Below are 69376 nucleotides of genomic sequence, written 5' to 3' on the forward strand. Positions count from 1 at the left end.
GGGACCCTGGGAAGTAACAGTTTCCTACCATCTGTTAGGCTCCCCCAGCTGCACACAGCCTCACTCGCCAACAGAGGAATGGCCAGGACAGGAGACAGGGCTCTCAGAGGGAAGGAAGAAAGCAGCCGTGGGCATCTGGGATGGGTGTGGGGGGGTGAGCTCAGCAAGGTGACCAGACCTAGATTCTGGGAGTGGCTGGAGTTGCATGGGGGCTGCACGCTCACCGACAGGGAGGCACAGCAGCATCCCCCAGGCATCACTGCATCATCTCAGCTCAGGCCAGGTTTCATCATCAACCAGGGGCAGGGGTCACAGCACAGGCGCCAGAGTCGCGGTGCAAGGCGACAGGCTGACGGGCCAAGCCTGGCTTCCTGGCCATCTGCCCTCCCTGGGGGTGGGGGGCTCAAGGCCAGGCCCCACCATTGGCTGGTGCAGTGGGGAGGGCGTTAGCCCAGAAGGGCAGAGTCAGGAGAGAGTCCTGTTTTTTAGGAACTGGTGACATGAAAGACCCCAGCCTCTCCTCCAAAAACATGTGGTATGTCCTTGACCCTGGCTCCCCCTGCCCCCCACACCATACACGCACCACCTGGGGCCTCAAAGACGCTATTCATCCCTTAATTCCTCCATCTGTACAACCAACAGACTGGGTACCGGGCGGCGCGGGATGGCCGGGACTGGTACACAGCCACGAACAGAAGAGCAAGGCCCTGTCCCCGGGAGCCCTGCATAGACCCCAGACCCCCTTCCCACATCTGAGATGGACAGATACACAGACAGACAAGGCGGGGCCACATGGGGCCAGTTTATTGCAGTTAAATACCTCTCTCTCTCTATTTTTTTTGTCCATTTTTTCCATAAAGAAAATTAGAACACACTCACACACCCAGAGGGGAGCAGGGTTCCAGAAACAAGAGGTGGGGAGGGATGCGGCCTCCCTGCTTGGGCCCAGGCCCCCCGCAGGACCCTCTCCTCCCCATAAGCACCCTGGTCTCAGTACCTCGAGAGTCCGAGGAGGCAGCGGGGTGTGGCAGGGGCTCTGTCCTCCTCCCTCTGGCCTCCAGGTGAGACCACTAGAAGTGCCGGGTTGAGTGGGGGCCGGGAGAAGGGAGACGGACAACTGGGGGAGAGGATATGGTTTCCAAGTTGAGGAGGGCGGTGGGTGCTTATCCACAGAAATGCATTATTTCTCCCCATTGTTTTTGTTAAAAATCTACTATAAAAAACGCAGCTGGGGGAGGGGCGTTTGTCCCTCTCTGTGCTAAGGGCTGGGGAAGGGGACGGTGGGGGCCCGGAGGCGGCCCCCGCCACATGGGAGGTGGCGTCACTGCCGGGCGCTCTCGCCCACCATCTCCAGGTTGTGCTGCTGCAGCTGGGTGCGGAGCACGGCGTTCTCGTTCTTCAGCTCCTCGATCTGCCAGAGAGGATGGGGGACAAGCAGCCAGAGCTGGCTCCCCGAGTCCTGGGGTTCCTGGGCGCCCCCCGTCCCTGCCCTCCCAGCCCTGTGGCTCACCTGTTGCCGCAGGAGCTCATTGTCCATCTGCAGCCGCTCAGCCTCCTTGAAGGTCTCCTGCATGCGCTGGTTGGTCTGGCGCAGCTCCCGGATGTAGTCACAGGCCTTCGACAGGATCCCTCCTTTACTCTGGGGGGCGGTGGGCATGAGCATCAGTGAGCACTGCCTGGCAGCTGATGCCCACCAGCTCAGCCCAAGATGACTCCCATGCCCAGTGCTCAAGAAAGATTCTCTGCAAGGGGGTCAGGGGACCAGGGGGACACTCACCGCTCCCGTCTTGCTATTATCTGCATTACAATCTGGAATGATTTTTGAAAGCTGGACGATCCAGTTGTTGATCTTGTCCCTCCGCCTCCGCTCCACTGCGGCAAGAACAGCAGGAACAAGGCTGTGTCCACAGCGCTCCCTCTGTGCCCGGACGAGTCACCTCCCGAGGCAGATGCCACGAGAGCCGAGGCCGCCGAGGCACAGCTGGGCCCGCCCGAGGTCACATGGCCAGCAAGTGCAGGGGCCCAACCTGAACCCAGGTAGTTGGCTCCAGCCTGCTCCACATGGCTCCTCAATAGGAACCAATAAATTCAAGTGCCACCCCCAAGTGCCACATGTACCCTCAGGGCAGCATCGACAGCTGAGGGGCTGCGGGGTTTGTTCTGTTGGTTGGCCCAGCAGGTTTTGAAAAATTTGAGTCAACATTTAAAAATTACAAAAGCTCACATAACAACTGGCCTCTTTTGAAAAAAGGAGTTGTGGCGCAGTGGGCACGTGTCCCTGGGAGGCAAGAAGGGGCCAGAGCCCCTTTACACAGGACCCGGGTAACCCTCTCCGGTCCCCACAGCCCCGAACTTGATTCTCCACGGCGGTACTCATGTGTCCCCAGAGTTCTGGGCCCCAAAGTCCTGTTTTTTTCTTCATCATTAAAATCCCAGTCTGACCACATCTCACTCTGCTTAACAATCCTTCTCCATGGCCCCGGCAGCAAGTCTCAGCTTCCCCGGCTGGCACTGCAGTTCTCAGGGGCCTGGCTCATCATCAGGGCACTGGGTTACCCAGAAACACCGCGAACCCTATCTTGAAGGCCAGGTTTGGCAAGCTGCTGGCAGATTTTACTTGGAAAGTCCAGATTTGTGATTTATTTTATAACACACTACTGTCTCACTCTGTCTGCTGAGTTGAGTGGCAGCTGCCCTCTGCAGATAGTGCTCATATATGCTTCTGCTGGGGCCTGTCACGACTTACGACACTGGCCTGGGAGCTGTCTGCACTGCAGCCTGAGACCCCTGGCTTAGGGCTCACTGAGAAAGCTGTCCCAGCCTTTCCTCACCTTCGAAGCACAGTATGAGGTACTGCTAGGGACACACAAGGAAGCCCAGTTGGCCCTACACTCTCACTATCCTGCCAAGGCAGTCTGTGGACAGATGTAAGTGGTCACTACAGAGGAAGGGAGACTGTGGATGGATTTGGAAAGGAGGGTATAGGAGGGTATTTTCTCAGGTTTGGGCGACTGGGGGAGAGGGTCGGGATGCGAGTGAGAAAAGTGGGGTGGGCCAGAAGGCTGCCCCTGACCTCCTCTCCTCCTCAGGCCAGCACTGCACCTCTACCTAGCTGTTCCCTCAAAGAACGTGTCTGGCCACTAGAGGAAAACCAGACTGTCTCCCTCTGGTGCTTGCTTTTGTCCCTTCACTGCTGACCAGTCCTTCCAAGTGTCCCCACTCCAGCCTGGGTGACAACACGCTCCCACATGGACTTGCTTCCTGGGTGACAACACGCTCCCACATGGACTTGCTTCCTCCCTCATTCTCCTCTCTTGCCACCCACAACCTCCTTTTACCACAGGGATAAGAATACTGCCCAGTATCGAGCTTCGCCTGACCCTGGCCCCAGGGTCAGTGAGCGCACAGCCTTGTGCCCCATCACTACCCCAGTGAGTGAACCTTCCCAGCCAGGGCGGCCATGTCTTATGGTCTCTGGGGACTCTGTAGCCCCAAACAGCAGCTGAGCTAAGAGTCCGCCCCGGCCTCCACATCCATTCTGAGGTGCCAGCTGAGGAGCTCGAGAGCAGATGGCTGCCCTTCTCTGCCTTCCTGAGAAGGCATCCTTGAGCCTAGGCCCCATGCTGCAACTGCATCCCATGCCCACTCCTTGCTTCCTCACTGGGGGCCAGGCTGGAGGTAGGGGACACCTCTAGCTCGTATTCACTTCTTAAAACTTACTGCTTGCCCTACTGTGTGCAGGGCACTCCATGAGGCCAGAGTCCATGGTGGACTCAACCGCTGTCCTGCTGGTATTCACAGCACCAACGTGAAATTCACGTGAACGGGGGATACTGACACCACAGACTGGGTGTTACAACTGAAGACAGTACCCAGTGCCTGGGGAATGCCAGGGTGGAGTGCTGCTTTCAGCGTGGAGTGGGGTGGAGTGTCTCTTCAGAGAAAGGTTTAGAAGGTTTAGAGTGGGGGCTGGTTTCTGAAAGGAAGGACAGTAGGCAGACAGGCATCATGAAACCCAGAAACGGTGACATGGCAACACTTTGGAGGGCGCGGGAGTTGGGGCAGGGGGACAGGAAAAGGTGGTAGAAATAGGTTATGAAGGCCTTGAATGCCCTGTCAGTGGGTCTGGACCTTGTGTTCTCTTCCCTGAGGGGTCTAGGCCCTCGAGTCTGGGACCCTTCTTGGCATGTGGTCAGGCCTGTGGCTTGGGGAGACCACTTCAGCATAACTGAAACAGAGGAAGACCAGTCAAAACCAAGGCCATGTTCGTTCCTCAGAAGGCTTAAGTCACAGCCATACAACATTTAAAACACAATTTAGAGGCAAAATCTGCAAGGACTAATGGGAGAAATGGGCAAATCCACAAATATAACTAGAGATATCAACACTCCTCAGTAACTGACAAAACAAGTAGACAAAAAAATGAAGACAGAAAATCTGAACACTGACAGCCAACTTGACCTAGTTACCACTGATGGAACACTCCACGCACATCAGCAGATAGGCCTTTTCAAGCACACACAGAGAACTTTCACCAAGATAGACTGTATTTAGGGCCATAAAATAAAGTCTCAATAAATTCCAAAGAACTTGAGTTGTATACAGAGTACGTTCTCTGATCACAACAAAACTTATTTACAAATCAGTAACCAAAAGATACCAGGGGACTTCTCTGGTGGCCCAGCGGTTAAGAATCTGCCTGGCAATGCAGGTGAGGTGGGTTCAACCCCTGCTCGGGGAGCTAAGACCCCACATGCTGTGCAGCAACTAAGCCCTCAAGCCACAACTAGAGTCTGGGCACCGCAACAAAAGATCCCACATGATGCAACAAAGGCCCAAAGCAGCCAAATAGATACATGTTCAAAAAAAAAAAAAGATATCCATAAAACCCACAAACATTCATAAGTTAAACAACACATTTCTAAATAATCCCACGGGTCAGTGAAAAAATAATCAGGAAAATGAGAAACATTCCGAATTGAATAACAAGAAAACACAATGTATCCAAATGGGATGAAGCTAAAGCAGTATAAGACTGAAATCTGCAACTATAAAGGTTCATATGGAGAAAAAAGAAAGGTTTAAAAATCATCTTAAAAAGCTGGGGGAAGACACTCATCAAATTAAACCCCAATTAAGCAGATAAATAAACTGGTCACAGGATGAGTAGGAACCAATGAAATAGAAAAAGCAACTAAGAAATCAGTTTTCACGTAAAAATCTGGATTTCTGGCTTCTTCAGAGGTTCTGGTAGCAGTGAGCCTAAATTCTGACATGGCAGCAACGGCACGCGCTGTGAGACCACCCTTCAGGCAGGACAGACACACTGACCCCCAGTCACTGTTGGGGACCATCACTCCCATTTCTGCCACACCAAGTATACTGACTTCCTTGGGCCCCTGAAGACATCTGCCTATGGCCCAGAGATGGGCCCCTGTGGTATCAAGAAACATGGGAAAGAGGGAAAAGCAGAAAAGGTCGATTTGAGGTCCACTTCGGCACAGCATCTCGGGTCCTGCGGCTGTGAGGGAAGAAGAGGGCAAAGTTGAAGTGGCCTGGCTGGGGTAATCATGACAGGGACCCCTCTCGCTGCTCTGGAAGAAGGAGGCTTTGGGAAGGAGGGACAATGACAGGTTCTGGTTTGCACAAGTAGAGTGTGAGATGCCTCAAGGCCATCCAGCAATAGAGATTTGGAACAAGCACCCCAAGATGTGAGTCCGGAGGAGCACAAGAGAGACGGGGCAGAAAGACAGCTGTCAGCAGTGCATGGGGTGGGGGAGCCCTGGGAGGACATCCGGGAACAGTCTCATCTTTTTGGAGTCACATTTTTGGAGAAAGCCCACCGAGCCTCTCCTGGGAGAAATGACACACACCAGCCACTGGGGATAGGGACCTGGGGAGACTGACCATGCCCGCGCCTGATGTTTCACTCTCCCAACCACTGGAAGAAGGGGCTGGACCCCAAGAGATACTAACAGCCAAACCAGTTTCCCAACTTTACCCATCAGAAGAGTCACCTGGGGAACTTGTTTTAGCGCAGACTCCCAGACCCCCTCAGACCTACCCATTCAGCATCTCGTGAGGACAACCTAGAGAAGGTGATCATTAACAAGCTTTCCAAGTGACCGGGAAGCCCTGCTCTCAGGAACAGGCTCGGAAGGAGAACCAGGGCCAGGAGAGTAGAAAGGAACGTTCCCGAAAGGAAGGGAACAGGTAGGGTCAGATGCTTGGAGCGCAGACAGGAAAGGAAGCCAGTGGATTTGGCAATGAGGTTGTCACGGGTGACCTTAAATGGAGCCGTTTTGGTAGAGAAATGAGCCAGACTGCCAAGGGTACAGGGAGGCTGCCGGGCAGAGGGTGGGTCAAACGCTCTGCAAGTTAGGAGAGAGCGGGCTGGCTGCAGCTGGTCAGAAAGGGCAAGGTCATGAGCAGGATTGACTTTTACAGGATGAGAAAGAGTCAAGACTTTGGAGCTGGATTAACCCAGTGAGAGGCAGAGTGACAGTAGGGTGGAGAAACTGGCTCATCTTCTAAGAGTTGTTTCCTGTGGTCTTACCAGGTAGCACACTACCCTGGGGGTGGCTGATTGCTCACGTCTCAACGCGCTGCACCCTCACTATGAGCCTCTGGGGTAGTCATGTTAACACACTCGTACACAGGACTAAACAGGCGCAGAGATGAAGAACCAGTTCAAGGTCACACGACTGGTATGTAGTAGAGCTGCGATTGCCCGGGAGCCAATAGGAGCTCCCCTCAAACCCACCACACCCCAAAGCCAAGCTCACACTCACTGCTTCCCTTTAAATGAACCTGACCCCAGCATAAAGTCCTGATTCATGAAGTTCTGATTCTTCAGCCTTGGCATCTTCCCTACAGCTTGCCCTCTCCGCTGACCCCCTTTCATGCCCTGTACTATCTGAGGCCCACAGCTGCAGTCACCTTCTATTTTCCTAGCTTCTGGCATCCCATCACTCTTAGTATCCAGTCTCCATATACAACCCCTCTGCTGACTTACCCTCGAACCAGCCCAAAGATCCAGGAGTGGGGGCCCTGGGAGGGCCTGTGACAAGGCCCATGTGATCTGGCCCTGGCCAGTCCTCCCGCGACTCTGCCAACTTCCTCTTTCCTCTCCTGCATTCTGCTCTTCTTCAATCACACCGAGGCTGTTCCAGCTCGGGCTGGGTGTTTGCACTTGCTTATCCCTCACTGTCTGGGACTCCTCCTCAGGATCGTGGCTGGCCCATTCAGGTGCCTGCTCAAGCATCACTTCTAGAGAGGCCCACAGAGCTCCCTGCCGCCGTAACCCTCCAAGTCCTTACCAGCCTTATCTTCCTTCATGTGACACACGACTTATGTTCCCTGACGTTTCATTGTACCTTTGTGTAGTGTCTGTCTCTCCCACCAGAATGAACACCCTGTGAGAGCCAAGGTGCCTGCTCCATTATCTGGGTGTATCTGAGGCCTAGAACAGGGGCTGGCACCTAGTACATACATGCGGAGTAAAGGTCTGAACTCACCGAGCAACTCCGAGCATAGGTGCGTCAGCCACCCCCCATCAAACACAGTGAGGGCTCAAGGCCTCACCCTGACATTCAAGGCCCTCCTTGGCGCCCCCAAGCACTCCACAAGGACCCTCTGCTACAACCAAACCGGTACCCCCAGAGTAACCCTTCTCCACCCTGCCTTCCTATGCTTCCCTCTGCTGGACAGGCACTCCCAAAGGCCACCTCCCTGGGGAAATATCACCTGCTCCTCCAGTCAGTGTGCAGTCACACACTAGCTTGAGCTACCTTTAGTTTCCTAAACACTCCACGCTAGGCCCCATACCTAGCACAGGGCACATACTACTGCCCAGCCTAGAATCCTCCTTCAGGAAGTATCTGCTGAATGACGGCTATTTGGGTGGAAGTGTTCCCTGGGCATGTTCATGCTCTGGCCTCAGCCAGAGACACAGACTTTCTGCAATTTCATTTCAGATGTACTCTCTCTCAGATCAGAGCTACTTCTGGAAGCCAGGCTGGCAGTGGGGTGCGGGGCTTGAGCAAACCAGCTGTCATGTGGGAAGGCAGGTCCAGCTGCGCCAGAGCAACCCTACTTTCCCAGAGGAGTACAAAACCCACACATGAATGTGAAACTCGCCACTTAAACTGCTGGTCACTACTTGACAGTCACCAGCCAGGATGACAAATACACTACAGCTCGTGCCTCCTGCCTATATCTGCTCCTGACAAGGAGCCTCTCTGCTTCTGCCTTCCCAGCATTCAACCAACACCTCCCGAACACTTGGATCAATAACCCGGCCGCTGACCTGTGACTCCAAACACCCAGCTGAAGTTGAGCCCGTGAGGCCCAGCAGCTCCCGGCTGACCTTACCTTCATTATGCTGAGCTCTCCTTCTCTCATCCCGTGGTGTTCTTGTTCCGTCGATTTTCCTAGAAGAGAATGGAAAAAATGGGTGCATGTTACCTCCGGCCCATGTGTCCAAACACTTAACAATCTCTGCAACACAAATCGATATGTAGAGACAGAGAGAGGGGGGAAATGGTATTTTCTTTACTTAAACTAGAGAAGCAAAAGCTGACCAAAAAATACACCAACTGTCTGCTGTGTATTCAACTGCCTGGTTTCCATCCCAGGAAAACCTCCTCTTCCTTGGGTGCCCACGACAGGCCCTCCCAGCGTCCCCTCCTCCTGGGACCAGGTCTCCTGCACATACGGGGAGTAGGGCTGTGTCCGAGGTGCAATTGTCCTCTGCGTTCCTGTCTGAAGTACGTCCTGGGGCGTCATCATGACATAGAACTGGCCTGCAGGGAAAGCGGGGGTTAGTGCTAAGACTGGGGGCAGAGTCAGAACTGGCTAGGGGTGGGGGGGAGCTTCCCTCCCTGCTAGGCCTGTTGCCTCCCCTGCCTTCCGCCCTGGCCCCTTCCTTCCTTTACCTCCGGCCTGCAAGCTCTGGTCTGTGGTCTGTACGGACACAGCCGTGGTATCTCCCACACTGGACGCTGGGAAATAGGCAAACCGGGCCTCCCCACTGACAGCCTCAGCAGCCGGGCTGCCACCATTGCTGAAGGGATTTTGGATAACAGCCTAGGGAGCAGGAGGACAGAGGCCACCCTTAGCCATCTTTGCTCCCCAATCCATCCCCTAGCCACCATATTTGATGTTTACTGCATTCTCTACAGAGAGTGGGGAACCCCTGTGTGCCACTCTGCCCTGTGTCTCACAGCCCTGGAACTTGACAAATACTCAGCAATCACTTGGGGAGCTGACCCACTTTTAACTCTAAAAGGCTGCCCTGTGACCATGATTCCTATTTCACAAAACAACAAAAAAGATGTTCTGAAGATCTTGCCCCAGGTTTCACCGTGCAAAACAAGAGATCTGACCTGAGGGCCTGAAGGCAGCATCTTAGTCCCACGTGCCCCACCCCCTTGGCGCTCCCCAAGAACAGAGTCAGTGTCCAGTGTCCCTTCTCCATCCCCCCAGAGGATACTGGGCACCTACCAGTGGGAAGGGCGCTGCGGGACCTGGGGGCACAGAGGCAGCAGCGGGGCCGGGGCGCTGGGTGGCCCCATCCACACCCACCTGGGTCACAGCCTGCTGCCCCCCCGCGAAGGCAGCCGTAGACACGACGCTGACGGCGCCTGCTGTGTCGCCCTGGCCGTCCAGCTGACCATCAGTCACCTGGACTACGCGGTACGTCACCTGCAGGGGGCGGCAGAGCAGCGAGACCCGCGCTGGGGCCCGAGCAGGAGCCAGGTCCGAGCCCCTCCCAGCCCGCCAGCCCGCCCGCCCGGGACTCAACCCACCACTTGCCCGCAGGGCTCCGGGCCCGCAGCCTCACCTGTCCTCCATTATTCTCTGTGCGGAACTGGTACTGGATGTTGTGGTCGCCGAACGCCGCCTGCTGGACGCTGGCGATGGCCACCGCCGTCTGCTCCTCCGCCCCAGGCCCGTCCCCGCCTGCGGTCGGAGGAGGGTCGCGGGGATGGTCAGAGGTGGCGCGGGCAAGGGCGCCCCCAGTGCCCTCCCGCGCGCAGGTCGCGGCCCCGGTGGGCCCCTCGAGCACTCACCTTCCTGCAGTTCGACACCCTCCTCTGCCTCGGGTCCCTTGTCGTGACTGCGGGGAGGACAGTAAGAAGAAGGGATCAGGGCTGCACGCGCCCCCGCCCCTTGGCCCAGGTGCAGGGCCCCCATCCCGCCCGGCCCAGTCTGGGACGGCCGCCCCTTGGGGACCGGGGACCGGGGGTATACGTGCCGGTCCCCCCTCCCTCGCGGCCTCCATTTTGAGCTGGGCCGGGCGGCCGCTCGGGATCATGGCGGCCCGGTCGCCAGGCCGAAGGGCCGGGACCAGGGCGCGCGGGGGCACGGGCCGGCCGGACTCCCTTACCTGGCGGCGGCAGCAGCAGTGGCCGAGGCAGCGGGATCCAGACCCGGGTCCAGCATGTCCATGGGGGGGGTGAGGGCGGGGGGGGCGCCGGGCCCGGGGGGGGAGGGGAGGGGAGGGGAGGGAGGGAGGGGAGGGGGCGGGCGGCCGGGGGGGCCCCGAGCCCGGCGCTCACGCCGCGCGGCAGGAGGGGACGGAGGAGACACGGGAGCCGCTCGCGCTGATCACGGGGACAAACAGTGGGGTCATGTGAGGAGGAGATGCCGCCGCCGCCGCCGCCGCCGCCGCTGCTCCAGCAGCCGCCTCCGCCCGCTCGCCCGCCGGCCGGCTCCCGGCGGCTCTAGGCTCCGGGACGCAGCGCAGCCGCCCCCCGCCCGCTGCACGCGGCCCTCAGGCCTCCTTCCCTGAGTAGCCGCCGCCGCTGCCGCGACTTTTTTTTTAAACCCGGCCCGCCCTGGATGGCCGCCGCCTCTCCCCCGGATCGCCGGCTTGCGCGTCCGCCGCCCGGCCTGGCCCAGTACGGCGGCGGATCGCTGCTGCAGCCGCCGCCGCTTTCTATTTTTTCCCCCTTTTTTTTTTTCCTCCTTTACTTGAGCTGCGCGCGCGCGGCGGCGGCGGCGGCGGCGCGAGCCCCGGGCCGACGCGCGCGAGGGGGGAGGGCAGCCCCTGGGGAGCGCGCGCGCTGTCTGTCTCCGACAGAGGGCGGGCGCGCGGGCCCTGGTCTCGGCTGGGAGCGAGGTCGCCGCCGCCGGCTCCGCGGCCGTCGCCCGGGACCCGCCGGCGGGCCGCCCGAGTGGAACGTGGGCCCGGATGGAACACCGGGGGACCTGGAAGAAGGCCTCTGGTCGCCGGGGACGAGGCAGGCGGCTGGGTTTGGAGACAGTAAAGTAGGTCGGGGAGAGGTGCCGGGGGGGAGGGGGGGGGCGTTGGGTGGATGCAGGGGAGCGCGCGCGCGCGCCCCCGTCGACCGTCCTGAAGTGCGCGAAGACAGATGCCCCGGGCGCATGCGCAAGTCTGGGCGGGGCCGGAGCGCGCACGCAGGGCGGGGCGGAGCTAGCGTGGGGCACGTACTCCGGGTGGTGGAGAGGCGAAGGCAGAGCCGGTCCTTTCCTCCTGGCTCGGGACACACGTCCCATGAGAGACTTGGACATGCGGCCTTTTGCAGACACACACAGCAGCTGTCCGGCTCCCCACCTCGCGCGGCAAAACAAATGCTTTCCTCCAGACTCAGGACTTGTGATCAGAAGTTTTATTAGTTTTACGAGATCATCAATAATCCCTCCAATTAAAAAAAAGTACAAAAACTACATACAAAATGTTGAGATCAGACGACTAAACTTTCCCGACTCAGGGCCAAGTTCTGCAAGGGAGAAAGAAAGAAGGATGTGAGCCGGGGAGGACTGGAGAAGTGGGTCCAGGAAGGCTTATAGGGCCGTTCACTCACCTTCTTAAGCCTCCGCTCCCGTGAGGCCTGGGAGTCAGTCTCAGAGTAAGGGGGAGGCGCTGGAGGGTAGTAGGCCTCCTCTTCTTCCTCTTCTTCCCGGTAAGGTCTCCTCTCCACTGGCCCCTTTTTCTTCAAGGCCTCTTCTAGTAGCCGTCCGTCATAGGGGGGGTCCCTGGATCTGGAGCCATCATCCCGAGGGTCCCGGGAGCGCTGGTAGCGGGCCCGAGGGTCAGCGTGAGGTTGGTCCCTAGACCTGAAGTCATCGTAGTGGGGATCCCGGGAGTGCGGAAAGTGCCTGGAGTCGTCTTCATCTTGGTCATAGAGGTCATCGCGGCTGCGGCTTCGCGGGGGTGCGTAGGCCCGGCCTCTCCTCCCACTGCTTGGAGGAGATCTCCTCCCTGATTCAGCAGAGACTGGCCGGGTAAAGTCATCCAGAGCATCCACAGAGCGGGCTCGGGGCCGCCCCGCACCCCGGCTGTTCCCTGGCCGCTCCAAGAGGGCCTCTTGCTCCCACCTCCTAGAACTCTGGGCGGAGTGGTGACCCCATTCCTCATCCCTGATGGGGGTGAGGGCAGGGCCCCGCGAAGGCCGGGATCTCCAGTCGTCCTCGTGGAGAGAGGTGACTTCACTCATGGCTATAGGGAAGGAAGGTGTCTCTTACTGGTGGGAGGCGGTCAGGATCGAATGTCAGGAGCCCCCGGGGCCCAGCGGTGTCACTTGGCTCATACATTTTCAAGGGAGCCCCAGGCTTCTCACCTATTTAGTGATGAGCTGCAGGGTTCTATACACTTCACTGTGGCCATGGTAGGGAATGAGGGATTGTGTTCAGGATGTGGAGCAAGTGTCCCTGGGCAGTTATCAGGGAGACCTGCTTCCCCCAACCCCCTGAGAATCCCTCACATGTGAAGGCTCACCTCGTTCTACACGGCCATTTGGGGGACCGGGTCGAGAAGGGTCGAAGTTGGCCAGCTCCTTCTCCATGTAATACAGGACCTTCATGGACTCGTCCTGCTGGTTGGCCTGAATCCTGTAGCCACTGCGGATCTCTAGGGACAGGAGTTGGAGGTGATCAGTTCCAGAGGTTGAATGCTGATCAACCCCCCCCCCCATAGGCATGTCCAACTTCGTATGGATTGGTTCTCACCAGAGGTCACATTGCTGTCTGTGTCACGAAGCAGGGGTACCTGGGAGCTGTGGCCACCAACTGGGGGAGATGGGGCATCAGGAGCAAACCCCTGCATTCCCAGCCCCCTCCCCTCTGCCCCCAATCCCCTCTTCCAACCCCAGACCTCTTAATGGCCAAAGGCCCAGCCTCCCCGCACCCCCCCACCTCCAGCCAGGTACTCCTGGCTGTCCCCAGGGCCTCACCTGAGCTGTTCCTGTCAAAGTCTCCAGAGTACCCATTGTAGAGAGGGCCCATGGGGATCATGGCTGGCGGGGGTGGGGTCTTGGCAGGGGAGAGGTGGGCATAGGTGCTGGGGGCGTAAATGCTTGGGACGCCCGAAGTGGCAGCTTTGCCTGCAGCATATACTGGGGAGAACACACGCAGCATGAGAAGGGCCCCAGGGGCCACGCGCCTTCTCCCCAGCCCCCTGCCGAGGAGCTTCCCTGGGTGCTTGGTTGGTTGCTACAGGGTCCCTGAGGTCAGAGGACATGAGCCGCGTTGAGTCCACACCTCCTGTGCCATTCCTCACAGGAGTTTTGGGATGGGAGGGTGTATGCCGACAGCCCCAATCAGGAATGCCAGTTTGTTTGACAGTACAATGGTTTCCCAACATCTGACAAGGTTTTACGTCAAACTCTGCTGCCAACTTATCATAGGACACGGGCACCCTGGACTTGTGTTCCTACAGAGCAACAGGGGCAGAGGTGTCTTGTAGATAAACACCCATGTGTTAGACCCACAAGCCAGAAACAAGTGTTCTCTCTGACAGCCGAGCCCTTGTGCTGGAAAAATGGATCATCTGGGAACGGGGATCCCATGCCTGCTCCCCTTTGATGCCTGCTGGGTCCTCCCTGCAGGGTCTTCCAGACCCCGAGGTGATGGGAAGCCATCTTGGGAGCCTCAGCATTCACTTCCTCAGCCAACCAGCAAAGCGTCTCCTCTACTACTGTTTCCACCTTGGGGGCCGCACCCATCCCGCCCCCGCCTGGTTCTAGGCTTGACAGCTCAAGGGCACATCCTCCCCAGCACCTTCCTCCCTGGGCAAGAGGCTGAGGTCTGGTGGCTGCTCTGAGGCAGAGTCACGGGGCTAGGCAAGTTCCTTCCATCCTGGAACTCTGATGGGAAGATGGAGTGGGGCATCGGGCTCAGAAAGCTCCCTTTACCCCGATTCAGCTGGGCAGCAGAGGCTCAGTGCTCACCCCCACCACACCCACCACGCCGAAGAAGCCCCTCAGCAGTCGGCGGATGTGCTGTTTTATAATTAGCTCTGGGAGTTGCTGCTTTAGGACGGCTCAGGAGGGCTGTGGCTGTGGCAGAAATAACAGGGCCTCTGGCGGGGAGTTAATGGGATCTCAGTTTGGGGGAGCAGGGTCACAGGATGGAGGAAATGGGGCCCTGGGACTGGCATTCACAGTCCTGGTCCCTGCCTTAATTAGTGGGGCTAACTGCAAACTTGTTTGCAGCCCTGGGAGAAGCCCCCCCACCTGTGAAATGGACTAACACCCCCCCCCAAGTAATAAGCAAGATGCCCACAACTAAAAATATTGAGAGGGAGGGGAAGGCCAGCGTGGGCCTCCAGAGAGCAGTGGATTTGATTTCTCCAGGCAGCGGTGAAACAGGTTGCTCACTGCTGAGTTCAGTGACCAGAAAATTAGCGAGCATGGTCTGAGCCATGGCCCCGGGCGGGGCCCTCACACACAGCATCTCCCTTAACGCTCATGACACCTTGTCATGGCAGGACACTGCAGAGAAGGGAACTAGCTGCTCACCTGAGGTCACACGGTGTGAGTGGTGGGGGCTCTAATTTGCATCCTGTCCCTCGGTCATTACAGACGCTGATAGCAGCAATATCTGGCAGCTAGTGGGCGTGGAACGCTCTGTTTAGGCCAAGCCACACTGTAAATGCAGGACATACCAGTTCACCGGATCCTGACTCACGCTGTACAGCAGGCTCTGCCGTGGCCCCATTTTACAGAGGAGGAAACTGAGGTAGAAAGGGGAAGTCCTTCACTGGACTTCCCAACAGGTAAAAGGGTCCAGCCAGGCCTCAAACCTCCACCTGCCCAAGCTTGTGATGACTGCCTATGATTTTACCTGGACTGTGTTACACTGGAGTCATGGCACGTGGAAACCTTAAATGTAAGGATGCTAATGCACATCCATCTGAGCTACCTGGGTAATTCTTTCTACCACGTGTTCACTCTTGGCCTAGAAATGAGCAGGTGCCATGAGAGGGGGCAGGTGTGTCCCTCTTTTGGTCTCTCATGGTCTAGGTGCTCCTAACATGTAAAATTCTTTCTTTCTAGCCGCCAGGGTCATCTGTCCACCAACCAAAGATATGGTGAACTTGACAATGACAAAGGAAAAGGTGAGGTACCCTCACTGAGAACTAGTAGAGAAGTATGCTTTCACGGCCTACTTTCAGTACAAGGAACACGCGAGCAGGTATGTCTGGCTGTAAGTGGCCTGTGTGAACTTCCATGTCAGAGTTAATGGAAACTTCCCAATAACTGAGTACAGAGGTGCTCTCGGGAAGGCAGCCAGGGGACTGGCAGCACTGGCGTCCCTAAGGAGGGGGAGTGGGGCAGCAGGAGGAAGGAGGCTCTCTCTTCCTTTCCCGCCTCTCCTGTTTGCTTCTTCCCCCTCCACCTCTGGTCCTATGTCTAATCCCAGACCCTCTCTGATGCGCTGGATGGTCCTTAAACGGCATCCGTGGAAAAATCCAGCATCCTTGTATGGATGTGGGTTGTTAAAAGGTGCTTAAATTTGGTGGGGCTGTAAACCTCGCTTGGTTTCCGACCTTCTTCACTTCAGATTTTGTTTTTAAAAGGACTTTTACTTCCCAGTGAACAATGTTTTGTACTATTTGAATTTTTTTTTTACCTTGTACATATATTATACCTTTAAAAGGAAAGACTTGAAATAAATGAAAAGTAAAAAAATAAGTGAAGAGTTAAGTATGTAAATGATAATGTAAAGGAGCAGGTCCTCGTTGGTCCACTTTTCCCCAAGCTTCTCCCCTCATGACCTCTAGAGTGGCACTGTCCCAGGAGGCAGGCAGATAGGCACCTCCTCCCCTTGGACCCAGGACGGAGGCAGAGAGGGAGTGGATGTGCAGTGGGTGAGGGGAACTCACAGGCCTCAGGGCAGCAGCACTTTTCCGGGCAGCAGGGGCACCTGACGTAGCAGCAGCAGGTATGGGGGCAGCACTGACACCAGCAGATGCCCAACAGGAGGACGACGAGGAAGGCAGCCAAGCAGACCACGACCACGAAGAGCCAGTCTGCGGGGACACGAGAACTGGCCCTGAGCCAGGAGGCCTGGGAGGGAATAGGGATGTGGGCAATGGGGGCGGGGGCCGGTGGGGAGCGCGCCTGTCTGCAAAGCCCGTCGGGGAAGCTGCAGTCCCAGCCCTTGTTGGAGTCTCCACGCCAGGAGCTGGGGGTGCAGCCACAGAGGGATGCCCGCTCCACTACAACCCAGGTCAGCCCCAAGGTTAGGGAACCCACCCTGGGCTCATCTGGACAAGGCAGTAAACGAGAGGAGACCTAGCCAGAAGAAGATGGGCTGTAGCCTTGAGAGGGGACAGAGCCAGCTGCCCAGATCCCGACCACCAGAAGAGCACCACAGGCACCAGTCACAGGAGCCCCCTGTCTACACCCCAGGCCCCTCGTCAGCCAGCCCAGCCCAGCCCACCCACAGCCCAGAGCCAGGTCACTAGATGCCCAGAGTCGGTGAGGTTATTAGCGGGGTCCGAGCAATCTGTGTTTAGAAAGGGGGAGGATACTTAGAAGAGATAAGTGGTATGTGGGGGGACTCCACCCCCGTACCTTCCACGGGCCCCGCCTGAAAACCAGGTAAGAGCTCGGCCACCCCCGAGGTCCTGCCTGGAGGGACAAAAGAGAGACAGATTATGCTGACCAGGGCCAGCCCAGGCCATCCCTGCCCTGAAGCCCAGCTCCAGGCTCATCAGGGTGGAGGTGTGCTCTGCAGAAGAGATGGGGTGGGTGCCTAGGAGGGTCCTAGCATGCGGTTCCTGCCCTCCACACCTCCACCCCCTGTGGACGCTGTCTTCCAGAAGGCTTCTGTCACATGATTCACTCTCATGGTCCCCACAAGGGATTCTGCTGCCCAGAAGGGTGCCAGGACATATCCCATGGGCTCAGGAGGTGGGACCTCAGTTCGGGATTCCATCTCTTCCACACACACATGGTCTGACCATCCCAGGTGAGAAGGACAGTCCTAGTCCATGAGGCTCAGGAAGACAGTGCACTAGGGCCCAGGAAAATGTTTTAATTGTATTGTAAAGTCTGAAGAAGAAAATGTAACAATACTGAATACATAGTAACGAGTGGTCTTTGTAACAATCTAACTGTAAAAGAACTTTTGTTTTTAATCTAGAGGAAGAGGCCCTTGGAAGCAAATGTGCCTACAGTCCAGGAGGCCTCCTCTGGTGGTCCAGTGGCTAAGACTCCATGCTCCCACTCCCAGTGCAGGGGCCCTGGGTTCAGTTCCTGGTCAGGGAACTAGATCCCACGTGTTGCAACTAAGAAAGACCCAGCGCAGCCAAATAAAAATAAATACATTTTTTTAAAAGTGCCTTACAGCCCATAAAAGTCACAGTATGGCCCTGGTTCTCTGCCCACCAAGGTCCCCTGTGCAAGTTCGATGGCCCAGCTGGTGCCACCCACAACTCTGTGCCGCACAAGTGCTCTATCTCAAGGGGTGTCCACACCTGGCTGTACATCAGCACCCCATGCTGCCTGCCCCCAGGAGGGGGGGTGTCCAGCAGGTAAACCAGTGGTTCTCAAAGTGTGGTCCCATCTTGGAGGCCAAGCCATGTTCCTGATAACACTAAGCCACTGTTTGCCCTTTTTACTCTCTTCCTCCAGTAGGATTCAGCGGAGCTTTCCTGAGGCTCCATCACATGTGATGACGTCATTTGCTCTGATGGTGATGCTTGTGTGCCAGTTTCAATTTCTAATATGTTAAGCAAATGTAAATGTAACCCACAAAAACTTAAACCAACCTGCTTTGAAATCCTCAGTAATCTGAGAGTAATTGGCTCCTGAGACTAAATTTTGAGACATGCTGATATAGACTGCATTTTATGGAAGAACACGCACGAGTTCTGTGGGCTGTGGGTGCATGCATTCCGTCACCCAGACGTGAACTCTTGTCACGTGATCTGAGCACCCTGGGGCGTGGTCCCCCATCATGCATGCTCGTTCACACGTCACCTTGCATCATGCATGTGATGATGGCAATGTGTGGCCCAATAGCATGTCACATATAGCATGTGCCACATGGGACTATATGTGTCGACTGAGAACAGAGCATCTGGCTAACAGCAGCATCCCTTCCACACGTGGCAGGGGGCCTCACAGCGGGATGGGGGGTGCTGGCAGGTATCCCAGCCCACCCCTGGGCACGTGGGGGGAGGGCTTGCTTGAGGGGAGCACTAACTATTCAAGCCACACAGCACCATCCCAGCAGGGCTGAGGGACCACAGGGTGAGATGTGGCCTTAGGTGGGGGGTTTGTGGGGGGCTGGGGGCTGAAGTGGCCACACACCATCACCTCTCCTGGCTCACTGCCCATCCACTCTGACCATTTCTGTGCTTTTAAAAACCAAGACCAGGAAGGGGTAGAGGTCCCCATTCCTCTCCACTCTTGGTTTGGCTCTGGCTTATTTGAAATGTTGCGGGGCGGGGGAGGGGGTCCCTGCCTGGGGTGCAGGGTACAGATAAGCCCAAGTGACTGGTGGTGCTGTGAGGGGAGAGCGAAGCAGGCGATAGAGCCCAGAGAGTGAGCAGGAGGGCAGAGGTCGGACACACAGAAGTAGCAGGAGAGGCCCATCTCCAACCCTGTCCCTCGGCCCAGACTCACCCAGGACGATGAGCTCTGCGTAGGCCTCGTTGTTCCCCTGGAGGTCCTGGGCCGAGACCACGGAGCAGTAGTACACACCGCTGTCCCCCCAAGCCGTCTGGTCGAAGGTCAGGTCAGCATCTGCCTCAGGGGGTAGACGGGTGAGGGCCATGCAGGGGAGGGGTGCCTGGGGGATTCAATCCCTCATCCTGAGGGCCTGACACCTCTCAGGCTCTGTTCTAAACCCTTCACATGGGGAACTTCAAGCAGTCTGTGAGGTTGGACTGTTATCTTTCCTGTCTTGTAGAAAAGAGCAGTCTGTTGAAATTACTGATGAGCTGTGCAGCTGTGGCGAAAATGGGGGTGGTGGGCCGGGAGGGTCTGACTCCAGTCAGCTTATGGCCTCCACACACCCCTCTACCCTGCCTCACTCTCCAGTCCCATCCCACCTCTCAGAACAAAAGTCAACCCCCTGACACGACCCGCTGTGGAGCCTAGGGCAGACCCAGGGACTGGGGCCTGGATAAGGAGGCAAAGATAAACAGGGCAGATTCCAGGAAGCAGGAGACTCCCTCGCCCAGAAGAAGGCGGGGGTGTGAAGGAGACTTAGACCAGTTCCCTCCTCCATCCAGCAATCAGTCCACACATTCCAGGTCAAGGCCCAGGGCTGGGGATGCTCCCGGCCCCAGGCAAGGAGCCTGTTAATTACAGAGATAAAGTCTTTCACATCCGGTTTCCTCTCTACTCCTCAGGCCCTAATTAGTTAAATCCGTCAGCCATTCTGCAGGGTGGGGCCCGCTGGGCACCTCCACCTTGGGCCTGTGGAGCTCAGGAGGTAAGAACAGGCCAGAGATATCCTCACAGAGCATCCTCACAGCCTTTCTCCCCAGCTGCTCTGGCTCCCGAGGACCTACCCACCACCTGCCCCACGGACCTCCAGCTCTTCCCCAGGACGGCTCAGAGGGCAGCCACTGTGTGTGCCTCACTCTGCAGTACCCAGGCATCAGTCAGTTGCCAAAGGAATGAAAGAACCACAGCCTTCTTCCTTCTTTGGAAAGAAGACCTCACATCCATAGTAAAACCTCCTTTCAGTGCCTATCTACACCATTCCAAGGGCTTCCCCGGTGGCTTAGCAATAAAGAATCCGGTTGCCAGTGCAGGAGATACAGGTTTGATCCCTGCGTCGGGTAGATCCACTGGCGAAGGAAATGGGAACCCACTCCAGATTTCTTGCCTGGGAAATCCCATGGACAGAGGAGCCTGGTGGGTTACAGCCCATGGGGTGGCAAAAGGGTTGGACACACCTTAGTGACTGAACAACAATGACAGCACACCATTCCAGTGCCTCACGCTGGCCCACAAGGCCTTTGGAGCCATCTGACCACTGGTTGCCACACTAGCCTCATCCATACTGTTCTCTACTCGCCAGGCCCCAGACACACCGGCCTGTTCATTGTCCCCCTCCGTGTGCTGAGCTCTCCCTGCTTTGGCATGCACTCCAGCTGTTCCTCAGGCCTGGCCCTGTGTTCTCAGACCCTCACAGGGCTGGTCCCACCCCCCTGGCACAGCTCCCCTGCCCTACTGCCAACTTTGATCAGCCTGCTTAGGGGCTGACTAGCCATGAGCTCATCGCCAGGGGAACCGTGAGCTCATCTCCAGGTGAGCAGAACCTGGTCTGTCTTGGTCACTGCGGAGTCCCCAGGCCCTGGTCAGTATCGAGAAGTGAACCCCTCCCCTCCTCACACTGACTTTCCTCAGTGTTCAGGACATGTGGCTGTCCTCAAGTAGGCACATGATACAGTCATTCAGTATTTGACACATGATTACTGAATGCATCTGATGTTTCAGGCAGTATCTGAGGTATGCCATACTAGAGAGCAACAGGTCTCAAAAGTGTGCTCCATGGAGCCTGGGGTTCCCCAAGATGTTTTCACGGGGGGTCCCTGAGGTCAAAGTTATTTTCACCATAACAGTAAGATATTTGCCTTTTTCACTTAATCTCATGAGTGTAGTGTGGAGTTTTCCACAGGTTACAGGCATGTGTTATCACAATATACTGAATGTAGAAGCTGGTTTGAGAATCCAGCTTCTATGCAGCCAGACTGTAAGGAGATGTGCAAAAATATAAAAGCAACGGCATACATTTTCATTCAAGTTTTTTTGTTTTGGAAAATATGGTTATTTTCTCATAAAAGTATGTTATTTAGACTAATCTATAGTTTATTAGGGCTTCCCAGGTGGCGCTAGTGGTAAAGAACCCACCTGCCAATGCAGGAGACATAAGAGATGTGAGTTCCATCCTTAAGTCAGGAAGATCCCCTGCGGAGGGCATGGCAACCCATTCCAGTATTCTTGCCTGGAGAATCCCATAGACAGAGGAGCCTGGTGGGCTACAGTCCATAGGGTTGCAAAGAGTCGGATACTTAGCACAGTACGTGAAGTGGCTTAGCACAGCATGCATACTTTATTGTCATCATTAAAAAAATTTTTTTGTCTGAATTTTCTAGCTGTAAAAACAAAGTTCTTTGAGGACCTTAGTAAGTGTGTAAAGTGACCCTAAGACCCACATGTTTGAGAACCACTGCTCTAGAGGACAGCTAGGAATCCCCGCCCAGACAGGGCTCAAGCTCCTAAATGGAAAGAGAGACAAATAAAAAATTTAAATATATTGTGCTTCAGATGGTGATAAGCAGCACAGAACTCAGACAGGAAGTGCTTCTGTCGTGGTAGTGGTGACTGAGTTTAAAGTGACGGGAAGGTAGGGTGACCTTGGGCACTGACACTCTCCTTCATGGTCAAGCATCCAGCCCCCACTTATTGATCTTTTACTATGTGTTGGGTCCCTTTGTATATATTCTTTCATGGAATCATCCTAAAACTCTAACCTACATTGTCCCAAATCCTCTGAATTCTCTGTAACACCCTCTCGGCCCATCGTTTTTTCCACTTGTATCTTTGAATCAGACTCTGAACGCACCTCTCTAAAACCAGAACCCTAGACCAGGGCCCTGCCCAAAGCTGGAGTGGGGCTTGAAGGCAGCCCCTGCCCCCTCCAAGAGCTCTGAGGCCTGGAGCTGAAATTTAGTCCTGTGGGCCAGATCTGGGCCTCAATGCATTTTGTTTGGCTCGTATGATATTTTCAAAACTCATGAAAAACATGGCTTTCCGGCTTCTTTTGATCTGTTCTAAGGCCTGAGTTCACCTCCTTCCTCCCGGCCGCACCCTGTTCCCAATCTGGGTCTGGTCCTGACATCACCTAGGCTGGGCATCGCTCTAATTGTTTTAGATATAGGGAGAAAATGCCAGGTCTCCAGCTGCGCACAGCTGGGCGCCCCTCCACCTCCCTGGGCCTCTGGTTCCTCATCCACACACAGCAGAGGCAGCTCTCGTGATCTCAGAGGTCCCACAAGCTCTCAGGTCCAGTGCTACCAAGTAGGGGTACACATGGTCCCCAAGCAGCCTGAAGAGGTAGAAATTGGGCCCTGATCCAGGCACCCCATCACCCAAAGCGGGGAAGAACGGAAGTGGAAGGGGAACCACCCAAGCTGAGGGACACTACTCTGGCTTGCCCAGGACGACTTTCACTTTTAAAACCTGGGTGGCTGGTGACCCTGGGAACAGCGAAGGCAGCTCTGCTTTTCTCCATCCTCAAAGCTGAAATGGAGGAAGCTCCTGTGGCTACTGGGCTTCCTGAAGGGACATACACACAATGGATGTTTATAAATCACGGCCTGTATCAAACCCGGGCCCAGATCAAGACAACTTGAAAACCCAGGACCTGTGGGCCTCTGGAGCAGGAAGACTCTGCCCCAGATGGAGCCCGAAGGTCACTCCAATGATGGACTCAGCAAAGGGGGCACGATTCCAGCCAGCCTTCAAGGGCACTCTCAGTACAGGAGTTGTCCTGACAGGGCTGTCCGGTCATACCTGATCCAGGCTGGAGAAGCCCCTGGATTATGGGGTAGGGACCTATATAGGCTGAACCCCCCCACAAAAGTCTTTATCCTCAGGAACAGCTGCCCAAGGAAATTCAGGGCCAGTGGGGCTAGTCCCTCCCCAAAACAAGACTGAGAGGCTGGGTCCCTGCCCACGGTCCAGACAGGGAAGGGGTGTGCTCTGAGGCCTGGTCTCCTGGGGTCTGCAAAGGGATGCCCCCTTCCTCCTCTGTCCCCATGCCCATGATTAAAACTCTGATCCTTCATCCCTTGCCCGCTGCTGCCCATCATCCTCCTCTCTGCCCACTGGATTCTTTAGGGCCCAGTCCCAGTTCCTCCTCAAATTATATTCACAGCAGTCTTGAGTCATGATCACGTTATCACCCAGGTGGGTTTTCTTTGTAGCACTCTGCAGCACTCTCCGAAATCCTCTTACTCTTCTTCTGCTTATTTGTTGCCTATTTCATCCCACGAAAGTATCACCTCCTTGAGGGCAGGGATCTTAACTGTCCTGATCACCTCTCTAGCCCCAGCAACTATCACAGCTTCTGGCACTTAGAAGATGCCCAATAAATGCCAAGTGAATGGATCAATGAATGAATGACTTCCCCACCCCTAACTTGGTCCCAAGAGGCACCTCCTGTGAGCAGGTAGCATGACGGTGAAGGACAAGGGCTAGGTTCAAATCCCAGTGCCAGCCCTTTACTGTGTGTGCACCAAGATGAACTATTTGATCTCTCTGTGGCTCAGTTGTCCTGAGTGTAAAATGGGCATAAAGCACCTGGCAAGATGTAGGCTTTCTCCATTAATATCCCTCACTCCTTCGGTTCACTCCTGTTACTTCCTCCAGGTGGGTTCTTTGCTGACCTTCCTGGGCAAGCAGAGGGGTTACTAGCTTGGAGACTAGGCCCCAAAGGGCTGACTTATAATCCCACTAGCTGTGTGACCCTGTGCAAGTCACTTTAACTCTCTGGGTCTTTGTAAAGTGAGAGTAACAGAAGCTACTTACTCCATTATTATCATCTAAATGAGCTAATTCACATCAACTCGGATTCGAGCCTGGCACATCAACAGGAGGCCTTTATAGGTTATCAGTCATACACATGCATGTGTGCTAAGTCACGTCCTGCTCTTTGTGACCATGGACTGTAGCCCGCCAGGCTCCCCTGTCCATGAGATTCTCCAGGCAGGAATACTGGAATGGGTTGCCATGCCCTCCTCCAGGGGATCTTCCCGACCCAGGGATCGAACCCATGTCTGCTGTAGCTCCTGCATTGCAGGCAGATTCTTTACCATTGAGCCACCAGGCAAGCCCCTGTTACTTATATATTTGTCTGTCTCACTGGAATTCAAGCTCCAGGAGGGAAGGCATTTGATAATTTTGTTTACTGCTGTATATCCAGGGCCTCAAACGGTACCTGGTATACGTTAGGTGCTCGATAAATCTTTGCTATTAAATAAAGGGATGGATAGATGGGTAGAAGGAAGAATCCATCCCTTGGCCAGTGCTTTCAGACACCTATGCTGATGAACTTCCAAGAGGGAGCCAACACCACCACTCAAGTCCGCCCCGTCCAATCCTTTGCCCACGTACTTCCTGTGATGGTGATCCTTCGGCCCTGGTAGTAGTCTCCCAGGGTCACAGCATTGCCCTGCTTGGTGGCCACAACCCTGACAGTGCGTGCGCTGTCCTGGCACTCCACGTAGGGATTGTAGCCTGGGTTACCAGCCGCCAGCTGGGCGTTGAGCTGGTTATCAACACTGGCGGGAGAGAAGGCATCAGCGATGCGGTCCCGGCAGAAAGACTTGTACTTCCAGATCACGATGGGCACCGTGGGGGTCGTGGTAGACTGGTAGGTGCAGGGCAGGGTCACAGGTTGGAACAGGATCACCACGTGGTAAGGGTCTGACACAGTCACCTGGATGGCGCTGGTGGGGGCTGAGGACAAGAAGAGAGTCAGCAGAGGGACCGCTGTGAGCGCAAGAAAGTACTTCAGCAGGAAGGAGCCACATCACTTGTCACATCACAGACATTTACAAGTGTACGGTTTTAGAGACTGCCGGGCACCCATTGTTCCTTAATCCTCAAGGCAGCTCTGATCATCATGCCCATTTAATAGACCCAGGGGGGTGAAGTGGCCACTGCAAGGTCACACAGCCAGATTCCTTGGAACGTCCTGTCCATTCCTCTAACCAGAGTGCAGCCTCTAAACTGCTTCCAGTCCCCTCTTCTCTTGGCCACCCTCTCATGGAAAGGGTCTGTGGCCTGTACAGACAAGCCCAAATGGCTCCCCCCAAACCCCACACTGCTTGAGGGCCCCCTTCAAAAACAACCAAGTGTTCCAAGTTACTCCAGGTTTTGTAAATTTGGGGGGGGGGAGGCAGGGGATTCTGGAGTTGTTTGGATTGCTTCGCCATACAGTAGCTAAACCCCCAGTTATGTCTCCACCAGCCTTTCACCTTGCCCTATCCAAAGCCATCTCAAATGAGTGTGCGAAAAGTGCTTGCTGAAAGATAAAGTCCCCCTGAAACCCGCTGCCCAAACAAACATCAGATCCAGCAGAAGATGGTTTCCAAGTTAGTTCATAAGTCTGTTTCACCAGACTCTTACTCAGGTATGCTTACGACATGACTGGGTTAGGGGGTGGGGAATTTTCAATACCGCACCCACCCGACGCCTGGGCGCTGCTTCTTGATGTCACCCCCTAGGAATCGTCCGATCCAGCCCTCAAGTGCCTCCTCCCTGTTACCCCAAGACTCAGAAATCTCGACCTGCTACCGAGTCCTCATTCCCGCCTTTCTCAGTGATCGGGTGGTCCTTCACCCCTACCCCACAAAGGGTCCCATTCTCCCTGCTGCTCCGGGTTCGGTGTCCCGGGAGTTTCACTTCCTGTTATCTCTGAACAAGGGCGGGGGAGCGCTCTAAGGCACGAACAGAGAATTCCTCTCCCTCTGGCGCACAGGGCTCTCCGGAGACCTTGGGGATCAGGAGGTCTTAGTCTCTGCGCTCCCCCTCCCCCAGTTCTCCTGCCTCCGGGGAGCTGCAGAACTCCATTCTGTAGTGCCCTCCCGGCGTTCCGCAGCACCAGGGGCCCCGCGCTCCGTACCTGTGCATAAGGTGCTCAGAAAAAGCCACACGAAGACGACCGCGCCCCAGCTCAGGGAACCCGGGCAGGACTCCAGTCCCCCGGAGGACAGTCGGGCCAAAAGCGCCATCGCTGCCGTCTGGGCGCGTCGCGCCCGCGCGTCCCCTCCCAGGTACCAGGAGGGTAGGGGGCGCGGAGCCCACCAAGAGTGGGAGGGGTGCCTGCTCCTCTCCTTCCCGCTTCCGCTCCTTGTCTCTTCTAAGCCCACTCTACCCTATTCTAGGATTTTAACTAGAGGAAACATCGTGGATGAAGAGCACGCGTCCAGCTTGCAGGGAGAAACTTGCTTGACCCACTGTGGCTCTGCGAACCACTCCACCCCCCCGTGGCTCCGTGGAATGGATCGGCCCAGGTACACAGGGTGAGAGAGGAGGGCAGGGCTAGGGGGTGGACGGTGGGGAGGGACTCCTCCACCTCCCTCCCCGGAAGTGGGCTGACCCAGGTGCGCTCCGGCCCCGAGGGTTGGAACCAAGTGACCAGCCCGCCGGGAGGGGGGTTGAAGACCAGGGATCGCGGTCCGGCCCTCTCCTGCTTCGGTTGCGCCGAGCAGAGTGTGAATCACGAGAACAGAGACTCAACTGCGGTGATTCACCTGTTGAGAGAGGCGGGACGCGCCGCGCACCTGTTCCCTCTCTTCCCACACCCCTCTCGTCTGCTGGCGATGGACCCGCCTAGGTACACCCTGCGGGGAGGGGCGAGTCTGAGCGAGCTTTGGGCTGGAAGAGGCTTGTTAGTTGCCGCGCTTGACTTTGCCACTAGCCCTTGGGGTCTTCCCGTCCCGGGGGACGGAGGTGCTGCAGCCCTCTCGAGCCTTCCACTTAGGTGATACGAACAACCGAGCCAGGTTCTCGGAAAGGATGTCTGCCGCCTTTAGGGGACGCCCGAGGGGAATCGAGCCCAGGAAAGTTGGAATTCTACTTTGGAAGTTTTCTCCGCCTCTACACCCCCCCCCATTCCTAACGCTTGGTTTGGCCTCCGGGCGTCCATCGCCCCGGGTCAGGCCTCCGGAAACTATGGCTCTTAAAGGGGCCGAGCGGAGGCATGGGACGAGGGACGGGTTTCCGCCGAAGGATTCCTAGAGACTGGGCCACCTGCGCCGAGGGCGGGGCGGGGCGAGGCCAGGCTGCCGGAACGCGAGGCGCTCACGCGGCTCTGTTGCCCCCCGATGGCGGCGAGGGGAAATGCATCCTGGGGAACGAAGAGCTTCTGAAGAGACTCCTCAGGAGGCAGGTTAGGTACCCAGGGATGCTTTGTTCGACGGATCTTGTTAAAACTCAAGTTGGATCCCGACCCTCTGCTCAAAACTTTCCCAAGACTCCCTTTCCCAGCAGAAGTCAAAAGACTTACAGTGTGGCCTGATCCGTCTCTGAACCTCTGCACTCACCCCGTGGCTTACTCAACTGGACACCTCAGCGTTCGGGAATGAGTTACCCTCCCACTTCAGGCCCCTTGCCTTCACTATTTTGGGAGCACCTTCTGCTCAGTTGTCCACCTGATCCTCCACATCCTTTAGGGCTTTACTTAAAAGTCACCTTTGCGGTGACACCTTCCCTGACCACTTTTATGAAATTTCAACCGGCTCACATGCCTCCCTCCACCCACTTCTTTTTTGTTCTTTTATTGTGGTAAGATATACATACCATAAGATAGTTTAATCATTTGCGAGGATACAATTTGGTGGCAGTAATTACATTCACATGGTCGTGTACTCATAACCACTGCGTGCATGCTAAGTTGCTTCAGTCTTGTCTGGCTCTTTGTGACCCTATGGACCGTAGCCCACCAGGTTCCTCTGTCCATGGGATTCTCCAGGCAAGCATACTCGAGTGGGTTTCCATGCCCTCCTCCAGGGGATCTTCCCAGTCCGTCTCTTATGTCTCCTGCATTGGCAGGCAAGTTCTTTACCACTAGCGCCGACTGGGAAGCCCACTCATAACCACTATGTATACCCTAATCTTTTCATCACCCCCAATATAAATTCTGTGCCTATTAAACAATAACTCCCCATTCCCACCTGCCCGCAGCCCCTGGTAACCTCTATCCTACTTTCTTTCTCTATCAAATTGCCTATTCTAGGTGCCTCATTTAAGTGGAATCAATGACATTTGTCCTCTGTGTCTGGCTCGTTTCGCTACATATGTTTCAAGATTCATCTACACTGTAGCATATATAAAAATCAAGATTTCTCCCTTTTAAGTTACTGAAAATATGCAGTGTTCTTAATATTAGCAAATATTAGTTGAGGTAATTTAAATAGTTCAGTTATGCAGCTTAAATTTGAGCTGTGGCTTATATTACACATGTTGCTTGTATACATTGTTTCTAATTATCTTACATAGTTTAAAAATCCTACCTCTAAAAGAAATTCAGAAAATTCACCTGCCATAGGTACTTTGACCCCCCTGAGAAATGTACATTTGTATCAGTATTGGATTTTGACCAATGCTCTAATATAAGGAAGTTGTTGTTTAGTCAGTAAGTCCCATCTGACTCTTTTGTGACCCCATGGACTGTAACCCTCCAGGTTCCTCTGTCCATGGAATTTCCCAGGCAGGTATACTGGAGTGGGTTGGCATTTCCTTCTCCAGGGGATCTCCCCAACCCAGGGATTGAACCTGTGTCTCCTGCATTAGCAGGTGGATTCTTTACTGCTGAGTCACCAGGGAAGCCCATAAGGAAGTTACTAATTTCAAATAAAGTGAAGTTTTATTTTCAAAGAAAACAAAATAAAATTTCTCTTGTTTTTATGGCTGAAGAGTATTTCATTGTGTGTATATATACACACACACACATCATTATATGCATCTACTTATCTGTTGTTAGATACTTGGGTTGTTTCCACCTTTTGGTTATTGTTAACAATGCTGCTGTGAGCATTGGTATACAGATATTTTCATTCAATCCTTTTGGATTTATACTAGGAGTGGGATTACCAGTTCATAGAAAAGTTCCATTTTTAAACATGAGGAACCTCCAAACTGTTTTCCATATCCATGCACCTTGTACATTCCCACCAGCAATGCACAAGGGTTCACATCCTCACCTACACTTGTTTTTATCTTTCTCTTTTTAAATTTTTATTGGAGTATAGTTGATTTTACAATGTTGTGTTAGTTTCAGGTATACAGAAAAATAAATCAGTTATACATATATCCACTCTTTTTTAGATTGTTTTCCCATATAGATCATTACAGAGTATTGGGTAGAATCCTGTGTGCTGTACAATAGGTCCTTATGGGTAGAATCCTATGTGCTGTACAATAGGTCCTTATTAGTAATCTGTTTTATATATAGCAGTATGTATAGGTCCTCCTGATCGCCCAGTTTATCCCTCCTCTTATAACCATAGATTTGTTTTTTACATCTGTGGCTCTGTTTCTTTTGTAAATAAGTTCACTTGTATCTTTTGTTTTTAGATTCCACATATGAGCAATACCATAGGATATTTGTCTTTGACTGACTTCACTCAGTTTATCTGTTTTCTTGATTAGAGCCTTCCTAGTTAACATCAAGTGGCATCTCATCGGGCTTTTGATATGCATTTCCCTAATGACCTCGAGCATCTTTTCATCTACTTCTTGGCTGTTTGTATGTCTTCTTTGGATAAATATCTATTTCAGACATCTGCCCATTTTTGACTTGTGTTGTTTGGTTTCCTGTTGTTTAATTGTAGGAGTTTGTTTTGCCATGCAAAACACGGCTTTCAGGATCTCAGTTCCCTGACCTTGGCCTGAAAGCCCAGAATCCTAACCACTAGCCACCAGGAAACTCCCTGTAGGAGTTCCAGGAGTTCTTTTTAATATTCTGAACATTAATCCTTCATCGGATATATAATTTTCAAATATTTGTTCCTAGTCTATCAATTTTCTTTTCACTCTCTTGTTAGTGTCCTTTGATTCACAAAAATTCTGAATTTGATAAAGTTTAGTTTATCTTTTTTTTTTCTTTTGTTGCTTGTGCTTTTGGTGTCATATCTATGAAAATGTTGCTGTATCCAAGGTCATGAATATTTTTGCCAGTGTTTTTCTGAGAGTTTAATAGTTTTAGCTCTTAAGTTAGGTCTTTGATCAATTTTAAATTATTTTTTTATATATGGTATAAGATAAGTATATAACTTCATTCTTTTGCGTGTGATTATCCAGTTTTCCCATCACTGTTAAAAAGATTGTCCTTTACCCACTAACTGATCTTGACACCCTTGCCAAAAAATCAATTGACCATATATGTAAGGGTTTATTTCTGGGTTTTCTATTCTAGTCCATTGGTCTATATGTCTACACTTATGCCAGAGCCATGCTGTTTTAATTTCTGTAGCTTTGTAGTAAGTTTTGAAGTTGGGAAGTGTGAGTCCTTGAACTTTATTCTTTTTCAAGATTGTTTGGGTTGTTAAGGGTCCAGTGCAATTCTATACAAAAGATTTGCTTCCATTTCTTTGAAAAAGGCTATTGGAATTTTGGTAGGCACCATGTTGAACCTGCAAATTGCTTTGGGCACTGTTGACATCTTAACAATTTTAAGTCTTTCTATTCAATCATGAACACAGAATGTCTTTCATTTATTTAAATATTCTTTAATTTCTGTTAGCAATCTTTTGTAGTTTCAGCATACAAATCTTTCACCTACTTGGTTAGATTTGTTCCTAAATATTTAATTCTTTTAGGTGCCATTGTAAAATAAAATTGTTAATTAACAGTTTAATAAAATTTCCTCTTGGTATTGTTCAATGCTGGTGTATAAAAACACAAAGGATTTTTGAGTGTTAATCTTGTACCCTGCAACTTTGCTAAGTTCAATTGTTAGCGGATTCTTTTTGATTTTCTATATGTAGAATCGTGTCATCTGAGATTAGGGATAGTTTTACCCCTTCCTTTCCAATTTGGGTGCCTTTTACTTCTTTTTCTTGTTTGATTGCTGTGGTTGGGACTTCCAGCACAAAGTTGAATAGCAGTGGTGAAAGTTGGCATCCTTGTCTATTTCCTGGTCTTAGGCGGAAAGCATTCAGTCTTTAACCATTGTGAATGATGGGTTTTTTAGTTTTCATAATACCTGTTATCATGTTGAGGAATTTTCCCTCTATTTTTAGTTTCCAGGAGTTTTTGTCATTAAAAAGTGTTGGGTTTTGTCAACTGTCTTTTCCTTATCAACTGAGACAATCACATGATTTCCCCTCTTCATTCTATCAGCATGATGTATTACATTGGTTGATTTTATGTTTAACCACCCTTACATTCCTGCATAAATCTCACTTCATCATGACCTCTACCATTTTGCCATTTGTTTTCTCTATGCTGTATTGCTTTTTAGTCCCTCATTGCCCCATTACTCTCTTGCTTTGTTTTGTTAATGTTTTTGTAGTGAAATATTTTGATTCCCTTCTCATTTCCTGTTGTGTATATTCTGTGGCTATTTCCTTTGTGTTTACCATGGGATTACTTTACATACAATTTCCTAAAGTTATAACACTTCAGTTTGAATTTATACCTGATTAACTTTAATAGTGGGCTTCCTAGGTGGTTCAGTGGTAAAGAATCCACCTGCCAATCAGGAGACATGAGTTCAATCTCTGGATCAGGAATATCCCATGGAGGAGGAAATGGCAACCCACTTCAGCAGTCTTGCCTGGGAAATCCCATGGACAGAGGAGCCTGGAGGGCTACAGTCCATGGGATCACAGAAGAGTTGGACACAACTGAGCGACTAAATGACAACAACTTTAATAGCACGTAAAAACGCTGCTCCTATCCATCTCCATCATCTCCTTTCCATTATTAAGGTCACGAATTATACCTTTATACATTGTTTTCCCAATAACAAAGGTTAATAATTTTTTATGATTTTAAGTCATGTAGAAAAACTAAAATTGAATTTTAGTATAATAATGTTAGCTTTTTTAATTGCCCATGTTTTTATAACTAGTGGAGACTTCTATTTTTTCATATAATTTCAAGTTACTGTCCAGCATCCTTTCATTTCAAACTAAAGGACTCTCTTTTGCATTTCTTGCAGAGCAAGTCTAATAGTAACAAACTCTCTGAGCTTTTGCTTATTTGGGTATGTTTTCACTTCTCCCTCATGTTGAAGGACAGTTTTGCCTATTATAGAATTCCTGGTTGAAGGTCATCTCTGATCTTTTCTGAGCTTGCATCTTCCCCTGGGTTTGTACAATGTCTTTCTAAATCCCCATGTATTGTGTATGTATCAGTTGTTTTTGAATGTCTTAATTCTTAAATGTCTGGCTCCCAATAGCAGGGAAAGGGGAGAAAACCCAGCTCTCCCTTTACATTTCTGGCAAGTCACATTAGCCAGTGGAGCTTGAAACAATGATGTCCTGCCATTATGCCTGCATATCTGTGATCAGAAGCAGTAATCAGCAATCAGAACACAAAACCCTGATATTTGGAGGACCTTATTGCCCGTCCCTCAATAATAACAGCTTTTTCACTATCCTCTTTCATCCTCATCATGAAGCCCTTTAGCTCCTCTTTGCGAGAGTGAAAAAGTTGGCTTAAAACTCAGCATTCATAAAACTAAGATCGTGGAATCTGGTCCCATCACTTCATGGCAAATAGAAGGGGAAAAAGTGGAAACAGTGACAGATTTTATTGTCTTGGGCTCCAACATCACTGTGGATGGTGATTGCAGCCACGAAATTAAAAGATGCTTGCTCCTTGGAAGAAAAGCTATAACAAACCTAGACAGCATATTAAAAAGCAGAGACATCACTTTGCTGACAAACGTCCATGTACTCAAAGCTAGAATTTTTCAAGTAGCTGTGTATAGATGTGAGAGTTGGACTATAAAGAAGGTTGAGCACCAAAGAACTAATGTTTTTGAATTGTGGTACTGGAGAAGACTGTTGAGAGTCCCTTGGACTGCAAAGAGATCAAATCAGTCAATCCTAAAGGAAATCAACTCTGAATACTCACTGGAAGGACTGATGCTAAAGCTCCAATAGTTTGGCCACCTGATGTGAACAGCCAACTCATTTGAAAAGACCCTGATGCTGGAAAAGATTGAGGGCAGGAGGAGAATGGGGCAATGAGATGAGATGGTTGGATGGCATCACCGACTCAATGGACATGAGTTTGAGCAAACTCCGGGAGGTGGTGAAGGACAGGGAAGCCTGGCATGCTGCAATCCATGGGGTGGCAAAGAGTCGGACATGATTCAGAGAAAATCTCCACTTCCTTGAATTCATGCCCAAATCACATAAAACCAGCCCAAATTCTACAAGTCTTTCCTCACCCTTTCGTATTGAAATGTTGTACCATTCCTATGGTGTGCACCTTCCCTTACAGAAGTTAGTCAACAAATCCAACTTTCTTCAGCCACACGTGTGTTCCTGGTCTTTGGCTAAACTGCACTCACACATGCCAAACATGTTTCCACCTCAAGACCTTTGTGTATGCTATGTGCTTAGTCCAGACTTTGTTTCCTCTGGCTCATCTTACGTGGGTCTGCTCAAATGTCCCTTCTTCAAAGAGCCCTTCTCTCTCCATCTCATTTAAAATTGTCACTGTTGGGACTTCCCTGGTGGTCCAGTGGTAAGACTCTGCACTCCCAATGTAGGGGGCCCGGGTTTGATCCCCAATCAGGGAACTAGATCCCACATTGCTACAACCAAAGTTTGCATGCCTCAACTAAAGATCCTGCATGTCACAATGAAGATTGAAGATCCTGCATACTGCAACTAAAAATTCAGTGAAGCCAAATAAATAAGTAGGAGAAAATGTTTTTTTAAAGTCACTGTATTGGTTTGCTAGAGCTACTATAACAAATGCCACAGACTGGATTACATAAACAGCAGAAATTTGATTCTTTTCAGTTCTGAGGGCTAGAAGTTAGAGATCAAGATGTTAGCAGAGTTTGTTTCACTCTGAGTCTTCTCTCTTTGGCTTGCAGAGTTCAGTTCAGTTCAGTCGCTCAGTCGTGTCCGACTCTTTGTGACCCCATGGACTGCAGCACACCGGGCCTCCCTGTCCATCACCATCTCGCAGAATTTACCCAAACTCATGTCCATTGAGTCGGTGATGCCATCCAACCATCTCATCCTCTGTCGCCCCCTTCTCCTCCTGCCTTCAATCCTTCCCAGCATCAGGGTCTTTTCCAATGAGTCAGTTCTTTGCATCAGGTGGCCAAAGTATTGGAGTTTCAGCTTCAACATCAGTCCTTCCAATGAACACTCAGGACTGATCTCCCTTAGGATGGACTGATTGGATCTCCTTACAGTCCAAGGAACTCTCAAGAGTCTTTTCCAACACCACAGTTCAAAAGCATCAATTCTTCGGTGCTCAGCTTTCTTCACTGTCCAACTCTCACATCCATACATGACTACTGGAAAAACCATAGCCTTGACTAGACGGACCTTTGTTGGCAAAGTAATGTCTCTGCTTTTTAATATGCTGTCTAAGTTGGTCTTAGCTTTTCTTCCAAGGAGCAAGCATCTTTTAATTTCATGGCTGCAATCACCATCTGCAGTGATTTTGGAGCACAAAAAAATAAAAGTCTGTCACTGTTTCCACTGTTTCCTCATCTATCTGCCATGAAGTGATGGGACCGGATGCCATGATCTCAGTTTTCTGAATGTTGAGTTTTAAGCCAACATTTTCACTCTCCTCTTTCACTTTCATCAAGAGGCTCTTTATTTCTTTGCTTTCTGCCATAAGTGTGGTGTCATCTGCATACTGAGGTTATTGATATTTCTCCCAGCAATCTTGATTCCAGCTTGTGTTTCATCCAGTCCAGCATTTGTCATGATGTACTCTGCATACAAGTTAAATAAGCAGGGTGACAATATACAGCCTTGACGTACTCCTTTTCTTATTTGGAACCAGTCTGTTGTTCCATGTCCAGTTCTAACTGTTGCTTCCTGACCTGCATACAGGTTTCTCAAGAGGCAGGTCAGGTGGTCTGGTATTCCCATCTCTTTCACAGTTTTCCACAGTTTGTTGTGATCCACACAGTCAAAGTCTTTGGCATAGTCAATAAAGCAGAAATAGATGTTCTTCTGGAACTCTCTTGCTTTTTCGATGATCCACCGGATGTTGGCAATTTGATCTTTGGTTCCTCTGCCTTTTCTAAATCCAGCTTGAACATCTGCAAGTTCATGGTTCACGTACTGTTGAAGCCTGGTTTGGAGAATTTTGAACATTACTTTGCTAGTGTGTGAGATGAGTGCAATTGTGTGATAGTTTGAACATTCTTTGGAAGGAAAGCTATGACAAACCTAGACAGCATATTAGAAAGCGGAGACATCAACCCTGAACACTCATTGGAAGGACTGATGCTGAAGCTCCAATAGTTTGGCCACCTGATGTAAAGAGCCGACTCATTGGAAAAGACCTTGATGCTGGGAAAGATTGAGGGCAGGAGGAGATGGGGATGACAGAGGATGAAATAGTTGGCTAGCATCACCAACTCAATGGACATGAGTTTGAACAAACTCTAGGAGATAGTGAAGAACAGGGATGGATGCCTGGTATGCTGCAATTCAATGGGATCACAAAGAGTTGGACACGACTTCGTGACTGAACAACAACAACAACATTAACTTTATGCTTGGCAACCCACTCCAGTATTCTTGCCTGGAGAATCCCATGGACAGAGGAGCCTGGAAGGCTACAGTCCCTAGGGTCACAAAGAGTCAGACACAAGTGAAGCAACTTAGCACAGCATAGTGCATAAAAGAACACTCCTTGTAGTAGATATTGCTGATGGCCATTTACTAAATGTTTCCTGGACATAGCAGAATTTCATTTCCTGTGTTGGGAAATGCTGGCACCATGTAATCATTTCTGGCCAATGGTCTATGAGCAAATGACATGTGTCGCTGAAGGCTAGAGCATTTAATTATGGATATGAAATAGTACGGAGCTATCTTTCTTCCTCCTCTGGCATAAAACTAGAAATGTTTGCGATGGCTGTTGCTCAATCATCCTGTGTGCCTGAGTGATTATAATGTCAACTCACAAGGGACATGGAGCACAAATGAGAAGTAAACTTGTGTGACTGTAAGTCATTGAGATTTGGGTGAAGTTTATTATAATAGCAAATAGCCTATCTGGAGTGATCACAGAAATTAGAATCAAGAGTGGGGTGCTGATGTAATAAAAAATAAAAACACATGTGATTGGCTTAGATAATAAGCAAAGGGAACAAGAAAACTTATTTGAAACCAGTAGGATGGAGAGATACTTAAGGAAGGAGATAACATACTTATTGATACGTGCAGCTTTAGGGGAAGCAGTTGAAATGCAGGAAACTAGGAGTGAATGTTGACCAAAGTTGGCCCCAAATTGGGAAGACCTTTGAGAGGCAAAGTCCAATTAGAACCTGGCTTTTGTCAAAGATAAAATCAAGGATTAGTACCAATTAAATCATTATTAACCATTGTTGTGTTGGGCTTCCCTCATAGCTCAGTTGGTAAAGAATCCGCCTGCAGTGCAGGAGACCCCAGTTTGATTCCTAGGTCAGGAAGATCCACTGGAGAAGGGATAGGCTACCCGCTCCAGTATTCTTGCGCTTCCCTTGTGGCTCAGCTGGTTAAGAATCCAACCGCAATGCGGGAGATCTGGGTTCGATCCCTGGGTTGGGAAGATCCCCTGAAGAAGGGAAAGGCTACCCACTCCAGTATTCTGGCCTGGAGAATTCCATAGACTGTATAGTCCATGGGGTTGCAAAGAGTTGGACACAACTGAGTGACTTTGGCTTTCACTTTTCACTTTCAACCATTGTTAATATCTGTAAATAAAGGTACTCCCAGGAAACATGTAGGATAGTCTGAGGTAGACAAAATGGATTAGAATCTGGCTTTTGTTGGAAGCCTGATAGAGTCTAAGGTACATGCAATGAGAGAGAGATGAGGAACATCTTGAACAGAACTGTGAATATGGGGGGTTTCACATGGAGTTGACTGGAGGCTTATAAGAATTCTTAGGTCCCACACTTTGGGGCACAGAAAATAGGCTGAGAAACTCATGTGCCAAGGAGGGCACATCTTTCAGTGCCACCTGAGATGTGCCCAAGGAGGATAATGGAACAGGGGATAACTCCTGGAGAGTGAAGACATAAGCCACAGTGAACAGAGATTTGGGAAGTTCTCCACCTTCGAGGAGCTGTGGTTGCATGCTCAGTCGCTTCAGTCATGTCCAACTTTTTGCAACCCCATGGACTGTAGCCCACCAGGCTCCTCTGTCCATGGGATTCTTTAGGCAAGAATACTATGCGAGACAGAATAAGAGACACAGATGCATAGAACAGTCTTATGGACTCTGAGGGAGAAGGTGAGGGTGGGACGTTTTGGGAGAATAGCATTGAAACATGTATATTATCATATGTGAAACAGAACACCATTCCATGTTCGATGCATGAGACAAATGCTCAGGGCTGGGGCAATGGGATGACCCAGAGGGATGGGATGGGGAGGGAGGTGGGAGGGGGGTCCAGGAAAGGGAACACATGAAAACCCATGGCTGATTCATGTCAATGTATGGCAAAAACCACTACAATATTGTAAAGTAATTAGCCCCCAACTAAAATAAATAAATTTATTAAAAAAAAAAAAGAATATTGGAGTGGGTTGCCATGTCCTCCTTCAGGGGATCTTCTCCACCCAGGGATCAAACCCACGTCTCCTGCATTTCAGGCAGATTCTTTACTGCTGAGCCACCAGGGAAGCCCCTCAAGGAACTGATTTGGTGCTAATTAAGGAACCCTCCTGGAGAAGGCAATGGCACCCCACTCCAGTACTCTTGCCTGCAGAATCCCATGGACAGAGGAACCTGGCAGGCTGCAATCCATGGGATCGCGAAGAGTCGGACACAACTGAGCGACTTCACTTTCACTTTTCACTCTCATGCATTGGAGAAGGAAATGGCAACCCACTCCAGTGTTCTTGCCTGGAGAATCCCAGGGATGGCGGAGCCTGATGGGCTGCCGTCTATGGGGTCGCACTGAGTCAGGCACGACTGAAGTGACTTAGCAGCAGCAGCAGCAGCAAGGAACCCTCCTCATTTACAAAATAGGAAACCAGTGATTTCTGTGTGTCTCCCCTACCTTCCATTCCCAATTATGCATTTTGACCCATTCCATCATTGTTTATTGAGTGAGTAGGTGAAGGATAAATAATTTGACTTTTTAGTTCACTTGTTCTGACATAGGTTCACTCATGTTTCCTGCCCAGCTCTTGTGACCATTTGAATTTTTGACTCTAAGGTATTTGATGACGTGAACTGAATTGGAGTCCTGGAAGTGCAGTGGATCAGGGTCCATTCCACTGCCCAGGGACGATGCCTGAGTTCTGTGGGTGACTTCACAATGCCCCTGTGGTTCCCAGCCTCCTTCTGTAGTCTGTATGTACGTGGCCATGCCAACCATCCTGTGGCTGCTTAGCCTTTTTCTCCCTCCTTCGTGTGCCCAGCTGTTAGTCACCTGTGCGTATAAAAGTCTCTGCCAGCAGGCCCTGCTCTCGGGCAATGATGTTGTCCTGCAGTGTGACCATCTCAAGGCACACTGGTACTTTTCTTCCTTTCAGGGGGAAGATCCCTTTTTGGTCTCCTCATTGCCTAACATAAAGAAATTGCCTGGGGGCAGCCTCCAGCTGAACAAACCTCAGCCCTCCCAGACAGGCCTGTATCGCTGTGAGGACAATAACACAGCCCTTGTGGTAGAATATGAGATAGACTTCCAAGATGTCACCATGCTACATATTACCCACAAAGGACTAGGCCAAAACCCTCTGCAGAATCAGAGCCTGAGTCTGGGTAGAAAGGAGATCATCTTCACCCACTGGGAGCCCTGGCAGGACTGCAACCGCTGTGGGGAGCCAGGTGAACGCAAACGCCTGGGGTACTGCTACATCCAAGAGTCCCTGGAAAACCCGATGCCCTGCTGGCTCTATCTGGGAGATGTGAAGCTGTGGTCCAGCCGCTTGCAGCCTGAGATGCAGGTGGAAGCCTGCCTTGTACCCTGCAACAAGAACAAGGAGATCATCCAGCCGTTCTTCACCTTTGACATTTCCCAGTTGGGCCAGTCAACCAACAACATGCAGCTCACCTGCCCCTTGGCCTCCATCTACAGGTGACTGGACCCGGGTATGAGCCCTGCCTATGACCCTCACCCAGGCTTTGTTTCCTGTGTTCACCTGGGCCAGGGGTTATATTCCAATAGAAAAGCAGGGTCTGTCTTCCAGCCCATAAGCCTTCAAGGTCAATCTGTGTAGGAAGGGATCTCTTCACTGGCTTGTTCAGATGTTCATTCAGCAAGAATCCCCACCTGCAGGTTCTGAGGTGATGTTGGGGACACAGTGGTGACCAACAGAGACCTAATCCCTGCCCTCGTAGGCACCTGTTATTCATGGGTAGACCGAATATGAAACCTAGAAACCAAGACCTTCTGGCCCATGCTCATGCCAACATAAACTTTATTTTTATTTATTTATTTTTTCACTCTTAACAGCTTTATTGTTACAAATAAAGTGTTACAAATTATATTTACTTTACAAATCATACAATGGAATCTTTGAACTTGAACATAGACTTTACTGTGATTTCTATCTCCTCACTGGACTCTGACTGATACAATTTATCTACCCATCCTCGCACCAATGCTACAGTAACTTAATTATTATACCTTTATAATAAGCCATGATATCGATAGTATAGATTTTTCAGCTTTGTTCTTCAAGATTGTCTTTGTTATTCTTTACTTTTTATGAAAAAAATTGAAATCAGCTTGTTGTTTCCATCCAAAAGAAGTCTTGTTTTTTTTTTTAATTGGCACATCATTGAATCTAAAGATAAAATCAATATATTACAATATTTATTCTTCCAACCCATGAACTTTGTAAACACTTCCATTATTTGGGTTTTCTTTTATTTATCCCAATAACGAGTAGTTATTAATGTAGAGGTTTTACATATATTTTATTATATCTGTTCCTCACATTTGATTTGTTCATGCAAGTTGTACTTTTAAATTTCATTTCCTGATTGTTTGTTGTATATAAAAATGTATTTGGTATTTATATACGGCATTGTTTGGTTAGTTTTCTGTGACTGTGGTTTTCATTCTGTCTGCCCTCTGATGGATGAGGATAAGAGGCTTGTGAAAGCTTCCTGATGGGAGGGACTGAGTGACTCAGTCCTGTCTGACTCTTTTCAACCCCATGGGATGGCAGGGACTGACTGTGGGTAAAACTGGGTCTTGCTCTGGTGGGCAGAGCCATGCTCAGTAAATCTTTAATCCAATTTTGTGCTGATGGGTGGGACTGTGTTCCCTTCTCATAGCCTGAGGCTAAACTATGATAGGGGTGATGGCAGTAATAGCTACCTTCTTCAAAAGGACTTATGCCAGCATGCCGCAGCTCCCAGGACCGTTATAGTCAGTGCCCCTGACCCTGCAGCAGGCCACTGTCAACCCACACCTCTGCCAAAGACTCCTGGACACTCACAGGCAAGTCTGGCTCCGTCTCTTGTGGGGTCACTGCTTCTTTCTCCTGGGTCCTGGTGCGCACAAGGTTTTGTTGTACGCTCCAAGGGTCTGTTTCCCTGGGATTCTGAGTCCTTTTGCCAGATCCCCAAGTTGGGAAATATGTTGTGGAACCTAGAACTTTTGCAACAGTGTGAGAACTTCTTTGATATAAATGTTCTCCAGTTTGTGGGTCGTCCGCTTGGCAGCTCTACAGTGGCACTAATGGCAACCTCCTCCAAGAGGACTTATGCCACATGCCATGCCTTCTGGGTCTGCTGCAGCCAGAGCCCCTGTCCCAGCGGCAGGTCACTGCTGACCCATGCCTCAGCAAGAGACACTCAAACACTCAATGGCAGGTCTGGCTCAGTCTCTCGTGGGGGTCACTGCTCCTTTCCCTCGGTCCTGGTATGCACGAGGTTTTGTTTGTCTAACTCAGTGAAACTGTGAGCCATGCCATATAGGGCCACTCAAGACGAACGGGTCATGGTGGAGAGTTCTGACAAAATGTGGTCCATTGGAGAAGGGAATGGCAAACTACTTCAGCATTCTTGCCTTGAGAACCCCATGAACAGTATGAAAAGGCAAAAAGATAGGACACTGAAAGATGAACTCCTCAGGTCAGTAGGTGCCCATATACTACTGGAAAAGAGTGGAGATATAGCTCCAGAAGGAACAAAGGGGCTGAGCCAAAGCAGGAACAATGCCTAGTTGTGGATGTCTAGTGGTGAAAAGTAAAATCTGATACTGTAAGAACAATATTGCATAGGAACCTGAAATGTTAAGTCCATGAACCCAGGTAAATTAGAAGTGGTCAAACAGGAGATGGCAAGAGTGAACACGGATATTTTAGAAATCAGTGAACTAAAATGGACTGGAATGGGCGAATTTAATTCAGATTACCATTTTATCTGCTACTGTGGGCAAGAATTCCTTAGAAGAAATGGAGTAGCCCTCATAGACAACAAAAGAGTCCAAAATGCAGTACTTGGATGCAATCTCAAAAACGACAGAATGATCTCTGTTTCCAAGGCAAACCATTCAATATCACAGTAATCCAAGTCTGTGCCCCAACCACTAATGCCAAAGAAGCTGAAATTGAATGGTTCTATAAAGACCTACAAGACCTTCTAGAACTAATACCCAAAAAAGATGTCCTTTTCATCATAGGGACTAGAATGCAAAAGTAGGAAGTCAAGAGATACCTGGAGTGATAGGCAAGTTTGGCCTTGGAGTACAAAATGAAGCAGGGCAAAGGCTAACAGAGTTTTGCCAAGAGAACGCTTTGGTCATAGCAAACACCCTCTTCCAACAACACAAGAGACAACTCTACACATGGACATCACCAGATGGTCAATACCAAAATCAGATTGATTATATTCTTTGCAATCAAAGATGGAGAACCTGTATACAGTCAGCAAAACCAAGACTGGGAGCTGACCGTGGCTCAGATCATGAACTCTTTATTGCCAAATTCAGACTTAAATTGAAGAAAGTAGGGAAAACCACTAGGCCATTAAGTTATGACCTAAATCAAGTCCCTTATGATTATACAGTGGAAGTTACAAATAGATTCAAGGGATTAGATCTGATAGAGTGCCTGAAGAACTGTGGACAGAAGTTTGTCACATTGTACAGGAGGCAGTGATCAAAACAATCCCCAAGAAAAAGAAACTCAAAAAGGCAAAATGGTTGCCTGAGGAGGCCTTACAAATAGCTGTGAAAAGAAGAGAAGTGAAAAACAAAGGAGCAAAGGAAAGATATACCCATCTGAATGCAGACTTCCAAAGAACAGCAAGGAGAGATAAGAAAGGCTTCTTCAGTAATCAGTGCAAAGAAATAGAGGAAATCAGTAGGATGGGAAACACTAGAGATCTCTTCAAGAAAATTAGAGATACCAAGGGACCATTTCATGCAAAGATGGGTCCAATAAAGGACAGAAATGGTATGGACCTAACAGAAGCAGAAGATATTAAGAAGAGGTGGCAAGAATACACAGAAGAACTATACTAAAGAGAACTTAATGGCCCAGATAACCATGATGGTGTGATCACTCACCTAGAACCAGACATCCTGGAATGTGAAGTCAAGTGGGCCTTAGGAAGCATCATTATGAACAAAGCTAGTGGAGGGGATGGAATTCCAGCTGAGCTATTTCAAATCCTAAAAGATGATGCTGTGAAAGTGCTACATTCAATATAACAGCAAATATGGAAAACTCAGCAGTGGTCAGAGGACTGGAAAAGGCCAGTTTTCATTCCAATCCCAAAGAAGGGCAATGCCAAAGAATGTTCAAACTACCACACAATTGTACTCATCTTACACACTAGCAAAGTAATGCTCACAATTCTCCAAACCAGGTTTCAACAGTATGTGAACTGAGAACTTCCAGATGTACAAGCTGGATTTAGAAAGGGCAGAGGAACCAGAGATCAACTTGCCAACATCAGTTGGATCAAAGAAAAAGTAAGAGAATTCCAGAAAAACATCTACTTCTGCTTCACTGAGTACACTAAAGCCTTTGACTGTGTGGATCACAACAAACTGTGGAAAATTATTAAAGAAATGAGATACCAGACCACCTTACCTGCCTCCTGAGAAACCCATATGCAGGTCAAGAAGCAACAGTTAGAGCCGGATATGGAACAATGGACTGGTTCCAAGCTGGGAAAGGAGTACATCAAGGCTGTATATTGTCACCCTGTTTATTTAACTTATATGCAGAGTACGTCATGCGAAATGCTAGGCTGGATGAAGCACAAGCTGGACTCAAGATTTCTGGGAGACATATCAATAACCTCAGATATGCAGATGACACCACACTTATGGCAGAAAGCAAAGAGGAACTAAAGAGCCTCTTGATAAAAGTGAAAGAGGTGAGTGAAAAAGCTGGCTTAAAACTCAGCATTCAAAAAACTAAGATCATGGCATCCAGTTCAATCATTTCATGGCAAATAGATGGGGAAACAATGGAAACAGTGGCAGACTTTATTTTCATGGGCTCCAAACTCATTGCAGATGGTGACTACAGCCATGAAATTAAAAGATGCTTGCTCCTTGGAAGAAAAGCTATGACCAACCTAGACAGCATAATAAAAAGCAGAGACATTACTTTGCTGACAAAGATCCTTCTAGTCAAAGATATGGTTTTTCCAGTAGTCAGGTATGGATGTGAGAGTTGGACCATAAGGAAGGCTGAGCGCCGAAGACTTGATGCTTTTGAGCTGTGGTGTTGGAGAAGACTTTTGAGAGTCCCTTGGACTGCAAGGAAATCAATCCTGAATATTCATTGGAAGGACTGATGCTGAAGTTGAAGTTCCACTACTTTGGCTGCCTGATTTGAGAGCTGACTCATTAGAAAAGACCCCGATGCTGGAAAAGATTGAAGTCAGGAGAAGGGGACAACAGAGGACAAGATATTTGGAGGGCATCACTGACTCGATGGACATGAGTTTGAGCAAGCTCCAGGAGTTGGTGATTGACAGGGAAGCCTGGCATGCTATAGTCCATGGGGTTGCAAAGAATTGGACATGGCTGAGCGACTGAACTGAACTGAACTGATCATCATCATTCAAGGATTCCACGCTTGTGAATTCACCTACTCATTAAAATTTATTTGTAACCTCCAAGTTGGTACCCATAGTCATGTTCATCTGCAGACATGCACAGAGTGGCAAGAAAATTGAGTCTCCCAACAATGCACATTCCCAGCCAAGGCCACACAAGGTGACACTCTGCTTTCTGGTTTCAGCTCCCACACCGTGTTAGCAAGTATCCTCTTCATGGTCTATTTAGTGCCATGTTTTTGACATTTTTGTGTTTCTATTGGTGATTTTGATTTTCAATGTTTATTTATTTATTTTTGGCTGAGGAGTTTAGGAAAGAATCTGGGAAAGGGGCCACCAAGGAAAAAATATATTTGTTTAAAATGAGTTGAGTCTTGCAGATATCATGGAAGGACCAGCATGTGCAAAGGTCCTAAGGCAGGAGCTCTTTGCTTGCCTGATATATTCAGGGGACAGTCAGGAGGCCAGCATGGCTGGAGCAGTTGGGTGGGGAAGGGTAGGTGGTCAGAAGGGAACCAGAGAGGATTTATTCCCCTCTCCATTCTCAGCACTCCCAAGTGTGCCCAGAACATAGCAGCATGCATGCGTGCTTAGTTGCTCAGTCACGTCCAACTCTTTGCAACCCCACGGACTGTAGCTCGCCAGGTTCCTCTGCCCATGGGATTTTCCAGGCTGGACTACTGGAATGGGTTGCCATTCCCTTCTCCAGGGGATCTTCCCAGCCCAGAGAATGAACCCAGGTCTCTTGCATTACAGGGGAATTCTTTACCGCCTGAGCCACCAGGGAGGTCCCCGAACAAAGTACATGTTCAGAAAAGAATGTGTTGAATGTTCACATGTGTCACTTTAACACCAAAATAGGGAGCTGATAGAGAAAATGCTGAATAGACAAGTTGTGTCCTTCTACCCCAGCAGAGTGGAAGGCTTGGGAGAGAAATGAAATAGGACTGCTAACTTGTCACAGGACAAATGTGGGAATTGTGACCTCACACCCCATGGGGGTGGACTACAGTTCTTCCTGCTCTCAGGGCTGAGGCCTGACGTTCATGGATGACCTCACAAAGTCCAGGGTGGAGCCCAGCCCACTTTCACGGTCCCAGTCCACCATGCTGACCATCCTGTGGCTGTTGCTCAGCTTTGCTCTCCCAGTCCAGGAGTCACTCTTTTCTATCAGCTGTCCTAATCGCAAGCATTGTCAGCTGGCCCTGTTCTCAAACAATGATATCATCCTGCACTGCAATGCCCCTGGGGCACAGTGGCAATTCTTCTTCATTCCAGTCAAGACCACCTGGGCCAGCAATCCCACTACTAATCTCAACATGGAAACAATGCCCAATGGCAGCCTTCTCATTAAAAATCCACTACCCTACCATACAGGCCTTTATTACTGCAAAGACAAGGGTGGCAAGAAAGTGGTGCAGTATGAAATTGACTTCCAAGATGTCGTCACCCTACATATTACACACAAAGATCTGGACCAAAAGCCCCTGCAGAATGAGAGCCTGAATCTGGGTAGCAAGCAGCTCATCTTCACCCACTGGGAGCCCTGGCAGGACTGTAACCGCTGTGGGGAGCCAGGTGAACGCAAACGCCTGGGGTACTGCTACATCCAAGAGTCCCTGGAAAACCTGATGCCCTGCTGGCTCTATCTGGGGGATGTGAAGCTGTGGTCCAACCGCTTGAGGCCTGAGATGCAGGTGGAAACCTGCCACATTCCGTGTACACTCATAGATGTGAACTATGTCATTTTTGACAACTTCCAGCTTAGTAATGCGGGATCTGCGCGGCTCACCTGCCCCTTAGGATCTATCTACAGGTGATGGAAGCGGGTACCGGCCCTGCCCTTGGCCCCTTGCCAGGCTCTCCCCATCTGGGAGCCTTTGTGGTTAATCTGTGCAGAGAGGGAGGGATTCTATGTTGTGAATCAGCCCCGAAGTCTCTCTCCTTGGGCTTCTTTGGATATTCCTTTTGGTAAGAATCTCTCGGTGTCCACTGAGCCACACACAGATAGAACGAGGACAGCTAGTACCCAGGGAATGCTCAACTGACTCCAGGCCCAACCCTGCACCGGGTGGTGCTGTGGATGTGGTGGTCATCAGGTAGCTGGACGTCTGGTCCTTAGGAAGCCCCTAGTCCAGTTGGGGAGATGGGTTGGAATGGGAGAAGCTCAGGCAAGTGATGGAGCTGTGAGGCAGGTAGCTCAGGAAGCTGTGAGACTGTTGAGTCCTCAAACTCATGTGCAATGATCATCAAGCCTGGGATGAGAGGATGGATGCCTATCATGACCTGTGTCCCTGGGAGCTCCCATTCTTGTTCTGTCTTCCTGCCTGGTGGTGATGGTTGAGTCACTAAGTTGTGTTCAACTCTTTGCAACTCCATGGACTGTAGCCCACCAGGCTCCTCTGTTCATGGGATTTCCCAGGCAAGGATACTGGAGTGGGTTGCCATTCCTTCTTAAGGGTTCCTGCCTGGAGCCCATGGGACATCTTTCCCTCTTCACATTTTTCGCTGCCCACCTGCTTCCCTGGTGGCTCAGATGGTAAAGTATCAGCATGCAATGCAGGAGACCTGGGTTTGATCCCTGGGTGGGGAAGGTCCCCTGGAGAAGGGAATGGCTACCTACTCCAGTATTCTTGCCTGGAGAATTCCATGGACAGAGGAGCCTGGCGGGCTACAGTCCATGGGGTCCCAAACTTGGACATGACTGAGCGACTAACTGCCACTACCACAACAATAAGAACGGCAACCACTCACAGTGTAGCACTTACCCTATAGGCTGGTCCCTAGGCACACACTCTTCTTAAGCCACATCCTCTGCTATTCTTCTTCCCTCACCCAAGGAGCTGTGGACTCCAAGAAGGCTCATTCACAGATGAGGAAACTACAGCTCAGAGGAATGCCTGGGGTAATCCATGGTGAGAGGTGGCAGCGCAGACCTTATTATGACACATGCTTGGCCATGGGGACCCCCTTGTCCTTCTCCCCCGCTGGCCTGTGGCAACCCTTTCTTGCAAGTTGGGAGCCTGAGCAACCTCTTGAGGGCTCTGCAATTACCGGCTCTGTGGAATCTGGCTTCATTGCCTGCATCTGGTTTTCTTTCCCTTGGTCATCCCAGCTGTGACTTCTGTTGTTGTTATTGTTCAGTCACTAAGTTATGTCCGACTCTTTGCGACCCCATGGACTGCAGCACACCAGGCGTCCCTGTCCTTCACCATCTCCCAGAGCTTGCTGAAGCTCATGTTCATTGAGTTGGTGATGCCATCCAACCATCTTATCCTCTGTCACCCCCTTCTCCTCCTGCTTTCAATCTTTCCCAGCATCAGAGTCTTTTCCAGTGAGTTGGCTCTTTGAATCAGGTGGCCAAAGTCTCAGAGCTTCTGCTTCAGCATCAGCCTTTCCAATGAATATTCAGAGTTGATTTCCTTTAGGATTGACTTGTTGGATCTCCTTGCTGTCCAAAGGAGACTCAAGAATCGTCTCCAGCACCACAGTTCAAAAGCATCAATCCTTCAGTGCTCAGACTTATTTGTGGTCCAACTCTCACATCCTGTGCATGACTACTGGAAAAACCCTAGCTTTGACTATACAGACCTTTGTTGGCAAAGTCATGTCTCTTTTTTAATACTCTGTCTAGGTTTGTTATAGCTTTCCTTCCAAGGGGCAGGCGTCTTTTAATTTCATGGCTGCAGTCATCACTCTGTGATTTGGAGCTCAAGAAAATAAAATCTGTCACTGCTTCCACTTTTCCCCCTTCTATTTGCCATGAAGTGATGGGACAAGATGCCATGATCTTAGTTTTTTTATGCTGAGTTTTATGCCAGCTTTTTCTTTCTCTTTTTCTCTCTCTCATATTTTTTTGTCTCCCTTTCTCCTTTCTTCCTCCTCCTTGAAGTATAAAAGTAACACATGCTTCCTTAAAAAAAAACACCCACAATTCAGAAATGTGAACGCTCATGTGACTCCTCCTTCCATCTAGATCTGCACACCTATTCCATGTCATTTGCCAAGTAAAGGGCACCTGAGTGCCCATCACAGGGAACTTGAAGAGAGGTCACTGTGGCTTCAAGAATTGCTATGTCTCCAGGGAGCTGAGGGGAAGGGCATTTCATGTGAGGTTACTGTCTCGGCCTCTGCCACTTTCCTGCTGTGTGACTTTAGCCAGTGGCCTCTCTGGGCCTCAGTTTCCCCATCTGTAGAATATGGGTTGTATTCGTTTCCTACAACCACTATAACAAAACACCACCAACCAGGTGGCTTCAACCACCAGGGAATTCTCTTCCAGTTCTGCAGACAGATCAAGGTGTCAGCAGGGCCACGTACCCTCTGAGAGGCTGGATAGGCTCCTTCCTCGCCTCTTCCTGGCTTCTGGCGGTGGCCGCAGTTCTCAGCCTCCCTGACTTGTGACTGTGTCCCTCCAGCCTCTGCCTCTCTCACCACCTGGTGTTCTCCCCGTGTGTCTCATGTCTCTGTCTCTTCTCTTTTCTTACATGGATGCAGGTTATATCGGTGGATTTAAGGCCCACCTGACTCCCATCCTGGCGGCTCAAATGGCAAAGAATCTGCCTGCAATGCAGCAGACCTGGGTGGGGAAGATCCCCTGGAGAAGGGAATGGCTACCCACTCCAGTGGGGCCTGGAGAATTCCATGGACAGAGGTGCCTGGCAGGCTACAGTCCATGGAGAGTTGGACACGACTGAGCGACGTTCCCTTTCACGACTCCCATCTGACCGCATCTGAACTAATTACAACTGCAACAACTCTATTTTCAAATAAGGTCACATTCTGAGGTTCCGGTTAGGACATGAATTTGGGGAGTACAGAGGTCTTGCGGGACCTGGCCTCGGGGTCATTGTGATCCCTAAGGCAGCAAATGCCGGTAAAGACATTTACAACAGGGTCCCACACACTAACAGGTGTTACTATTGCTTTTATGATCTTTCACCTTGTCATTATTGTCTGTTGCTTGTCTCTTTTGCTTCCCAGCCACGATGGGTGTGTTTTATCCCTGATTCACGTATTCACTGATCACGTTTTTCACTGAGCATTTATAAACCAAGCATCTAAACTCTAGGCACCAGAGATGCAATGAAGAACAAAACCAAAAAAAGATACCTGCTCTCATGCAGCGATAAACCAATGACATGAATGAAACACAGTATCTCATTTTTTTTTATTGGAGTATATTCGCTTTGACAATGTTGAGAACCCAGCATTTTAGTTGGTAATAAAGGAGGGAGAGTGGGAGTGGGGGAGGTGAAAGTTTTAAATAAGGAGAGCAGAGAAAGCGTTCCTGAGAAGGTGCCGTTCAGCCAAGGCTGAGAGGAGGTGAGAGAGCTGTGTGCATTAGGGAGAGCATTCCAAGCTGAGTGCAAAGACCCCAAGGCAGGACTGTGCCCAGTTGTTGGAAGAACCTCTAGGAGGTGTGGCTGGGGCAGAATGAATGAGGGAGAGTAGGGGAAATAGGGTCAGGCAGGTAAGGAGGTGAACACACAATTAGGGAGTGTCTTGCTAATTCCTCCAAATAACCTGCTGAGATCACTGCAATCATGACACTCTCAGGTTTCAGATGAAGAAACAGAGATAGAGGCACTTGGTTAAGTGGTCCCGAGGAAGTAAGGGGCTGAGCTCTGAGAGCTCCCAGCCATCCTGCCCCACCTTCCCCTGTTCTTTGCCGCATAGCTCTCCTTGGAGGGGGATGCTCTGTTTGCTGTTCGCAGGAAGAAGGGTGATGCCATCGCTACCTGCTTTCAGACATCTGTTCGCCCTCCCCCTCTCTGGGGTTTTGCAGCTGATCTTGTCCTCCTTCACAGGCCCGTATTCTGGGAAGCCAACAACCTCCCCCTGACCTGGAAGGATCAGCTCTCCGGCAAGAGCATCAGCACCATCCTGGATACCTCCAACGGCGGCAGCTTGCTGGAGGTCTTCCAGCCGGCCACTTACAGGTGCTTCGTGCAGCAAGAGCTCACGGCTCAATTCAACTCCAAAGTCAATGTGGATCCACTGAAGTTTCTGAGCACAGAGAAGTCTGAACGACAACCAGAGGCAGAGGAGACCCGGAAAGGAAAAGCCAACTCTGTCTTTAAGGGGCTGAACGTGATGATGCTCCTGGGTGTGGTCTTGACTGTGCTGGGGTGTCTGCTCAAACAATTCCGCTTTTCCCGGAGCCGGAAGAGAAACCAGATGTTGCTGGTGAAATAAAGTCAGCCCTTTGGGTTCAGGAGACCTCCTGTGCCTTCATTGCCCCATATGTCCTGCTGCCCTGGGCTCACCCACACCTCACTCTGAATGTGTGTGGACCAAAACAGACATGGAGCTGCAGCTAAGGGCGACTGACCTCTCCCTGGTCAAAGTCCTACTCTGTTAACTCATTCACAATCCCCATGCCACAGGTGAGGAAACTGAGGCTAGACTACCTGTCTGGTCACGGTGGGGTGGGGGTGGGGGGGCACCAGTTCAAACCCAGGTGGCCTGGCTCAAGCCTTGTGCTCCTCACAGGGAGGAAGGGCTGGAATGAGGCCATTTGGGGAGTGAGTCTCTGGGTGTGTAAATTGTAGCCACCTCACTCACCACACTCTCCCAAGGACAAGGGCAGGGATGAGGGATGGGAGTGGGTCACCCCAGACCCCCCGGATCCGCACTGGACTGCTGCCTTTCCTTGCCCATTCCCTGCACCCCTCCCCCACCATCTAAGTGGCACCTGGGGCCTCCAGGCCTCACCATAGCTCCCCAGGTTAGAGGGTCCACCGGAGTGGTGGCCCAGTTAGCAGACTGAGCACCCCTCTTCCTGATTCTTGCAATGGCGAGGGCTCCCTCAGACACCCCAAGAAAGGAGAGACAGGCCTCTGTGCTGGGACAAGGCACTAGGCCTGGCCCAGCCGACCTGTGGCAATCACCTGGCCCAGCTGGCTGTTCCTAGAAATGTTATACACTATTTAACAGAGTGCAAGAGTTGGAAATAAATATTAATGCCTAGTAAAATTCATGGCCCTGATATTCCATTGTGAAACAGCAACAGGGCAGATCGGAAACTTCCAGAACTTCTGCCCCCAGGAAGAGGGCAGTGCTCACCCCTCACACCCCAGACACTGTTGGTGAAACACCTAAGGCTTCACATGGTACCCAGAGAGGCAAAGATACCTCCAGAAAGGGGGAGTGTTCGTGGAGAGCTAAAGGGGGGCCCGCTGGGAAGCAGAGGCAGAGAATAACAAAAACAATTATTTTTGTTGTTATTTTGGGGGATCGCCTGGCCTGGTCAGAACTCACATCCTGCACAAACGTTATGGTCCTCACAACCATCTATGAGCCACACTGTGAACCTCTTTTTTCGTAGCTGAGAACACTAAAGCACAGAGCTCTCAAGCAAGCCGCCTGAGGTCACACAGTGAACTTGGGAAGGGACTGGCAATGAGGGAGATAAAGGAGACCTCTGGGTGCCCCCCAGACCTGCTCCTAGGAAACCCGCAGTGCCCTGTATCACTGCACAGCAGCTGAAAGTGAAACAGCCAAAGCCAAGCATGGGTCTGATGCCCAGACCTATCTGCACAGCACTGAACTGAAGTTCATACAATCCACACCAAGGCTGTTAGTGCCCTGCTGGGGTAGATAGACCTTAAGGTAACCCCAGTGAGTCCCAACTCATGGTGTCCATGCCTTTGTGTGACTACCCACCCTTCATTGTGACTTGCTTCCAACCAATACAATATTAAGAAGGTGTTGGGTCTCGCTCCTTTTATTAGGTTACATCACAGAAGACTGTCTCAGCCATCTAGAGCAAGAGAGGCTTTTCTGGCCCCATGAAGCAGGCAGCCATGTTGAGGAAGCCCACTTGGCAGGGAGCTGTGGGCAGCCTCTGGGAGCTGCAAGTGTCACCCTTTGAGGGTGAAGCCCTCTGAAAGCCAGAGTCTCTATCACACAGCTGCAAGGGGATAATTTCTGCCAAAAACTTGAATGAGTTTGGAAGTAGATTCTTCTCCAGTTGAGCCACCAGATGAGAACACAGTCTGACCAACACCTTGACTGGGCAGAGGACTCAGCCAAGCCGTGTCTGGACTCCTGACCCACAGAAACTAGGGGATCATAAATGTGTGCTGTTTAAGTTACGAAATGTATGGCAATTTTTTAAGCAGCGATAGGCAACTGATAACACCCAGCCATGCAATCCACTCCAGTATTCTTGCTTGGAGAATCCCATGGACAGAGGAGCCTGGCAGGCTAGTCTATAGGGTCACAAAAACGTTGGGCATGGTTGAAGCAACTTAGCACAGCACGCCCAGCCCTATCCCCCAGCCCACCCTTGAAGTCCTAGCATCAGCTGTCTCATGGATGGTTCCTGAATGCAGTGGCTTTCTAACTTTGCTCAGAGGCCTGCTGGGCCAGGCATAGGGCAGGCTGGCAGCCTGGCTGTCAGTGCTCCCAGGAGCAATCCTTACTCATGAAGGGTGGGAGTGGGAGGGTAGACATCCAGCTTCCCCACTCCTGGGTGGTACAACTCAGAGGCACATTCCACACTTTCTCTCAGAGGGTCCCCAGTGACCCCAGGAGGCACAGCTGCAGCCAGCTCCTTTGTTGCTGTTCAGTCACCCAGTCATGTCTGACTCTCTGCGACCCCATGGACTACAGCACGCCAGGCCTCCTTGTCCCTCATCATCTCCCAAAGTTTGCTCAAGTTAATGTCCACTGTATGGGAGATGCCATCCAGCCATCTCATGCTCTGACGCCCTCTTTTCCTTCTGCCCTCAATCTTTCCCAGCATCATGGACTTTTCTAATGAGTCAGCTGTTTGCATCAATCAAAATCTGGAGTTTAAGCTTCAGCATCAGTCCTTCCAATGAGTATTCAGGGTTGATTTCCTTGTTGTCCAAGATCGATTGGTTTGATCTCCTTGTTGTCCAAGGGACTCTCAGAAGTCTTTTCCAGCACCACAGTTCAAAGGCATCATTTCCACAGTTCGAAGGCATCAGCTCATTAGGGCACCTTTTATCAGCTTACCCTGTACCCCACTTCATTGTCCCTCTGCTCTGCTTCCCAAGAAAATATTCTTCAAACAGTTTTTCGGCTCCCCATTCCCTTTTCTCTCCTGGAACTCCAAAGACATGAATTTAGACCTATTGTTGTCTCACAGGTCCCTGAGACTTGGTTATTTTTCCTCCAGTATTCTCTCCTGTTTAGGTTGGAGAATGTCTACTGATCCATCTTCAAGTTCACTTTCTTCCTCTGTCATCTCCATTCTGCTGTTCAGTCCATCCGGTGAGCCTTTTACTTTGGTTTTTGTAGTTTTCAGTCCTAACATTTCCATCTGGTTGCTCTTTATAGTATCTTCTGTCTCCTTGTTTATGCACTCTATTGGGTTAGGCAAAAAGTTTGTTCAGGTTTTTCTTTAAGAATATATGATAAAAAAAAATCCCAAGCTAACTTTTTGGCCAACCCAGTGTTTTCATATTGCTTTTAGGGAATCCTTAACAGAGACACCAATGTTGCCAAGTCAGTGACTTCCTGAGCCAAGCAGAAAACACAAGTCAGGAGAAAGGCCTTGGGAGGCTGCTGTGATGTGGGAGTTCTAACACGGAGTGATGGGCCTGGTTCTTCTGAAAGTCCCATGTGATTCTGGAAATTGAGATGTTTGAGTGAAACTGTCCAACTGATGAATGTTGTCTCAAACAAATTTTAAAACACAGTGTCGGTCAAATAAGACACATGTGCAGGCTGAATTCAGCCCATGGTGGTTAATTTGAGAGCTCTTGCTTCAACCTTGATTAGGGTCAAGAGAATCATTTTCAATGAAGCATTCAAAAAATATTTACTAAGCTGAAGTAGCCAGGGACAGTTTCTCTGAAGAGATGATATTTAAGATTGAGCCTTAATAACAAAAAACTGAGCAAGTAGGGATTTGGAGGAAAGGCATATTAGTTTCCTATAGCTGCCGTGACAAATTACCACAAGCTTACACCACCCTTATGGCAGAAAGTGAAGAAGAACTAAAGAGCCTCTTGATGAAACTGAAAGAGGAGAGTGAACAAGTTGGCTTAAAGCTCAACGTTCAGAAAACTAAGATCATGGCATCTGGTCCCATCACTTCATGGGAAATAGATGGGCAAACAGTGGAAACAGTGTCAGACTTTATTTTGGGGGGTTCCAAAATCACTGCTGATGGTGATTGCAGCCATGAAATTAAAAGACGCTTACTCCTTGGAAGGAAGGTTATGGCCAACCTAGATAGCATATTTAAAATCAGAGACATTACTTTGCCTACAAAAGTCCGTCTAGTCAAGGCTATAGTTTTTCCAGTGGTCATGTATGGATGTGAGAGTTGGACGGTGAAGAAAGCTGAGCGCCGCAGAATTGATGCTTTTGAACTGTGGTATTGGAGAAGACTCTTGAGAGTCCCTTGGACTGCAAGGAGATCCAATCAATCCATCCTAAAGGAGATCAATCCTGGGTGTTCATTGGAAGGACTGATGTTGAAGCTGAAACTCCAATACTTTGGCCACCTCATACAAAGAGTTGACTCATTGGAAAAGACCCTAATGCTGGGTAGGGTTGGGGGCGGGAGGAGAAGGGGACGACAGAGGATGAGATGGTTGGATGGCATCACCGACTCGATGAACATGGGTTTGGGTAGACTCCGGGAGTTGGCGATGGACAGAGAGGCCTGGCATGCTGCAATTCATGGGGTCGCAAAGAGTCGGATGCTACTGAGCGACTGAACTGAACTGAACTAATGCCTTAAAGCAATACACATTTTTAATCCTGTAGTTCTGAAGGTCAGAAGTCCAAAATGGGTCTTATTTAGCTAAAATCAAAGTGTCAGCCACTGGGTTCTTCTGGAATCTTGAGGGGGAGAATTCATTTCCTTGCATCCTTCATCTTGCCTATGCCTCCAACCTTGAAGCCAGCAACATTGTATTTTTTTTAATATTTGTTTTTATGTATTTATTTGACTGCACCACCAGGTCTTAGCTGAAGCATATGGGATCTAGTTCCCCAAGCAGAGACTGAACCTGGGCCCCCTGCATTAGAAGGGTGGAGTCTTAGCCACTGGACCACCAGGGAAGACCCACCACATTATATTTTCACTGACTCTCTGACTCTCTCTCTCCCTCTGACTCTTCTGCTTCCCCCCCCCTTTTTTTTTTAATTTATTTGATTTTTGGCTGGTCTTTGTCGCTGCTAGCAGGCTTTCTCTAGTTACGGTGAGTGCAGTTTACTCTCTAGTTGCAGTACACAGGCTTCTCATTGCAGTGGCTCTTTTGTTGCAAAGCACAGGCTCCAGGGTGTGCAGGCTCAATGGCTGCAGGGTGCAGGCTGAGTTGCCCCGAGGCATGTGGATTCTTCCCAGAGCAGGGAGCAAACCCATGTCCCCTGCATTGGAAGGTGGATTCTTAACCACTGGACCTCTAGGGAAGTCCTCCTGCTTCTCTCTTAGAAGAACTCTGTGATTACACTGGGCCCACCCAATGATCCAAAATAATCTCCCCATCTCAAGATCCTTACCTTGCTCACACCTGCAAAGTCACTTCCAGTGTGTCAGCAACACATTCCTAGGTTCTGGGGGTTAGCAGTGACCCTCTTTGGGGCACCACTATTTAGCCTACTACCATAAGCAGTTCCAAGCAGAGGAAGCATTCATAAGGGCTCTGGGTGGATGTCCATGGTGGGTGGAGCTGACGAGAGCAGGACAGACACCAAGGAGGTAGCCAGGAGCCAGATCATGCAGGGCTTGTGGGCCAGGATTTAGACTTTATTTGTAGTGAGATGTCCATAGGATCGCAAAGAGTTGGACACAACTGAGCGACTTTCACTCACTGTAGTGAGATGGGAGCCATGGGAGGCTGTTGAGTAGTTGTAGGGACATGATCTGATGTCCATTGAAGAAGATAATACTGGCAGGTGGAGCTCCTTATAGGTAAGGGTGGGGAAACCCATAGGTTGGAGCATGGAGTAGCAGCCACTCTCCACGTAGCCCACTGGACAATGAGAAACTTTCATCACCTAGCAGGAAAAGTACCACTTCTTCCCACACCTCCAAATGCAGTGTAGGACACGACATGCCCCATATTCCACTTTTAGCTATCCTCTTTCTACCTTTTCCTTTTCCTATTGCAATTTTTTAAAGACAAGTTTTAGATTCACAGCCAAGTAGCAGAAAATACAGAGATGTCCTATAGATACCCTTGCCCCACACATGCATGGCCTCCCCCATTTTCAGCATCTCCCACCAACGTGGTTCATCTGTTATAACTGATGAACCTACACTGACACATCATAGTCATCCCAAGTCCGTAGTTTATATAATGATGATTCAGTGTTCTCAATTTTGGCTGTTTTGATAGGCATGTCGTGATTTCTATTTTTCACAGGAGGAAACTGAGGGCCAGAGAGGTGAATTCACTTGCCCATGGAAAGTTAGTGGATCAGTTACAGCTGCAAAACAAAATACTCCCAAATCAGAGATTTAAAATAGTAAGCACTTATTATTGCTTACAAGTCTGCAAACCAATTGGGTAGTTCCGGTCTCTGCTGGGATTGATTGTTCGTGACTTCTGATCAGCAGTGGGCTAGGGTTGGCTCTACTGATTTTGGCTGAGCTCTCTCACATGTTTAGGAGTCAGCTGTCTGTAGGCTGGACCAGGTGCCATCAGCTGGAGCAACTGGGCTCTCCTCCATGTGATCTCTCATTCTCTAGAGGACCAACCCAGGCTTGTCCACAAGGTGGAGGCAGGGGTCCAAGAAAGTGACTAGAAGCTGCACGGCCTCTTGAGGTCCAGGCTCAGAACTAGCACATGATCAGGACTGGGACATGGTGGCCTTGGTTTGCCATGCAACCTGAAGGTCAGGTTTGCGGAAGACCCCTGGACAAGGTATCAGTTATCTACTGCCACATGATACCACCCAAGGGACTTCTCTGGTGGTCCAGTGGTTAAGAATCTTCCTTCCAGTGCAGGGAACACAGGTTTGATCCCTAGTCTGGGAACTGCTCTCCCACGTGCTGGGGACAAATAAGCCCAAATACCACAATGAAAATCCCACACGCTGCAACTAGTATCCAACGCAGTCAAAAATAAATAAATAAATGAAAAAAAATTTTTTTAAAGAAGAGAAACCACCCAAAACTCAGTAGATTAATACAACAATTACTTCTTTCTCTCTCCAGTCTGTAGGTTGCCAGTATAGGCTTGGCTCACATGGGTAGTTCTTCAGGTCTTAGCTGGACTCATTCATGCATCTGTGGTCAGCTCTCGGAGGCTAGATGGCTCTGCTTCTGGGGGACAAAAGATATTTGGCTGGGGAACCTCCAATCTCTTATCCACCCATAGGTGAGCCCAGATTGTTCACAAGGTCATGGCAAGAGTCCAAGAGAGCAAACAGGAGCTGGAAGCCTAACCTTAGAACTAGCTCAGCATTACTCTCAGCATGTTCTGTTGGCCAAAACAAGTTACAAGGTCAACCCAGATTCAAGGGGTAGGGGAATAGACTACGTTTCTTGATGAGAAGACTAACAAAGTCACATTGTAAGAATGTGTACGTAAAGGAATGAGGTATTACAATCATTATGTAATCACTCTACCAAGGGCAGTAAGTAAAACAGCTGGGATTCTAATCCGGAATGCACACTGCTTCCACATAGCCTTCTCTTCTCAAGATGTATCACTTCTGTCCTCTCTTCAGCTTCCATACTTCCTCTAATATCTTCCCTATCTGTTATTTGAGCCCTCCAATAACTTTCTGCCTTAGAACACATTTAGCTGTAAGTAACAGAAATCCAAGCAAAGTTGTTTAAGCTAAGAAGGAATTTATTGTTTATTGGAATCAAGAAGTCCAGGGGCAGGTCTTGCTTCAGGCACAGTTAGATCCAGGTGTTCCAAAAATGTTCTCCAGTATCATCTTCCTTCATCTCTCTACGCCACCTTTTTTCTGTGTTGCCTTAATCCTCAAGCAATGCTTCCTTAGAAGAGATGAGGGCTGCTCCAGGATCACATCACAGCAGCTTAGCAACCTTGATGGAAAGAGAGCAGACCTCCAGTAACAACGGCAACAATGGAGCACTCACTGTGTGCCAGACACCATTCTAAGAACTTGGCAAGTTTACTTTATCACTCCTTGCAACACTCTGCAAGGCATAATCATCATCCCCATTTTATAGATGAGGGAACTGAGGCACAGAGAGATTAAGATCCATATCTAAGGGTACATAGGGGAGCTTCCGTGGTGGCTCAGTGGTAAAGAATCCGCCCACCAATGCAGGAGACATGGGTTTGATCCCTGATCTGGGAAGATTCCACATGTGGTGGAGCAATTAAACTTGTGCACCAGAGCTATTGAGCCTGTGCTCTAGAACCCTGGAGCCACAACTACTGAGCCTGCGTGCCCTCGAGCCTGTGCTCTGCAATAAAAGAAGCCACCGCAATGAGAAGCCCACATACTGCAACTAGGGTAGTCCTCATTTGCTACAAATAGAGAAAAGCCAAGCAGCAACGAAGACCCAGCACTGCCTAAAATTAATAAATAACGTTAAAGGGGTACATAGGTAATAAATGCTGGGGCTGGGAGTTGAACCCAACCAGGTTGGCGCCGGGGGTTTTGCTCTTAATTACTTACCTAGTCTGGTGGAAAAAAAGTGAAAGTGTTAGTCACTCAGTCACGTCCGACTCTTGGGACCCCACGGACTGTAACCCACCAGGCTGCTCTTCCATGGGATTCTCCAGGCAAGAACACTGGAGTGGGTTGCCATTTCCTTCTCCAGGGGATGTTCCCGACCCAGGAATTGAACCCAAGTCTCTTGCACTGCAGGCAGATTCTTTACCGACTGAGCTATTCTGGTGGGAAAGTAGTAATAGTAGCGAACCCTATTCACAGCAGATACTCTGACACTAGGGCTTCCCAGGTGGCGCTAGTCATGAAGAACCTGTCTGCCAATGCAGGTAGACATAAGAGATGCAGGTTCGATCCCTGGGTTGGGAAGATTCCCCGGAGGAGGGCACAGCAACCCACAGTATTCTTGCCTGGAGAATCCCAAGGACAGAGGAGCCTGGCAGGCTACAGTCCATGGGGTCACATAGAATTGGACATGACTGAAGCGACTTAGCACACATGCACTCTGACACTGTCTGGAACATCAGAATATGACAATAATAATAATATCCATTTAATCCTTCCAGCAACCACATGCAGTGGGCACTGTTATTATCTCCATTTTACAGATGGGGAAATTGAGGCAATGAGAACATAGGCAAGTGTTAGGTCACATGTGGGGCAAAACCACATTCTGGGGTTCAGAATCTATATCTGCTGCCTTTAGGGTCCCCCTCCAGAGCCAGGGGAGAGGTCAGCCTTTGAGAAGTCGATGCAGTGAAATGGAGGGAGGCCCCGGGACAGCCCAGCTCTCACCAGCCGTGTCCGCTCCCTCCCCTCCTCTCCATCCGCGCCTGGCACAGCCTTCCCAGAACCCGTTTGTGAACAGACTGACCTAATGCAGGCTGGGGCTGGATGGCTGAGTCCAGACAAACAGGCAGTGGCCCGGAGAGGCCGTGTGAGCTGGTGCCAAGGCGGGCATGGCGTGGGAGGGGTAACACCTGGTGTCCGGGGGTTGGAGCCCGTGGCTTGGACACCCACTAGACCTCTGCAAAACAGCCCTTGCCCACCGGCTGCCCTGAGAGGGAGGCTGGGCAGGATGCCAAGTCACATTTGATGCATTGATGAGAAACCGAGACGTGGCTATTTATAACCTTTCAATTTGCCTGCCAACTGAGAACTGAGTAAGCGTAGTAACATCCCACAAGCAGCATGCAGACGGGACCCCTCCCCCCGCCCATTAACACAGACAGCTAGCGTGCCTTGCCACATGGCTTCATCTGTTCTCATAACCACCTGGGGAAACCGAGGCACTCTCGTTCCTCATAGCTGGGACGTGGCAAGGCTGGGAATAGAATCCAGGAGGACTCAGCCCACCCAGCAAACCACTTGGGCTGCCTGGTCAGGACCTGCCAACAGTTCCTTTGAGGACAGAAGTCTTTTCTCAGTTTTTCGTGGGAAACTTTGAAACATTTTACCACCTCCTACTGTCGTCTTTCCTCATCCATCCCTTCCTCCTCACACTCTTCCTTTCTCTTTGATATTAAAATGTTTTCCTCTTTCTTGTTTTTGTCTTTTTATTAAAGCAATCATCATAACACAATAGGGAGCATTAGAGAGGGATGGGGTGCCCTCAGCCCTCCACAGATGGAGACTCACAGCTGACTCTTTAATAAATGCTATTCGTAGCCCCAAGGCACATATCAGAGTAATCCACCCACATCAATTAGAATGCCAAGGTGGCTCCCCGAGGCTATGTCTCCTGATGCATTTAGAATTTGCCACCCTCCTCCGGCTTCCCAGGTAGTGCTAGTGGTAAAGAATCTGCCTGCAGTGCAGGAGACACAAGAACTGTGGGTTCAATCCCTGGGTCAGGAAGATCCCCTGGAGAAGGAAATGGCAACCAACTCCAGTATTCTATCCTGGGAAATTCCATGGATAGAGGAATCTGGCGGGCTACAGTCTGTGGGATCACAAAGAGTCAGACAAGAAAGACTGAGCGACTAACACAGCACAACACACTCTCACACACACACCCCTTCCTGCCACTGATGCTCTCAGCACCCTGCCCAGACAAAGATCTGGTCACTGTGGTTGAAATTCAAGCAAGGGCACCAGAAATGAATCAAGAAAGCGTCCACCTTTGGAGAAATCCAATGTTTGGTTTATCCTTACTCTGCAGTGATCCTTTGTGTCAAGAGGTTCACAGAGGAGTCCCCAGTGTGATAACTTTTTGAGGGACGGGTGTTGCTGCTCTGTGCCTCAGTTTCCCCCTTGTTGTTGGAAGGATCAAATGAACTGACACTTGTGTAGTGCCTAGAACAGTGCCTGGCCTAACACATCTTTCAGCAGTGTTTGTTGTGGCAGCTGATGCTGATGTCATTCAATCCTGGCTTTGGAGAGCTTTAGGCAGGACACCAGTCAAAGCCCTATGAGCTTGCTCACGTGGACTGCTCCTGGCCTCACGCTTCCAGGCTGAGTCTTCCCTGCTGGCAGACTGTCCAGCTTCCAGTTGGGGCCTCCAAAGCTCCATCATCAGCTCTCATGTTGTTGCCCCCTTTTCCCAGATACCATCGGTGGGGTGTGGACACTCACATGAATGAGAGGTACAGTCACTTGGGATCACAGAAGCGGAGGCTGCCAGGTTTAGAGATTCACGACTTGCGGTCTCATTTCCTGAGAGCCCATGATGATGTTGCCACGGTGCCGTCCCCACCCCCACCTGTCTCCTCCTCACACCACTTCCTCCCTCCAGAGGCAGTAGTCACAGCTTCTGCAGTTCCTCCTCTGTCAGTTTCCACATCTCTTAACAAGATGTTTCTGCCTCTGGTTTTGACTCAGTGTTACCCGCAAAGCCATTGTCTGTCAACTTTCTGTCCTGGAAGATCCGGATTCGATTCCCACCATCTTTTTCTGATATGAAGATACCACTCAGCCTCCCGGGGCCTCAGTTTCCGAATCCGTAGCTGAGAATAATAACAGAACTTACTTCACGAGGGGCTTCCCTGGTGGCTCAGACAGTAAAGAATCTGCCTGCAATGCAGGAGACTGGGATTCAATCCCTTGGTTGGAAAGCTCTGAGGAGGGAAAGGCTACCCATTCCAGTATTCTTGTCTGGAGAATTCCATGGACAAAGGAGCCCGGCAGGCTACAGTCCATGGGGTTGCAGAGTCAGACACGACTGAGTGACTGAGCACACACACATACCTGTCTTTCCTTTCATTCATTCATTGACCCATATGGTTTATCTGATGGATTTTGAAAATATGTATTTATTTGGCTGTGCCAGGTCTTAGTTGTGGCACACAGGATCTTCCATCTTTGTTGCGGCGTGCGGGATCTTCAGTTGCAGCATGTGAACTCTTAGTTTCAGCATGTGGGATCTAGTTCCGTGACCAGGGATGGAACCGGAGCCCCTGGAATTGGGAGCACAGAGTCTTAGCCACCGGACCACCAGGGAAGTCCCCTCTGATGGATAATAAGTTAAAATGAAGTATTTAAAAGCAGTACTCTTAAACCCTTAAACATTTTAGCATTCAAGTCACTAGAATTCAATGTTCACCATTCAAAATGAGCTAAACTTTGCATAAGTGAAAAGCACATATTTTAAACACATGTGCAGAGTTTTGACTAGTGCATATATTGTAGTGGTATACAGTGGTAGTGGACCAGTGGTAGTGATTTAGTTGCTAAATCTTGTCCAACTATTGTGATCCTATGGACGGACTGTAACCTGCTGGGCTCCTCTGTCCATGGGATTGTCCAGGCAAAAATACTGGAGGGAGTTTCCATTTCCTGCTCCAGAGGATCTTCCCGATCTAGGGATCGAACCCGGGTCTTCTGCATTGCAGGCAGATGCTTTACCAACTGAGCTACCAGGGAAGCCCAACAAACCCCTGTTCAGATAAAGAACATTTCCATCATCCCATAAAGTTCTTTTTTACCCCCCCACTCCAGCCCCTAAAGCAATCATGGTTCTTATGTTTTTCTACATTAACAGTTAAATTATTAAAATTGATACATGTATTCTCTGGCAGTGACCTTAATTAAAAATTTTGTTGGTTGGTGGCTAGAGTTGAAAAAGAATTCACTGTTCCCTTCCACAGAATATGGAGACCATAGTCAACATCATGATACCAGCCGTGCCTGGGACTGGAGAGGCAGTGCTGACAGCCAGGACCATTCTGGTGAGAGCTGTGGTCTGAGCCCTGAATGAGCCGTAACGTTTAAGTTCCTGTGCCATCTTGTGTGCATGACTCCTCCTGGATGTACCACATAAGATGCTATTGGCTAAAATAAGGGAAGAACGAGTTCCAAACATCTTAAAAATAAAAGCCTTTATTATTTGACAAAACAACGACTTCTATAAGGTAGGGAGGCTCTACAGAGGTCAATGCATGAGTTGAATGGTATCCTCATGGACTAGGATTTCCTGGCACGTTGGCAATGTCATCCCTCAAGGTGGCAATATGACTGCCATGATTCCAGCCATTATTTCTGATAGATACAAAACATTACAGTTTCACACTTCATTTTGCTAAAATCCTACTCTGCCTGCTTTCTTTGCATATTTGAAGTGTCTAGCCTCTCTGATTTTGCTCTGGATACTAACCAGCGGAATCCTTGACTTTGGTTTTGAGGATCTTAGCTCTTCTAAGTGGAAAAGGTACTTCCTTTGCAGTGGCAGAAAATCAGACCCTCCTCCGCATCATTCAACTCCTCATGGAAATATTCTTTGTAGGCCATATGAACTTCAGAGACAATTAACACATCTCATGAAAGAAAACTTGAACCTTCCAAAATCTGTAATTCTTGATTTGTTGTCTTACTTAGTAATTGATTTCCCTGAGAATAATACTTAAATTGGCATGTAGATTCTGAAAAGGATAAATATTTCTGAGTTTTTTCTTTGTGAAACCAAAAGAATGTTATTACCACCCCCCTCTTATCTCATATGGTTGGCGGGGAAAAACGAAACACAGACTCTCTTACGATTTTGCTTTAGACTAAGTGTTTAGAAGAATCAAATCCCATGGCAATTAATGCCTCCTCATTTTGCCCTATTTTCTGTGGGAGGCTGAAAAAGGAAGTTTCCCCTGTGTTATTTTTTTAAGAGAAGCACAGTTTATCCCAGAAATCTCCCACTAACTCCCCAACCGACTTCCTCTCACATTATCTTGGCCAGTAGTGTGTCATAGCCCCTTTCAGAATCAATCTCTAACAAAAAGACTGGAGCACCGTGACAAGCTTAGACTGATTTTTCTGAATACATGGACAGGGCTAACAGACAAGCTAATAAATCAGGGCTCTGCCTACAAAGAAGAAGAAAGGAAAATGGATTTGCGTATTAATAATGCAGATTCCCAGTTCCTGCTGCTGGTTGCTCCTAGGGTTGTCCCACTTCTGGCCTGACACTTTGATTCTTGTTTTCTCCCTCCGGTTGAGTGAACTTCAAACACTCAGGCCTCAAAATATAGGAGCCTCTAAAGAAGGAGTGGCTTAGGCGTGAAGGAAGTACCTGCCCACATCTCTCAAGGGGAAAGTACTTAAGCTTGACTGTCTGCATATCTTTATCAATCAGACTTTCTGTTGCAAGTAACTAGATTAAGCACAAAGAGAACTTGCTGATTCTTAGAATGGAGAAGTCCGAGGGGAATTAGATTTCAGACATGGCTGAATCCAGGTGCCTGTGGATTCAGGACTGGGCCTCTCTCCTTCTCTCACCTCTGTTTTCTCCAATATTGACTTCATTTTCAGGCAAGTCCTTTCCTCCCCCAGCAGCTGCAGCCTTACAGTTTATCAGATAAGTAACCAAGGCAGAACAAAAACTCAGCTTTCTGAGCAGCTCTGACAAAAGTCCTATAGCTCTCTCTCAGTGGCTTTATTTGGATGCTGTGCTCATTTCTGAAGCTGGGGGGTGGGGTTGGCCCCATCCAGGTCACACAAAGAGAACGGAAGGATGGTTCCCAAAAGGAGATGAGATGTGGAAATTAATGCCCATGAGGCTAACATATCTCTTATATATAGAGAGAGTCAGCCATTGGAGGCACCAAACCATCCTGTTTTATCATGAAGAGCAGTTTAGTTGCTAACACGGTGATTAGGGGCTAAATTAGCTGGAAGTGGTCAGGGAAGGCATTGTGGAAAAGCTGATGTTGGAAGCAGAACCCTGAGGAATAAAAGACAGTGTTTCAGAGGAAGGGACCTACAAGGGCAGATGACCAGAGAGAAATCAACATATGATGGATGAGTGGATAAATACATGAATGAATGGGTGGATGGATGGATGCCTATAGGCGGGGACTATATCTGAGAGCCCATCTTTCTGCTCAGAAGGAACCCATGAGCCCTCATAGTGAGGCAGGAGATACATGGGCTTCAGGTTGGAAATTTACAATCAGCCACGCTTCTGCTTGCATTTCTTGAGATAAGAGACAGGTAGGCTCCAGTTAAGGAATTTACAGCCAACAAAAACAGGGTAAATAGCCAGTCTTTGTCTCTTACCTCAAGGGAATAATCACGGCAAGGACAAAGAAAGGAATAAACCCTGTCTGATAAAGGAGACACTACACATGTGCAGAAAGCCTCCTAGGAGTCAAAAATCAGAGAATAATTCCAGGCCATAATGAGTCTTAATTCTCCCAGAAGCCTTCACTTTGAGTTCTATTTTGGCTAAGATACCTTAGCACCCCAGGGAAGAGTCCTGAGACAAATAAACCAGGAGGCAGACAAAGCAAGGTGGTTGGCCTGAGGGAAGATGAAGACCCGGAAAACTGCCCCTTTATAAAGAATTCAAAGTTCCCAAAGGCACGACTCTCTGAGCTCGCCCCTGCACCTTTTCGCATGTATTTTTCTTTTCAATAAACTTTTTGCTTTACTCTTTGCCTTCTGCCTCCTCGCCAAAATTTGTTCTTGACTAGGCAGGCAAGACTAGAGACTCTAGCCCTAACTGCTGGCTTCTGCAGTCCTGTGGTTAGGACCCCTGTCTGGGAAACAAAGACCTTGCTTCCAGCTGCAGCTTACTGCCGCGTGCATCCGAAATCAGTAGTGATGAGGGAGCTTGAGTTGAACTGTAGACCTTGAGAGGAGGTGGGGCATGCAGATGTTGCCTTCGATGAGGAGGCGAAGGGGTGTTTGGACTCCCCAAGAGCCAAGAGGAGGGGCAGAGAGTGGACCCCACCTTGCAGCAGACGTCTTACTCTCCTCCCTCTACTCTCGAGGCTCCTGCAGCTGCCCCTAACCCCTCCCCCAGTGCAAAGCTTCCGCTGGCCTCCCTCTCTCCCTCTCCCACAGCATCCTTGCTTCCCCTTTTCTAGTCCTCAAACAGACCAAGCTTGTTCTCACCTCTGGTCCTTTGTGCCTGCTGTTACCACTGCCTGGAACACTCTTCCACAAGCACTTTTCGAGGCTAGCTCCTTGTTAGCTCTCAGATCTCAGCCATGTGTGCCTTCCTCAGAGCTGCCCACCTGGACCACCTCAAGTGAATCACCCGTCCCCTGCTCCCACAGCCCCTTCCCAATCCCTCTGATCTACTTTATTTTCTTTCTTGGAAACTGTGAGCCTGTCACAGTCCCAGCTGTCACCTCAGTGCCCTGGACCAGAGTAGGTGCTCCAAGGGCTCAGGATCCAGCAGCTCAGAGGCCCCCCTTGCCAGGGACTAACACCTCTGTGCTCCCTGTCTGTTCTTCTCAGAGTGCTAGTGCCCTCTCTGCACCTCAGTTTCCTCTGTGAAATGGGCATAGCAATAGACATGACCTCTGACAACCTGTGTAAGGTGCACAGAGCATGCGCAGCCTGGCTCACAGTAGGCCCCCCATAAGTCAGCCTCTGTACTCTTATTATTATTAGCAGTTCAGGTTTGTTATGAGGTCTTTGGGAGGGAGTCCGGCAGATTCTAGCTACGACTGGGGCTTCCTGACTGTGTGACCCCCTTGAAGTGAGCACCTCACACTAGGATTGTTTTCTCATTGTAAAAGTGGGGCTCACTGAAGCATCACTACGCTCCTCCACTCCCCCCCTACACACACACACACGGCTCTGCTGGTTAATGAGTTCATACAGACAAGTTAGTGCAGCGCTCTAGGCAGCAAAAGGAAAGTGATGGATGATGTAATTTGTTCAACCAACTATAGTCTTCCCTGGTGGCTCAGTAGTAAAGAATCCGACTGCACTGCAGGAGTTGCAGGAGACACTGGTTCGATCCTGGGTCAGGAAGATCCCCTGGAGGAGGGCATGACAATCCACTAACATATTATTACCTGGAGAATCTCATGGACAGAGGAGCTTGGCAGGTTACAGTCTGTGGGGTTGCAAAGAGCCAGACATAACTGAAGCGGCTCAGCACACATGCACACAACTATAATCTGGAGAAGAGTTTCTTGATGGGACATATGACCTTAGCAATGGCCTTCACCGCCAATCTTTCTCCTCCCCTTACTTCAGCTTTCAAGGGTCAACTAGAGACTGTCCCCTGAACGTAGGGAGGATAGGGGCATCAAGTATTTATCCCAGCTCCCTTGTTTGCCCAGGCTGTCACTGGGTGAGGGCAGCTGGATTGAACATATTCTCACTCCTGACCAACGGGATTGGGAGTAGGGGTGGGGAGTGGACCTGGAAGTTCCCCAGCCTCCAAGACCTCTCTCTCTCTCTCTCTCTCTCTCTCTCTGTATCCCTCTCTCTCTCTCTCTCTCTCTCTCTCTCTCTCTCTCTCTCTCTATCCCTCAGAGCTCAGTGATCTTAACCCTTAGGTCCCTGGGGGATTGGAGACAAGAACTTGGGAAGGTCAGGTTTTGTTGCTTTTTTTTAAGACATTGGTGGGTTTTTCCCACCAACAAACTTAAAAATATGTAACAAAAATGTGAAGTTTGACATAGTGTTCTTTCTTTTGAAAAAAAATTTGCAAGTAAGGACATGGAAAACAAAACTACTAAATGAAAAAGCATTGCTATCTGATTTTGAAATGGGCAAAAGACCTGAAAAGACACTTCACCAAAGAAAATATACAGATGGCAAATAAACATATGAAAAGACGCACCACATCACATATCGTTAGGAAAATGCAAATTAAAACGAAAGTGAGGTGCTCCTAATGGGCTTCCCCGATGACTCAGCAGTAAAGAATTCTCCTGCAATGCAAGAGACACAGGAGACTTGGGTTTGATCCCTGGGTCAGGAAGATCCTCTGGAGAAGGAAATGGCAACCCGCTCGAGTATTCTTGTCTGGAAAATCTCATAGAGGATCCTAGCAGGCTACAGTCTACAGGGTCACCAAGAGTCGGACACAACTGAGTACACACAGGAGCACTCGTTCGTTGCTGGTGGGAATGCATTTTGGAAGACAGCTTGTCAATATCATATAAAACTAAACATACCATTACCATATAATCCAGTAACTGTACCCCTTAGTATTTACCCAAAAAAGTTGAAAACTTATGTCCACACAAAATCCTGTACATGGATGTTTGCATGCTATGTGTGGTTAGTAGCTTCAGTCGTGTCTGACTCTTTGCGACTCTGTGGACTGTAGCCCACCAAGCTACTCTGTCCATGGGATTCTCCAGGAAAGAATACTGGAGTGGGTTGCCATGCCCTCCTCCAGGAGATCTTCCCGACCTCGCGATTGAACTCACATCTACTTGCATCTTCTGCATTGCAGGTGGATTCCTTACCCACTGAGTCACCTGGGAAGCCACGTGGATGTTTATTGCAGCTTTATTCATAACTGCCAAAACTTGGAAGCAACCAAGATGTCCTTTGGTAGATGAATGGATTAGCAAGCTGTGGTACATGCCGACAATGAATATTCTGTAGTAGTAAAAAGATACGAGCTATCAAACCATGCAAAGGCAAAGAAGGAACTTAAATGCATATTTCTAAGTGAAAGATGCCAATCTGAAAGGCTGTATGATTCTGACTATGACATTTGGAAAAGGCACACTATGGAGACAGTAAAAAGAGCAGTGATTGCCAGTGATGAGGGGTAAGGGAGGGATGAATAGAGTATAGAGGATTTTTAGGGTAACAAGACTGGCCAAGATTAGGGTATTAGATTGGCCAAGAAAACCCAAATGAATTTTTTGGCCAACCCAATATTCTGTATGATAGTACAACAATGGATACGTGTCATTATGTGTGCATGCTAAGTCACTTCTGTTATGTCTGATTCTTCGCAACTCTATGAACTGTAGCCTGTCAGGCTCCTCTGTCCATGGGATTCTCCAGGCAGGAATACAGGAGTGGGTGCCATGCCTCCCTCCAGGGGATCTTCCCAACCCAGGAATCAAACCCGCATCTCTTACATCTCCTGCGTTGGCAGATGGGTTCTTTACCATTAGCACCAGCTGGAAAGCACACATGTCATTATACATTTGCTCAAACCCACAGAACGTGGGCAACACAAAGAGTGAACTGTAATGTAAACCATGGACTTGGGTTATTATGATTTATCAATGTAGGTTCATCAATTGTAACAAATGGGCCTCTCTGGTGGGAGACGCTGATAATAAGGAAGTTGTGGCTGTGTGGGGAGATGGAGTAAATGAGAACTTGCTCTACTTTCTGTTCAATTTTGCTGTGAACCTAAAATCGCTCTAAAAAAGTTATTAATTAAAAAAATTGCTATCAACCACAGTGATTTCCAAACGTTCTTGACTCTAATAAAGTCACTTTACATCATAACTCAGAATGAACACTGGCTCACAGCAAAAGTCTCCCAAAATAACACTTCCTGACGAACACTGATACTTGGAAATTTCTCTTCCTTTCTACTTGGTTTCTTTTTTTTTTTTTAATGTTTCTTATGACCTTCTAAATGGATCTTGTGAGCCACTAAT

The 69376-nt window shown here is 49.7% G+C and overlaps 3 protein-coding genes and 2 long non-coding RNA genes across 16 annotated transcripts; 2 read left to right on the forward strand and 3 right to left on the reverse strand.

Annotated features, from left to right (window-relative positions):
• Positions 1 to 776: 776 nt before the first annotated feature.
• Positions 777 to 11031, reverse strand: USF2 (upstream transcription factor 2, c-fos interacting). Of its 6 annotated transcripts, none has more exons than XM_081517049.1 (11): positions 10637 to 11031; positions 10391 to 10459; positions 10074 to 10120; positions 9845 to 9963; positions 9586 to 9705; positions 8937 to 9087; positions 8717 to 8804; positions 8374 to 8432; positions 1778 to 1872; positions 1511 to 1639; positions 777 to 1411 (listed from the first exon to the last, which is right to left on the reverse strand). In XM_081517049.1, the coding sequence occupies exons 2-11, from the start codon at positions 10450 to 10452 to the stop codon at positions 1322 to 1324; spliced, it is 960 nt and encodes a 319-aa protein (XP_081373175.1). In that variant the 5' UTR covers positions 10453 to 10459; positions 10637 to 11031; the 3' UTR covers positions 777 to 1321. The 6 variants fall into 6 exon arrangements, with proteins under 6 accessions (XP_081373175.1, XP_081373173.1, XP_081373176.1 ...); XM_081517047.1 differs by having other exon boundaries at positions 9505 to 9705; XM_081517050.1 differs by lacking the exon at positions 10637 to 11031 and having other exon boundaries at positions 1511 to 1615; positions 10391 to 10615.
• Positions 795 to 8611, forward strand: LOC145515796 (uncharacterized). Its single transcript, XR_014061018.1, has 2 exons — positions 795 to 6707; positions 7977 to 8611. It is a non-coding gene; the product is annotated as an uncharacterized LOC145515796 (long non-coding RNA).
• A 590-nt stretch (positions 11032 to 11621) lies between the features above and the next one.
• Positions 11622 to 26040, reverse strand: LSR (lipolysis stimulated lipoprotein receptor). 6 transcript variants are annotated; one of them, XM_081516921.1, is made up of 10 exons: positions 25906 to 26040; positions 24393 to 24737; positions 18885 to 19004; positions 16827 to 16883; positions 16133 to 16279; positions 13200 to 13361; positions 12976 to 13035; positions 12746 to 12877; positions 11832 to 12466; positions 11622 to 11747 (listed from the first exon to the last, which is right to left on the reverse strand). In XM_081516921.1, the coding sequence occupies exons 1-10, from the start codon at positions 26012 to 26014 to the stop codon at positions 11712 to 11714; spliced, it is 1803 nt and encodes a 600-aa protein (XP_081373047.1). In that variant the 5' UTR covers positions 26015 to 26040; the 3' UTR covers positions 11622 to 11711. The 6 variants fall into 6 exon arrangements, with proteins under 6 accessions (XP_081373047.1, XP_081373048.1, XP_081373049.1 ...); XM_081516922.1 differs by lacking the exon at positions 16827 to 16883; XM_081516923.1 differs by lacking the exon at positions 12976 to 13035.
• Positions 26041 to 38018: 11978 nt separating this feature from the next.
• On the reverse strand, positions 38019 to 47037 carry LOC145515792 (uncharacterized). The gene is made up of 2 exons (XR_014061014.1): positions 46745 to 47037; positions 38019 to 38910 (listed from the first exon to the last, which is right to left on the reverse strand). It is a non-coding gene; the product is annotated as an uncharacterized LOC145515792 (long non-coding RNA).
• On the forward strand, positions 38288 to 50193 carry FAM187B (family with sequence similarity 187 member B). 2 transcript variants are annotated; one of them, XM_081517044.1, is made up of 3 exons: positions 38288 to 39021; positions 46820 to 46891; positions 49787 to 50193. In XM_081517044.1, the coding sequence occupies exons 1-3, from the start codon at positions 38297 to 38299 to the stop codon at positions 50172 to 50174; spliced, it is 1185 nt and encodes a 394-aa protein (XP_081373170.1). In that variant the 5' UTR covers positions 38288 to 38296; the 3' UTR covers positions 50175 to 50193. The 2 variants fall into 2 exon arrangements, with proteins under 2 accessions (XP_081373170.1, XP_081373171.1); XM_081517045.1 differs by lacking the exons at positions 38288 to 39021; positions 46820 to 46891 and adding an exon at positions 45009 to 45792.
• Positions 50194 to 69376: the final 19183 nt, after the last annotated feature.

Source organism: Giraffa tippelskirchi, chromosome 7, assembly GCF_054371585.1.
Source record: "Giraffa tippelskirchi isolate mGirTip1 chromosome 7, T2T-mGirTip1v1.2.pri, whole genome shotgun sequence".
Lineage (NCBI taxonomy): Eukaryota > Metazoa > Chordata > Mammalia > Artiodactyla > Giraffidae > Giraffa > Giraffa tippelskirchi.

Coding starts and splice junctions, on each gene's coding strand:
- FAM187B (XM_081517044.1), top strand. CDS start 38,297: ATGTACGTGGCCATGCCAACCATCCTGTGGCTGCTTAGCCTTTTTCTC. Junction 39,022..46,819: donor CCCTTGGCCTCCATCTACAG/GTGACTGGACCC, acceptor TCACCCAAGGAG/CTGTGGACTCCAAGAAGGCT. Junction 46,892..49,786: donor AATGCCTGGGGTAATCCATG/GTGAGAGGTGGC, acceptor CCTCCTTCACAG/GCCCGTATTCTGGGAAGCCA.
- LSR (XM_081516921.1), bottom strand. CDS start 26,014: ATGGCGCTTTTGGCCCGACTGTCCTCCGGGGGACTGGAGTCCTGCCCG. Junction 16,280..16,826: donor TCAGGCGGGGCCCGTGGAAG/GTACGGGGGTGG, acceptor GTGTCCCCGCAG/ACTGGCTCTTCGTGGTCGTG. Junction 13,036..13,199: donor CTTTGACAGGAACAGCTCAG/GTGAGGCCCTGG, acceptor CATCTCCCCCAG/TTGGTGGCCACAGCTCCCAG.
- USF2 (XM_081517047.1), bottom strand. CDS start 10,452: ATGGACATGCTGGACCCGGGTCTGGATCCCGCTGCCTCGGCCACTGCT. Junction 9,706..9,844: donor CAGAGAATAATGGAGGACAG/GTGAGGCTGCGG, acceptor CGCCCCCTGCAG/GTGACGTACCGCGTAGTCCA. Junction 1,412..1,510: donor ATGAGCTCCTGCGGCAACAG/GTGAGCCACAGG, acceptor CCTCTCTGGCAG/ATCGAGGAGCTGAAGAACGA.